This window comes from Mchenga conophoros, linkage group LG3, assembly GCF_057382185.1.
Source record: "Mchenga conophoros isolate Kocher_MC1m ecotype Shallow Benthic linkage group LG3, M_conophoros_male_GT1.1, whole genome shotgun sequence".
Classification (NCBI taxonomy): domain Eukaryota; kingdom Metazoa; phylum Chordata; class Actinopteri; order Cichliformes; family Cichlidae; genus Mchenga; species Mchenga conophoros.
This window is the reverse complement of record NC_140528.1, coordinates 39,606,322-39,666,814: the sequence shown is the minus strand read 5'-3', so window position 1 is coordinate 39,666,814 and position 60,493 is coordinate 39,606,322. Positions and strand designations below refer to the sequence as shown.

Below are 60,493 nucleotides of genomic sequence, written 5' to 3'. Positions count from 1 at the left end.
ATAAGGAGAGTCCTCAGAATCCAGCGTATATTGCGGGATAGACAGGATCCTTTAGCTCAGCGCGACAGTGTGCTCATAGAGAGATATCGATTTTCCCGTGAGGGTATTATTTACTTAACCAACTTGTTGACGCGGGGGTGCAGGACCACCACCTGTCTTTTTTTTGCTGTTGTTAAATGATTTCCATGACAAAAATGAGCCTGCTGTTTACTGGTCCAGATCCACTGCCTGTTTGAGAAAATAACTTTTCCTATTAGTTTGTTGTAGTAAGTGAAAATTGTTAAGTAATAACCCAGAAGTTTAATTTATGGATGGCAACAATGTGTTTTTCCAGGGTGCAAACAAGTTTCCCCATTTAAGAGTTGCTTTAAATGAGTCCTAGAATAGAAACGATAACTCTGATAGAATAGAAACGACAAAGCGGAAAGTATTTTTCGTTGCAAAGATCACAAGCAAAAAGAGCTGTACATTTATGCATTTTTTGTGTGCGTAATGTGACGTAGAATTCATCTGTATGTTAATTATTTTCCCTTTAAGGCAATGTCACAGTGGCAGTGGACTAAACACAGTCGCTCTTAGGGGATTCCCAAGAGGGGTTTCAGACCAGATGGCATATAGAAATTTTCCATTGAATTCTGGATTTACATCAGGGTCTCTTCCCAGGTAGCACTTAATGCATTTATATGAATTAAAAAAAAATGCAACCTAATATAAAAACATGATAACGGAACAGCAGCTGCCAGTCAGAAGCAGGAACCTTTACCTGGAAACAAAACACTAGTTTAGATCAATGCATCTTTGTATTCTCTTGTAAAACAAGCTTTTTCAGGTGTATCTTCCAATCTGCAGTAGTGTTTATCATGTTGGCTGATGGCTGCTTTGTTAGAAGTCAAATCCATGTGCTTTAAATTTGAGTCCCAAACTCACAAATTCTATTTTTTTTTTTCAGTGTAACACTGTTTTTCATTTTAACTAAATTGAAGTCAATTCTATCAACCATTCCAGCTTTTCCTGTAGCTCCAGAAACTACCTGAGAATCTCTGTTCTCTGTTGTGAAACCAAAGGTTCCTCGGTTTACCCTGGGGTCTCTTCCTTTCCTGTCTGGAAAATCACCAATTGGAGGTGCCCAGGAGGCAACCGAACCACTTGGCCAAATCACCTCAACCTCACCTGCACCTCCGCGCAGTATCCTGGCTGTTTTCTTTCAATGGACCAGGGAGGTGGACCCCATCCAGAAACGTTGGCGTTATGGATGCAGATCCAGCTTAGAAAGTTACAGGGTCAAGCTTGATGAAGAGGCCAGGTGAACAATGTTCATGTTCTTTAGCTCCCTGCAAAACTATGTTACATTTGGGCCTGATACAGCTACTGAAGTGAGTGTATGAATGTGTTTGTGAATGGGTGAATAAGGCCTGTATTAGTCAATTTGCCTTTTAGTAGACACAGGCCTCATAGCCATAAATGCTGACAGCATTTTTACCTATTTAATACTGCAGAATGGCCACTTCCGTTTTCTACAGCTTCAACTATTCATAGATTCACATAAATGAAGCGTAGTGTTATGCATACTGGTAAGGTTGGGTTGCCTCTATTTTAAAAACTCAATTTTCTTTGTTGCCAGGTTGACATGTCTTTGTTAAAGTATGTTAACAGCGGTCACAAAGTATCCTTCTATCCATTGAGCCATCATCTTTTCCTTGTCCAGTGTTGGGTATTCACAATGTCCTGACAACCTAAAATGGCACAATTTGACACTCAGGAGGAGCAGCTCTACTCCGAGGCTACATCAGTACTGCCTTTGGGATAGATGTGGAGAAGACTTTCTCCTTTGCTTACATGGAGGAGACGTTGTTCATTGCAGCCATACACTGTGTTTATTCACTGTGTTTATTCACTTTAGCAGATCCAACTTTATTTCAGCGAAGTTTCAAATGTAACACGCCTTATTTTTTCACGCCGCATCAGTTGGATTTAACTGAAACAGAGACCGCTTGACTCAACAGATTTCCTGCAGTAACCCACACATCAGTGCTGGCAGCTCTGCTGTCAGAATGCTTCAGAACATCCTTATCGACTCTGGTTCACAACAGCAGGAAGTTTGAACATGCAAGTAAACATTATGTGAAACACTCAAAGAGGAAGCTGTCGAGAAGACATGAAAAAATCGAAACACACATGCCGTGAGGCTGGAGAGTCAAACATACACAATCTGTCAACTGAACAGTTATCACACTTCCTGCTTCAGTAGCTGTCAGTCAAAACACACACACACGTACACAGGAAGTGCTCACTTCCTGTTCTACCAGGCATCTCCTCCTTCACTTTCTCCATCTCTTCTCTAAGACTGAGACATACCGACAGTCTCTGAGAGTCTCAGTGAAGATGCGGCACCTCCTCCTCCTTCTCATCCTCCTGTCCTGTGTTCCCATGGGAGTAGCAGTGGCCGGTTGCCGCAGTGACCGGGACAAGGACCACCGGCCCAGGGAGAACTGCACAGCAGCCGGCTTCAGCGACATCGCAGTGGGGCTTGAACCCACGACAATGGTAATGCCACAAACCACAGGAAGTCAAGTGTGAAGGAAATAACTCCGTTTAATTTTTAAAAAAAAACTGTGAGTGTGAAATTATATTTATAGTTTAATTCTGTAATTAGATTAAACCATTTTAAGACATCAAATTTAATTGAAACAAATTAGAATGATGATGAATGAGTTAAAAACATGTGACTAATAAATAAACATGTTTATTATGACAAACATAAATCCTTCGAGGAGCTTTTTTATTTTTATTATTATTTTTTATTGTAATTGGCTTGAAGTTTATCTTTAAAACAGAAATTTCAGAATGAGCGGAGTTTAATTAATTTCTGCAGAGAAATGTCTTTCTTACAACTGCTTAAACTAGTAATATACTAATGATGACGAATTAACATTTAGTGAATAGAAAAGATACACCTGTAAATATTAATATTAATTTGATAAAGTAGAAAAACTGACAAAGGACATGAATGAAAATTTAGGAAGTTGAACAGACTTTAAAAACCAGCAGCATTCTGAGAATTTACAGTAATAAGCAGCACAGTAAGCAACCTTATAACACATTTTAGGTTCCGTTATCCATATCCATGAACCTGGCATCCATTTTTTGTAATTTGTTACACCAGTACATTATAAGTAGGTATTTTATTCGGTGAGCATATTTTACTTTCCCAATAAATACACAGGATTTACTAAAATGTAAAACTTGACTTAGTTTCTCGTAATTACAATATTTATGAAGAAATTCTTGTCTTGCTCTTTACTTTTTAATATCTTTGTTTTGACAAACTGACCATTTTGGATCTTTGTCAAGAACTAAATGATTATCTGGGATTTGCAGACTTTCCGCTGTGACAACTGCAGCTAAGACTGACAGCCAATATCAAAAACGTTTAGCTAATCTCTCCATGCAGCTAGACAATTACCATACACTTACACAGCTAAACACTCTTTATTTTAACACATGCAGTGAGGAAAATGAGAAAATTTTGTTTAAAGTGTTGAAAAAAAAGTTTAAATCCCATAATGGATCAAGTGTTTGACTGATAGGAGGAGACCAAAGCAGAGACACAAATTTCCTGTTTAAGAGATGACACTTTACAGGAAACCACCACAGCTCTAAAGGCTTCCACATTTTCTGTCTATCTTTAGATCCTGTTGTTTCCCAGTAACCTGTTCTCCAGTCTGTCCTGGTCCTCCTTCCAGGTCTTCCCAGAGATCTATGAGATCGACCTCACAGGAAACAAGGTTTCTGTCTGCCTGTACAGTGGCCACAAAGTCAACAGTGGTTGTAAATGAATCTTAGAAAACATGAAGTTAGTCAGCTTCTAATACAAAGGGATGTTTTGTTGTCCAGGTTCCAGAGGTAATCCCGACTGCTAGTCCCATTCTCCCCACACTTAGTGTCCTCAGGCTGGGATCAAACCGTCTGACCTCCCTCCCTGACGGCTCCTTCTCTGCCTGCCCAGGTCTGACTGAACTCTACCTGGAAAACAACGCTATCAACTCTCTGAGTGATCACACCTTTTCTGGACTCACTAAGCTGGAGGTCAGTATGTGCAAAATCATAAAGGAGGTTTAGAAAATACAGACAGTCAGTGTCATGTCATCAACACTTGAGAATTGAAGGTAGTGAGAAACATAGCTGATAAGATTCAAGAAGTAAGAGTGTAGCAAAGTGGTCCTTGGCTCCCTTTCATTATGGCCAAAACTTGATTGGACTTGAAGTCATTCATTTCCACTCACCAGCTAATGTGTTAAATACACACATTCAACTGCTTGTTAATACAATTATAGAATCAGCCAATCACATGGCAGAAACTTGATCCATTTAGATCTGTATGGTCAGAATCGGCAAAATCAGCAGGATAACATGCCATGTCTCAAGTCTCAGATCATCTCAAGCTGGTTCCTTGAACATGTGAATGAGTTCACTCTACTCATATGGTCCCCACTGTCATCATATGTAATACCAGTAGAGACTCTTTGGGATGTATTGGAACTGGAGAGTCACCTCATGGATAAACAGCTGAGAAATCTGCAGCAACTGTGTGATGCTCTCTTTTTAATTGGACCAAAATCTCTGAGGAATGTTTCCAGAACCTTGTTGAATCCATGCCATGAAGAATTAAAGCAACTCTGAAGGCAAAACGTGATATAAGAGGGGTACAAAGTATAAAATTGATTTCTGGTGTGAGTGTCCACGTGTGGATTATTTTCTTTTAAATAAACTTTTTGTGTATTTAGACTCAAACCAGTAGAAAGTGCATTCATGTAAATTAATATACAGAAGAAAATTGAGCAAGTTGATTTTTTTGTGGTTCAGGTGCATCAATCAGCTGATTTTTTGATTTTTTTTTTGTATTTCAGTAGCTTCAATGTCACATTTTTTTTTCTTTATTTCCCTCTAGATCCTGGACCTGTCATCTAATCACATCAAGGTGCTTCCTCAAAGTATGCTTCACCCCGTCCCAGCCATAGAAACTCTCTACCTGGAGAAAAACAAGGTGGGAAATACACACCAAGGAGTATGTGAATACAAGTTTAAACCTTCTCTCAGCTGCAGCCACTCATGGCACAGCAGTTATTTGTCTCTAAAATTGTTAAAGTTTCTGTTCCATTACAGATCAGCATGATGCCCGATGAATGGTTCAGCCAAAAGGAGGAGGTACCTTATCTCTACCTCTCAGCCAATCCCTGGTCATGCACCTGCTCCCTTGGTTATTTGCGCAGGTACCTTGATGGCTATGAATACAACGTCTATGTGCGGGATGGTCCTGATATCAAGATTGATGTAGAAAGCGTGGTATGTACTACAAACAGAAAAATTAAACAAATACAGACACATCTAAAAGAACACAAAGACTGTGGGCATTTTTGGTTCTGCACAGTTGCTATTAACTTTTTAAAATCCAACAAGTCACTGGTAAACCACTTAGGGTTTAGGTTATAGAGGCTACTAAACATAGTTTCTGAAACTTACCTTTCAAATCAAGCTGCTCACATTTTGGCCTTACAGTTTTTTCTGTTTGGACATTTCTATATAAAGATGTGTTTGAGTGTGGTGGGGTCATCGGTAATGGTGGAGATTATATATATTAAAACTATACCTGAAGTATTTTTAAATGGTCGCTGTCTTTTTAGGTGTGTGACTCTCCCCAGCGGCACAAAGGTACACCTGTAACAAGTCTGGAAGAATCCGATCTGTGTTCAGCATCTGGTCCACGAGGAGATTTCTACCAGCCAACTACTCAGTACTCTTTTTATCCATCAACTTCTCCTCCAGACACAGCTCCTTCTACTTCTTCTCCTCTCGATTCCACAACATTTGTAGATTTATACACAATGCACACAACAATCAGAAGGTCCTGGCATGAAGCTATCACCAGCCTTATTGAATGGTCAGAGTATTCACACAAAGAGACAACAACAGAAACAACAGTTGGGTTTCATGACTTGACCACTCATTCTACTACTTCTACTGCCAGACATTTGACTAAAACTCAAACAACACCTGTTGAAACAACCACAACTATTGCTGTAACTACAACACTGCCAACAACAACAATGAACATAGTCACAACCACCACCATTGAGGCTACCACAGCCTCTGAGGCACTCACCACCACCACTAAATCCAGCCCCGATGAAAAACAGGAACGTGAAAAATCTATTTCTTCCAGGCCTGCAGGGGTGTTCTGCATTTGGCTTTTTGCGGGCTGCCTGGTGCTCTGTGTGGCATCAGCTGCATGTATATTGGCAACTTTAGCTAGTATGGCCATCTGGTACAGGAGAGTGTATAAGCCTCTATGTTTGCGGTTAGCGAGGAGAAGAGGAGGAAGTGAAGGACTGATGCTTTTAACATACAACAGGGTGGAAGGGAAGGGAGTGGGAGGTGAAGGAGTAATGGCGCTTTATCGCTCTGTTCTTTTGGTCCACAGAGAGGCAGGAGAAGGTATGCAAAGTGAAGATGTAGGTGAAGGAGGGGAAGGAGACAGGAAACAAGGACAGCTTGTCATTCTAAAACCTGCAGGTGGAGAAGCAACAAGGGAGGAAGAAGGAGAAAGAAATGGGAAGGAGGAGCGAGCAGTATATAAGAAGACTTTGTACCGTCTGTTAAGCAAAGAGGAGGAGATAGAGGGATGGAGGGATGTGGTGGAGGAGTGCAGAGTGTCTGAAGAAGATGGAGGTCAAAAAGAATATCGGGGGATAGAAAGAGAGAGGAGCAGAGGTGGAGAAGGAGTGTCCAAAAAGCGCTACAGTGTGATTCTGAGGGAGGAGAGACAGGATGTGGGGGGCGGTAAAGAAGAGCTGGACTGGGTGGTGGGAGGGTGGGAAGTGAAACGAGGAGGGGCGGAGACAGAAGAAGAGCCAAGGAGCAGCTGGGGGGAGTGGCTGGCACACTATTTACCCAGCATGCCGTGGGGAGTTACCACACCTCCTGAGGCCGAGGCAGCCCTCTGATGTCATCAGTGGAAAAGAACCTCTAGTGCTTTGAAAAACTTGTATGCTAAATCAACTGATACTTGAAATATTCAAGTTTTTATTTACTTTAAGTCCCCTTCTCCACTCCTGTAGCTCAGTCCAATTCTTACGTTCATTTTTCAGGTCTTCAGTGTGCATTTTTATGCTGATGACATCATCTTTTTTTGCCATCTGACTAAAAATACTAAAAGAAGGCTGGAGCCTATCCCAGATGTCATGGCAGCACGGTGGCACGGTGGTTAGCACTGTTGCCGCACAGCAAGAAGGTCCTGAGTTCAATTCCACCATCAGGCCGGGGTCTTTCTGTGTGGAGTTTGCATGTTCTCCCCGTGTCTGCGTGGGTTCCCTCCGGGTACTCCGGCTTCCTCCCACCATCCAAAGACATGCAGCTTGTGGGGATAGGTTAGATTGGATAATCCAAATTTCCACGAGGTGTGAATGGTTGTCTGTCCCTGTGTATTGGCCCTCTGGGCCTTCTTATTTGGCTAGCATGCAAAAAGACCTACAGATCTTTAACATTAACCTCACCTTGCTTAAAAAGAACAGCTTGATTCATCTTTAAACCATTATTATACAATTCACTGTACTGTTGCCAAAATGAGAAATTAATTAGAGATGTCAAACATACAATGAAAAGGGTCAAATGAGGTTCAAAAGTGAAAGCTCAGTAGATGAAAAGCACTTTGACGTTATTTGAATGTCATTTTAATGAATATGTATTTGTACAACTGCAACTTGAGCCATAACATACATACAGTACAGTAATATACTGTTGAACAAATCACCATACCATTTATCTTCGTGGTAAAATTGTTAGACTCTATAACCTCCAGGCCAATAAAGATAAGCTCACCATGTGCCACAAGATGGAATAAAAGTCCTTTAACGTGTGAACATTGCATCGCCGTCTGACCACAGGAACTATCAAATATTGATGTAATCTACTGAAAAGAATGAAAATAATTCATAAATAAAAATACATAAAAATGTTTATTAATGTTATGCAATTATTATGTATACACGACTCCAGAATTGTTTATTTGTCTTAAAATCATGTAATAAAGACATCATGTTATGGTTTAAAAGTGATCTTTATTTAGTCTGAGATCTTATGGCTGTATGAGAGCTACAGCAAACGTAGCTTTGAAACTGGGTCAACTACTCAGCGGTATCGGTGATTTCCAGTTTGTTGTTGCTGCTGTTTAAAAGCATTACAAAATGTAATTGCACAAGACCACCAGATTCAGCCCTATAATTTTTGTAAAGGGATAATATTGTCATTAATGTCATCCAGAATGTATCAGCAGTCCTGTTTGGTCTTTTATGAAGCCTTATTTGTTTAGGTTATCAAGATCTTTATCATCTTTAGTGAAGTCAGAGCTGAAACATATGAAATCAGACATTAGTGGAGAATATATATAAAGCGCCTTGAGGCAACTGCTGTTGTGCTGTTGGCGTTGCAGATTTTATATAAATAAAATTGAAAAAACAAAAAGAAAGAAGAATAGTTTCTCTCCACAGTGAACATTCAGAGTATGTTGGATGTGTGGAAAGCTTCCTCACATTGGTCTCAGCTGTAGGGTTTGAACACAGAGTTCATTAGTTCTCTTTGCATTCAGAACATGTGATCACACTGCTGGTGTTTCTGGGGTTTCTCTGCAGTGTAATGTTTTCAGTAGCCGCCTGTGACTTTTTCATGGTGCAGATGTAAGTAAAGCAGTACCGTTTTTGAGCAACGTTTTATAGTTTGTCTGCTACCTAATGCACAGTTACCATCCCAGAGAGAGACAGAGGAAAAACTCATCAATGTGGGAGATCTAGAAAGATGTAAGAAGGACAGGACAAGAGTGGAAGACGAGAGTTTATTTTTAGAACGAACTACTCAGTGACATCTGATGAAGTGGATTCTTTTTTTTTAGTTTTTGTGCAGTATCTTGTAAAATAAATTCTTCCAAGTTTTGGCGATCATGGAACAAAGTAAAATAAGAAACTAGTCGGATTTCTTCACTTGCAGAAAAGATCTGCAAGTAAAGAAAAGATTGTTGTTTCGGGTTCCAGTTTCAAGTGAGGATGCCTGAGCTTTGACAAAATAGCAATATCTGATACCTCGATTTATAAAGACATATTTTACATTTGTATTGTTCTTTTTTTAAAGTTTAATCTTATAAATTAATTACTTAAATAATATAAAAATATGAGATTAATAATGAACAGATAGCAGTTATGTTTTGTAACAGTAAATTAATATTTACTAAAATCTAAGTCAGAGTCAGTTTTTTAGCACTGGTTATGGCCAGGAGGAGTGAAGGCAGCTTATTGATGGGGCCGCCCAAACTTTAGGATTACCCCTGGTGACAGATTGCCCACAGAGGGGGTGAGAGAGTGGGGGGGAAGAGCAAACGAAAGCCTAATCTGTTCCACCAACTCATGTCTAACGCAAAGATCTCGACACTAAAGTGTGGGTGAGTAAGAGCAGACGACAGGAAAGACTCTACAGCCACATCTTTAAGCTCACACTCTCACTGAGAGAAACTTTTTTTTGATATTTGCCTATTACCTGATGATCAGTCAGACACGTTAGAGTCTTAGTTAGTTAGTTTCCGTCTCTGTTTGAGTGTGCAGCGATGGAGGAAGTCCGGAGAAAATTTTTTTTTTCAACGGCTGATTTTAAGAAGAAAAAGCCTGAATTATCTCAGTAAAACCCGTGTCCGGTAATATGTAATAAACATGCAATCACACAATGTTTTTATCTCATTTTCTTCACATTAGCATGTACCCATGTGCCAACTACTTTAAGGCTAACGAGAGATGAGGTCACGTGACTGGATTTTGATAATAAGATTAGAACAGAGTATTTTATTTAAACAATATGTTATCAGGATCATAGTATCACACCAGAAAACACCGTAAAAGAAAACAAACATGATTTATGCTTGGCATAAGTTACTGACCTCTACACTGCTTTATTTGGATTTTTATTTGAAAATCTGCAAAATAAGAAGTGCGAAAAGCTTTAAAATTAATGTTTTGGAGTACACCCACCCAATGTTTAGAAAGCAGCAGAACATAGAAGTACTTTGATCGAAGTACAAGTACATTAAAGGTGTACTTTAGTAGTAGAGTAAATAAGCTACATTCTACCTCTAACAGTCAGAAAACCTACCTTTGCTGACTTTTTTCATACATACTCAGGGTGATCTGTGAGGAAGTCAGATGGTGTTCAGTTCATGAAAATAAGTCAGGAAGTCAGAGGCCCCGATTATGAAGCCTGATAATGGGAATCCCTACAAACTTCAACAAGACTTCAGAACTAGATATTTCAAGGATCTTTAAAAATCTGATCTGGTAGTTTTCATTTTTGTTAGTTTTCATGTGTAAACAGGCTGTTTCAAAATTTAGGCAAAACTAAAAATGGCAGCAAAAATGATAAAAACCTTCACAGTCAGCATCCTGATCCACGGGCAGCTTTTTAAGAAGCCGCCGAAGACCAGCAGACTGCATCAGCATTGAAACTCAGGGAGCCAAATAAGAGAGAGCAGCAGATCCTCTGCTTTTACACGAGCCCCAAAGTCCCAGAAATGTCGCTGCTCGCTGTCACACGCATTCCTGACTGTCTGCAAAGCTTCTTATTTCAGCTTGTCGAATGGGCTGAAACTGCTGTGACAAAAATAAGGAGCAGCCAAAAGATCAGCCGACCCCCCCCCCCCCCCTTCTCTGAATGAATCAGAGGTTTGAGCATGTTACACAGGCAGTGAGTCATTTTCTCATATTCACTGAGTCTCAGAGCCTCCTGTTGATCAGCTTTGGCTGCAGAGATGAAGCTTAAAGAGAAGTGATGTGCTGCAAACAGGAAACTGAACAGGAAATGGAAAAAAAAAACTCAGATGGTTTCCTGAGTCTGACATTTATAAAGATGCTCTGTTGTACTGCTGCACTTTGAGACGATTTCTTATTAAATAACAAGAAGAAATCGAGAAAATTGTTGTGTGAGAGCAACAAAAGGTTAAAATCAAATCTCAGAAAGGTAAGAAATTACACTAAAAAGGAGCTCAGTTAAAGGAAAAATAGAGAAATATGAAAATGAAGAAAAAGCCAACGATTGTGTGGTTTCGGTCCATAAGAGGAGAACACGAGACTGAGAATAGCACACAAATAATTCAGTTGTTTTGCTTCTAAATAAAGAGATTTAAAGGTAAATGTGGTGGTGATATCTTTAATTTCTCATTTTTTTGTAGTCAAAGTTCACACTTATTCTCAGCAGTGATATTAAATACACTATAGGCCCAGTTTGGTTCCAACCCCCCATAATTTTTTTTCTTAAATCGCCCGTTTTCGATTGCAGAAGGATTTCTACAAGTTTGCCTGTTACAGACTTTTCATTCTTACCAAACGAGGAACGAAGACTCATGAATCGAGATCCGGTCGACTGAATCCCTCGTCTGAAAACTGGCTGACTTCTTCCTAAAGGTGGAACAGAAACAGCCTCAAACTCTGAGATGGCTTTTTCCTCGTCTCTCAGCAGCCTCAGAGACTCCAGGCGAGCGTCTGAGTCGATCTTTGTGGTACTGAAAACTCAAACACCTCGCTGTTTGAGGTTTGGTTCAGGTCGCTGCAACTTCCTGTTGTCAGACTCGGTCTTAACGTACAGGAAGCCGAATGAGAAAAAAACACGTGAACAGCAGGCTCAGCTTGTCGTTCTCAGTGGGCTGTTCATCGGAAAGGAATGAGCATAGTGTTCACACGCTGGTGGGTGTTTCTTCAAAGTCTTCAGGCGTGGAGGTTTTCACAGCTTCTTTTGAATTTCCAACGAATGCTTCGACCAGAACTTTGGGACGTACAAATATGCATCACCATCACACCACAAACCTTCATTTGTGTTATTTTTTAGTTTAAAGATGAGCAGGAAGGAAAAGCCGCAGGTTGATCTCCCTCACTTTGTCTCTCAGAGCCACAAATACCTCCTTCCTGCTTTCTCTTTTTCTGTCTCATAAAGAAAGTGGATTTTTCATCAGTTTCATGCAGCAGATTTCCGGTCGCATCACCCCACAAACCCACTGGCACTCTCTCAGTTTCACCCAGAGAGTCACACAGACACACTTTATTCACATACTCTAATTTAGCTGTAAATACACGTCTCACACATGGTTCATGCGTCATCAGCCAGACATTAAAGTGAAAACAAGGCTGGTTTAAAACTTGGGGCTGCGCGTTTTACACGTGGACCACTCACATCTCCTTTTTCTTATCATCGCTGTCTTGCGTTCATGCATGTAGATACCAATAAAGTTGTAAAACGTATTCTCAGAATCCAGCCCACTGAGAAAAAACAAAGTTACGTATTTAACTTCTGATTATGATGTTGAACCTGTTTTTTTCATGTCAGTGCCAGAACCAGACAGTTTAACCCAGTGCACACTAATCTGTCAGTTTGTATGTGGTGAAGTTGGAGATAATAATGAAGTGAAGGACTCGAAGGAGCTCGGTGCTTGGAAAATCAGCCTGCTTTCACACTCCTCTGGTTCATTATGTGATGGTGGATGTTGGTTATGTGGGTCTGTGACAAGAAAAGCTTAGATACTTCACAGGAGAACCATGAAAAACATTGTTTCAGTTCAGAGGCTGTGATTTTAAAGGAAGGAGTAAGAAGAAAGATGTTTGTCACATCAGGTGCTCATTTGTCCTCCTGCTGCAGAGATGATCCAGTGTAACTCTGGACACAGCGTTTTTAGCTGGAGAAACGTTTCATCATCATCAAAGTGACTTCTTCTGCCTTAAAGAAGTAAAACTCCAAAATAAAACAGGAAACATACCAAAGACAAATTTTTACAACAAAAATAATCAATTCAAAATACCATGTCAGGGCTTACCAGAGCACCTATGATGCATGATGTAGAGGTGTAGCATTTGTGACATCTGTCTGTGTTGTGAATTTAATTCAAAGTGTCCCTAAATATAAAACGTGCCATGAGCACTTTTACATCTGAAAACTTGAAATAAAGCTCTAGTTGTGTTTTAACACAACTAATTATGATGAAGCTGTGTCAAAAGTCATATTTAATTGATATCAAAACATTATTAGTAATCTGGCAATCCAGTCATGGGCAGGAGGATGGAGGAGACGAGGAGAAGAGCTCAGTAGGGAAATCAATGATATGCACAACAGGAAATAAGAAAGGGGGAAAGAAGAAACAAGCAGAGAGGGAGGAGTCATCACACTGAGGAAGCATCACTGATGATCTGCTTGTATCCATGTTAGTGTTTAAAGTCCAACATCTCCCTCTAGTGGCCATATGTAAACCATGTGTGAGGATGGTGTTAATGTAAAATGTGAATCATACTGTTCCAGTCAGTCATCAGCAGAGATGGGCAGTAATGCGTTATAAGTAATGTGTAACTGTAATCGGATTACTTTTTTCAAGTAACGAGTTAAGTAAGGGATTAGTATTGCAAAAAAGTAATTAGATTACTGTTACTTTCAGAATCAGAATCAAAATCAGAAAGGGTTTTATTGCCAAATGTTGAGCAGGTTTACAACATTAGGAAATTGCTGCGGTGCTTCAGTGCAAACATACTGTCATAAATTACGCTTAAATAGACATGAAAATAAAAATGAGAATAAGAATTAAAAGTGCTAAGTAGATAGATATATACATGATATATACATGAGTGCAGGTGGTGATCAGTGCCAAACATGGAATGATGCAGTGAACACAGCGTAGGGTCATGTGTTAGTGGTGGGAACAGTCATACGGTTATTGTTCATGTGTCCAACAGCAGAGGGGAAGAAACTGTTCTTATGGCGAGAGGTTCTGGTGCGAATGGACCGGAGCCTCCTGCCTGAGGGGAGCAGGTCAAACAAACTGTGTCCAGGGTGAGAAGGGTCAGCTGAGATCCGAGCTGCACGCCCCAGTGTCCTGGAGGTGTACAGGTCCTGCAGAGATGGGAGTCTGCAGCCAATCACCTTCTCAGCAGAGCGCACAACACGCTGCAGTCTCTGTTTGTCCCTGATAGTGGCTCCAGCGTACCACACGGTGATGGAGGAGGTGAGGATGGACTCGATGATTGCAGTGTAGAATTGCATCATCGTCCGTGTTGGCAGGTTGAATTTCTTCAGCTGCCTCAGGAAGTACATCCTCTGCTGGGCTTTCTTGATGACGGAGGTGATGGTGGGCTCCCACTTCAGGTCCTGGGTGATGGTGGTACCCAGGAAGCGGAATGAGTCCACAGAGGTGATGGGGGTGTCAGTCAGGATGATGGGGGGGAGTGGGGCTGTGTGCTTCCTGAAGTCCACAATAATCTCCACTGTCTTCTGGGCATTCAGCACCAGGTTGTTGTGGCTGCACCAGGACACCAGACGTTCAACCTCCCTCCTGTAGGCAGACTCATCCCCGTCCGAGATGAGTCCAATAATGGTGGTGTCATCTGCAAACTTGATTAGCTTGACAGACTGGTGGGTGGAGGTGCAGCAGTTGGTGTACAGGGAGAAGAGCAGAGGAGAAAGAACACAGCCCTGAGGGGAGCCGGTGCTGATGGTCCGGGAGTCCGAGACATTCTTTCCCAGCCTCACGTGCTGCTTCCTGTCCGTCAGGAAGTCAGTGATCCACCGGCAGATGGGATCAGGCACATTCATCTGGGAAAGCTTGCCTCGGAGATGGTCTGGAAGGATGGTGTTGAAGGCAGAGCTGAAGTCCACAAACAGGATCCTGGCGTAGGTTCCTGGGGAGTCCAGATGCTGCAGGATGAAGTGTAGGGCCATGTTGATGGCGTCATCTACAGACCTGTTGGCTCTGTATGCAAACTACAGGGGGTCCAGGAGGGGGGCCGTGAGGGTCTTGAGATAGGAGAGAACCAGGCGCTCAAATGACTTCATGACCACAGATGTCAGAGCCACGGGTCTGTAGTCATTTAGTCCAGTGATCCTAGGTTTCTTGGGGACAGGGATTATGGTAGAGGACTTGAAGCAGGCAGGCACATGACATGCCTGCAGTGAGGAGTTGAAAATGCCAGAAAACACTGGGGCCAGCTCGTTTGCACAGTGTCTGAGGGTGGCAGGAGACACACCGTCTGGGCCGGGAGCTTTCCGAGCATTCAGACTCTTAAACTGCTTCCTCACATCTGCTTCATGAATATGAAGAGTTGTGGTGGGAGGGGATGGTGTGAAATCCTCTTTTGTGTGGGGTGAGGAGGGGGGTGTTGTAGGTGAAGTGTTTGAAGGTGGTGATGGCTCTATGGAGGGGGGAGAGGTGGGGGAATGAGTGTCCAAAGTGTCTCTATTGTTGGGGCCGTTGGAGGTGTGAAGGCTGCCTGATGGCTCGTCAAAACGACAGTAGAAGTCGTTAAGGGTGTTGGCTAAGAGCAAGTCATCAGTGGAGTGGGGGGTTTTAGGCTTGTAGTTAGTAATATTCCTAAAACCTTTCCACACAGAGGCCGAGTCATTCTCTGAGATCTGCTGCTGCATCTTCTCAGAGTGCTGATGTTTAGCAATGTCCACTTCTTTAGTGAACCTGTACTTGGCCTCTCTGTAGCAGTCCCTGTCTCCGCTTCTGAACGCCTTTCTCTTTTCCAGCCACAGCTTTTTGAGTTTAGGAGTAAACCAGGGTTTGTCATTGTTATAACTCACCCTGGTGCGTGATGGCACAATGCTGTCCTCACAGAAGTGGATATAGGAGGTGACAGTGTCCGTAAACTCGTCCAAGCTGTTAGCAGGAGCCTTCATTGTGTCCCAGTCTGTAGACTCCAAACACGTGCGAAGCTCCTCCACAGCCTCGTTGCTCCACAGTTTTTTGGTCCTCACGACAGGTTTGGAGAGCTTCAGCCTCTGTCTGTACGCGGGGATTAGGTGGATCATGACGTGGTCAGAAAGTCCGAGTGAAGCGCGGGGTACCACGCGATAGGCCCCGCTGATCGTGCTGTAACAGTGGTCTAATGTCCTCTCCTCTCTGGTCGGGCATTTAATATACTGCTTGTATTTGGGAAGCTCATGGCTCAGATTGGCTTTGTTAAAGTCCCCAAGAGCAATGATGAGAGAGTCCGGGAATGTCCGCTCCGTGTGGAGAATCTGCTCCGCGAGTGCGCACTGAGCTGCTTGCGCATCCGCATCTGGCGGGATGTAAACAGCGGCCAGGATGAATGAAGCAAACTCCCGCGGAGAATAAAACGGTTTGCAGTGAATAAAAAGGTATTCCAGAGAGGAAGAGCAGTGCTGAGCAATCACTGTCACATCTGTGCACCAGCCACTATTAATGTAGAAGCAGACACCTCCAGCTTTGGTCTTACCAGAGAGAGAGGCCTGCCGGTCCACACGCAGCAGATGAAAACCATCCAGCTTTAGCGCGCTGTCCGGGATGTCCTCACAGAGCCACGACTCCGTAAAACATAACACACAGGAGGAGGCAAAGTCTCTGTTCATGCTTCTCATCAGGGCCAGTTCGTCTGTCTTATTCCTGAGTGATCGTACATTGGAAAGGAAGATCCCAGGAAGAGCATTTCCCATAAGCATGCTGCCTTACTGTGTTACTAAACCGTGATTTTGTTTGTGAGAGTGTCTCGTGACAATGACGTATGAGCATGCGACGTTCGTGGCAGCAGCAGACGTATGCAGATCAACAACGGATAATATGGAGTGCAGGATAATATGGAGTGCAGGAGAAAGTAGGACCATGCAGCGTTTAAAGCGTGGAAGTGCTTACAGTGGGGCAAAAAAGTATTTAGTCAGCCACCGATTGTGCAAGTTCCCCCACCTAAAATGATGACAGAGGTCAGTAATTTGCACCAGAGGTACACTTCAACTGTGAGAGACAGAATGTGAAATAAAAATCCATGAATCCACATGGTAGGATTTGTAAAGAATTTATTCGTAAATCAGGGTGGAAAATAAGTATTTGGTCAATAAGAAAAATACAACTCAATACTTTGTAACATAACCTTTGTTGGCAATAACAGAGGTCAAACGTTTACTATAGGTCTTTACCAGGTTTGCACACACAGTAGCTGGTATCTTGGCCCATTCCTCCATGCAGATCTTCTCGAGAGCAGTGATGTTTTGGGGCTGTCGCCGAGCAACACGGACTTTCAACTCCCGCCACAGATTTTCTATGGGGTTGAGGTCTGGAGACTGGCTAGGCCACTCCAGGACTTTCAAATGCTTCTTACGGAGCCACTCCTTTGTTGCCTGGGCGGTGTGTTTTGGATCATTGTCATGTTGGAAGACCCAGCCTCGTTTCATCTTCAAAGTTCTCACTGATGGAAGGAGGTTTTGGCTCAAAATCTCACGATACATGGCCCCATTCATTCTGTCCTTAACACGGATCAGTCGTCCTGTCCCCTTGGCAGAAAAACAGCCCCATAGCATGATGTTTCCACCCCCATGCTTCACAGTAGGTATGGTGTTCTTGGGATGCAACTCAGTATTCTTCTTCCTCCAAACACGACGAGTTGAGTTTATACCAAAAAGTTCTACTTTGGTTTCATCTGACCACATGACATTCTCCCAATCCTCTGCTGTATCATCCATGTGCTCTCTGGCAAACTTCAGACGGGCCTGGACATGCACTGGCTTCAGCAGCGGAACACGTCTGGCACTGCGGGATTTGATTCCCTGCTGTTGTAGTGTGTTACTGATGGTGACCTTTGTTACTTTGGTCCCAGCTCTCTGCAGGTCATTCACCAGGTCCCCCCGTGTGGTTCTGGGATCTTTGCTCACCGTTCTCATGATCATTTTGACCCCACGGGATGAGATCTTGCGTGGAGCCCCAGATCGTGGGAGATTATCAGTGGTCTTGTATGTCTTCCATTTTCTGATGATTGCTCCCACAGTTGATTTTTTTCACACCAAGCTGCTTGCCTATTGTAGATTCACTCTTCCCAGTCTGGTGCAGGTCTACAATACTTTTCCTGGTGTCCTTCGAAAGCTCTTTGGTCTTGGCCATGGCGGAGTTTGGAGTCTGACTGTTTGAGGCTGTGGACAGGTGTCTTTTATACAGATGATGAGTTCAAACAGGTGCCATTCATACAGGTAACGAGTGGGGGACAGAAAAGCTTCTTACAGGAGACGTTACAGGTCTGTGAGAGCCAGAGATTTTCCATGTTTGAGGTGACCAAATACTTATTTTCCACCCTGATTTACAAATAAATTCTTTACAAATCCTACCATGTGAATTCACTTTTTTTTTTTCACATTCTGTCTCTCACAGTTGAAGTGTACCTCTGGTGCAAATTACTGACCTCTGTCATCATTTTAGGTGGGGGAACTTGCACAATTGGTGGCTGACTAAATACTTTTTTGCCCCACTGTATATTACTTTGAGTTTGATTCGGTAAAAAGTGACAAAAACATTAGTGTCCACTGCACTCTGTGTGGGAAGAAAACTCCTTTCTATAGGAAAAAATTAAATTTCAAATCTGAGCAGGCACCTAGCACGCTGCCATGAACGTGAAATTCACAGAGAACCCCCCCTGCTGATATGACCACTGTAGCACTGGGTAAACCTCCAACGGCCCATCATTTTATTTATTATTTGAATCAACTCCATGAGAATTTCAGGTGGTTAGTTGTTGGGCTCTGGAAATGGAATGAAGGTGAGTGTTATTAACTCTCTGGGGTCCACAGACACACTGCACCTCCAAATCACATGACCGATTTAAGCTGACATAGCAACAAACTGCAGTCACGCCGAGTCTCTATTTCAGTTGTTGAAAGTTCGGACTTTAAAGTATACACCGGATTTTACATTTTAATGACAAGCCACTAAATCCAGAGTTATGATTAAAAAATAGATCTAAGCCATGCTTTCTTCTAAATAGTATCGTCACGAAAACAGTAAAAAAGGGAAAAAAATAGCCACCTCTTTTCTCTTGGTGGAAAATGTACCATGTTGTCCACCCATTAAAAAAAAACAAAAAACGGCAACACTTGGGAATTGATTGTTTAGGAAGAGTGGAAAGTTTTGGGAGTGATGGCAGTGAGACAGAGCGAGTGAGTGTCAGAGAGAAAGAGAGTTTTGAGATTTGTGACCTTTAGTGTGGAGTGTGTAGTTAGTGCGTTGTGTTGTCTTGTGTAGTTAGTGTGTTGTGTAGTTGTTTTGTTTTGTGTAGCAGTAGATTGATCACTTAAATTACACAATTGAAAGCATGTGTGTATTGTTTATGTATTTATACACAGGCACTCATATATATTCAAATAATTAAAAAAAAAAAGTTCATTTACCTGTTACTACCACACACCAAATCCGGTCGTTGGTACTTGCTGGCTTGTGTGGCCACTAGGTAACAAAAGCTCAACACTGCGCCCGAGCATCCTGGAGCACTTCTGTTGTGTTTTGTACGTGTTTTGGAGTTTTTACGTGCTTTGTCTCTAGGGGCCACTGTAAATATACTTTTATTTATTCACTCCACACAAAATGTAATAAATAAATAATTTAATACAAAAACCAACTATTTACATTTCAACTTTTAACTATTTAAATTTTCAGCTTTTTTCCTTTTAAACAAATTTAAAGTGAAAGAACACAAAACACTGCAAACCACAACACAATTAAATATAAATTATAATATGAAAACAAAAAGAACATGCATCCACTGGGTAAAGGTAGTGATATGCAGGGGGGTCAGTGGCTTTTTCCCTTTCAGGTTCTTGTGACAACTGATGACTTTCTTGTTGTAGCTGCTTCTCAGTTTCCACATTGAAGTTTCATAGGTATTGTTGTCACTGAGGAGTTTAGTCATGTTTATTTGCTCTGCTTTTTTTTTTTTTATCAGGGATAAAATACATATACTTTTTGTGTCCCAGCTGAGTAACAGGAGAAGAGTCTGGTGGAGCAACAGAGGAACAATTTCAGCCATTTGGACTCAGCTCAGCCACTACAGAGGAAAAAATGACTTCAACACAGAAGGTGAGAAAAATATCACAGTTACACTGTTATTGAAACTGCACAGCTTGTTGGTTTTTAAAAACATGTTAACAGCAGCTTTATCTTTTCCATCCCGGGCTCCTCCATATATACACAGAATCTACATTCACAAACAAAAAACTCAGATGTTACAAGAAGATACAAACATAATTTTTATCGGCACACATTGAAACAACAATATCAAAAATTGATCTCAATTTTTTATGAGTAAAATATTTTCTCCACTTATCAATATTTCTTCAATATGTATTTTTCATTACAACTGTCATTGTAGCACATCATTGAAATGTGATACTATGACCAGAAGGTGGTGGAAACACACCTACAATGTGTTTGTTGACATGTTTGATTCCGCTAATAGAGGGAGTTTCAGTTTGTTCCACGACTGCATTTCACTCACTTCCTCTGTTTGTATCTCTGTTACTGCAGGACCAAGATGGAGCGAGAAGTCAGCGCTCTCAGGAGGCCGACAAACCTCACAGAAGAAAGGGAGAGAAAACCTACAGCTGTGATGAGTGTGGGAAGGATTTTACCCGGGCTGGAGACTTGAAAAGACACCAACTCATCCACAGTGGGGTCAAAAAGCACTGTGACCAGTGTGAGTCATCCTTCACCACTGGACGTGAGCTCAATGAAAAAGCATAAGGGAATCCACACAGGAGAGACACCATACAAGTGCAGACACTGTGACAAAAGCTTCTCACAATCAGGTCATCGTAACAAACATGAACGTACACACATGGAAGTGAACGTCAGCTGTGACCAGTGTGACAAGAGCTTCAGGAATCTCAGTTCATACTCCGAACACAAACGATCTCACACTGTAAATAAACTGTTTCACTGTTACCAATGTGCAAAAACCTTCACTTCATTATCTGCTCTGTGCAAACATCAGCCTGATCATGCAGGACTGAAATCACTGGATCACAATGAATCTGAAGAGAGAGAAAGATCCTCTTCTGGTTTCAGGCTCAGACTTAAAAACCTTGAGATCAGGCTCCACAGAGTTCAGATGGAATCTCCTGTAAAGAGTGTCAGCTGATGTCACACTTGGATCTGATGAGGTAGCTCTGACTTCTGGACCTGCAGTGAATAATCCTGAATGTTACATTTAGGAAGCTGCATGTATAGATATGTATATCAAGTTTATGTTTTTTCCTTTGAGGGATTTTAATTCTCTAAAATGTTATCCCTGTTACATTTTAACCTTTGTTCCCTTAGGACACAGTAGTGTTTAGTAGTTGTACTATTAAAGTTATAGGAATGTCTTTTCTTTCTTTTTTTTAACCAAACTGGTATTCTATCAAAAATCAAATATGGATATGTAAATCATTTCTTTTATTTGAACTTTTTTAGCTTTTCCAACATTAACTTATTTTGTATGTATTCATTGCATGTTTCACCTCAGTTAAATTTCAATCCTTCATTCATATTTAAACTTTTGCTGTGGTAAAATCTTCTCTTAAATCCTTTTCTCCCAAAACAAGCAAATATTTTCACAGCAGTTGCTCTTAAAACTTCCAAAATGAACTAAATCTGTCCACCAGCTTTGAAACAACACCTGCTGTGACTTTATGTCCAGAAAAAAGAAACTCAAGCTGAACTGGTTTTGGGCTGTATTTCCATGTAATACCTTTTTTTTTCCCAGAAGATGAAGCAGTGAGTCAGTGTAACCTTTATTTAATTAGGCAAAGAACACAATATTCACAGTGGCAGCAAAGAACTGTTAAAAGTTAAAAACAGCAGCACACATCAGAACCATTTTAAAGATCACAGGTGACTACTTTTAGTTAATTCAAATCCTATTAAACATCTATTTTTGGCTCCTCCTTTCACTTTAGTGTATTTACTGTATCCTTGAAGTCCACGTTGTTTTTTTAATGAATTCATTTTGATCCACATGTTCTGCAGCTGTTTGCCTTTTGATTTGAAGTTTGCATTATGAAATCCTGATACTGTTAAAGCATCAGTTATATTTGATGAACTCTGTGTAAAGTTTGTCTTATAAAACAGTTTGGTGTGAAAAATAAAGAAATGGTCTCACAGCAAGTAGTTTGAGCCATGATTTCCGATTCAAACTAATTTAAATGTTTTTAGTGGTACATGTGGAGGTTTATCAGAGGAGGAGACTTGGCTGCTCTCGGCACGGTTCCTGCAGCTCATTAAAAACTCTGAAATGATCTTCAAGGAAAAGATGATTAATTTTTCTTAAAAACAAGATGTGGGCATGAAGTTTTAACATGAGTGTGTTTAAGATGCATTGTGATTAGCATCTCACACGTTCCAATAAAGCAGATGTTCCTGCATTGCAACAGTAGTTTGCAGATGTGTTCATCCCCCGACCATCTGCAAGACTCTCATGCAGCACCAATTTGAAACGCAGCCTGGAAAGTGCGTTCATGGCCCTACAGGTTGCCTAAGCACAAGAGACAAATTGTGCAAAAGGAATTGGCTGAAATGGTGAAAATGCTGTTATCATAGGATGAAATGAGGATTTGTTCCTCAGTGTTTGGTCTCCTATGTTTACCTTTTCTCCAGATGATTTGTCGCAGTTGAGAGGGGCCGGTTGTCTTTAAGGTGCTTCCAGGTAATTAAGAAGTGAGTGCAGGGTTTGTACCATTCATCACGCTTCTGTTAGGTTTGTTTGAAGACTCGGGCATTTTTCAGCACCTGCTGTAGCGATAGCTGCGTCCTCACACTGCATATGCTGTTTGCTACCTGGATGATGTTGTCATTCATAGTGATACCACGGTGGAGCATGTGCAGTGAGTGGTCACAGTCCCTAAAGTGTGTGGTTGGATGGAGGGACGTACAGTATTTGGGTACAATTTGGGAGCTGGGTATGTGCATCCACACATGGATAAAACAGCAGCCATCGCATCCTGCCTGTGTCCCAACGCAAAAAAGAACATCCTGATAATAATGAATTACAATATTCCCGACAAGAAGAAATAAATGCATGAATGAGTTTTTCAGCATCACTCTGGGACAGGATATTTCTGATTTTCAAGATATTGCAGCAATGAAAGAAAGCAGTCATAAATATTTGCTTAATATTTCCATTAAAGGAGAAATCCTGGTCAAAATGACTCTAAGATTCCATATAGTGTTACTGGAGGCCAAGGTATTGCATCCAGAAAAGGATAAAATCCGTAGCTGTTGATAAAATTGGCACAGAGCTTCCCCCATGCATTACCAAAGATTCACATCAAACTCATTCTTGATTGCTTTAATGAACATTTTTTTATTGTCACAGTTTGATACTGATGATTTCTTGTGAACACTCCTTTAGTTTAAACCCAGTGACAGTATCAAGTTATTATGTTTGTTTTCATGTAAGTATCTACACTTATATTATCTATCTATACTTCGTCTGCATCCCTCGAGGCCCCATTTGAAGGCTGATTATGTCCCAACATAGGCCAGAATTCATAGCGCAGTGGTGGCTGTGGCTATTTTTTTCAAAAAAGAAAAAACCCCAGCAGATGGCTGAAGCGTGGTGGCCAAAGAATAAACTTTTAAAAGCAAGTATTAAATTTTAGATCACTTATATATCTGCAAAGAACGTTATAACATTACTGTTGGCTACATGTCCACAAAGTTATGTATAGGGGTGGGTTTTTAATTATCGATTTATCGATTAAAATCGGTTCTAGCTTGGATAATGTGATATCGATTCATTAAAATCCTGAATTGATTTTTTAATACAAATTTATTTTGACCAAAATGCCAGAATTTCAGGTTAAACCTCAGAAAATTTCAACAAATAACAACAACCAAACAGCTGAAATAGTAAATGAGAGCAGGAACACGATTCTGCACAAAGACGTAAACACAAAGCGTGGATCCACCGACGGATCAGAATCAGCAAGATGTCGCCTTTCTCTCACGACAGCACGGACACGGTCGGGGCTGAAAGCCGACAGCCCGCTGATCCGTGCTTTGAGTTCATGCCCTTTTCCCACTAGATTCTGAAGCTGCAGGTTTTGTCTCTCTCCAAACAATATTGACTAAACCAGCAGCTAAAGAAGATCCAACCCTTCACATAAACATCGTCATGAACTTTTGCTGTTTTACTTCCACAACAATAAAATCACACTTCATGCACAGCTCTCTCCCTCTCTCTCTGTCTTTCTGTCTATGTGTACTTCAAGAACAGTTTCCCGTCAAAAAAATCTGTTTTCTGCATTATTCGCTTGTTTATTACGCACAAGTCTACCGTTGTTTACAGCGCTGTCGGCCTCTGTTTTTTCCCTTTTACCTAATTCTGAAAAGAAAGTCTAATTTCTGATGTTCAATAGGCTACTGAACAAATTCAAACTTTTTAAAATTATGCGAAATTTCAAAACGCTTAGCCGTGTCTCTAATAAAACCTCTGTAACTTTGCTCTGCTTCACTTCAGCAGCATCAGCTAAGGTTCATATGTTGATTAATGGTTTTCTTTCGTTTTCGATGTACTGCTGAATATTTTTATAAAATCCCAGGCCAGGAAAATCAACTTCGTGTTTTTCTGTGTTTTATCCTCAGCTGTTGTGCATCTGCACTTTATTGTTGTCAATGTCTACGCATGGGACAGAGTGAAACGTAATTTCAATTCCTTTGTATGGCAAGTACATTTGAAGAAATTGACAAATAAAGTTTTCTATTCTATTCTATTCTATTCTATTCTAGCTACTTCGACACAAAGGCATCTGCTGTGATGCTCACACCTTTGATAGAGTCTAGCAAGTGTCAGCTTTTTTTATAGATATAAAAATATGGAAATGTATTGATGCAGGACCTGAATGATGATATATGGAATGTGGAATATCTGTCCATGCAGACAATATTGATTTGTAACTTAAAATTTCCTGCTGCCTGCCACTGAAGGCAGTGGGGAGAGGTAACAATTAGGCAGTGCATTTACAGTGGCATATAATGTCATCTTTTCTCATTACAGTCCACTTTGACCAGCAGGTTTGTGACAGTTGGCTTAACATACCGAGCCAAGGAATCTAAATATACATTTGGCATCTCAGTGGGGCTACCAAAAATCATCACCTCAGTCTTTTTATCATTGAATTTTAAAAAGTTAAGAGACATCCAAGCCTTAATGTCATCAAGACACTGAAGTAATGGTTGTAAGGAATATGTGCCTTTTTTCTGTGGAGGGACATATATCTGACAGTCATCAGCATAGAAGTGAAATGCAATGCTGTGTTTTCTCAGTATAGATCCAAGAGAGAGCAGATACAAAGAAAAGAGAAGGGGGCCTAGAACTGAGCTCTGTGGGACACCACACAAGAGAGGAGCGGAGGACGACACATGGTCACAGAGACTGACACAAAATGTTTGCCCCGCCAAGTAGGACCTGAACCACTCAAGTGCCCACCCAGTGCTCCAAATGACAGAGTAAAATGCATGATCCACAGTATCAAATGCAACTGTCAAATCTAAAAGTACAAGAACAACACAGTCCCGAGCATCAGTGGCTAAAAATATGTCATTAAAAACTTGTAAAATGGCTGATTCAGTGCTATGAAAGGGTTTAAAACCAAATTGGAAAACGTGTAAAACATTTTGCTTTTTCAGGAAGGTCATTCATTGACTGTCAACTCTCTTTTCAAGAATTTTGGAAAGAAAAGGTAGTTAGAAGAAAGGCCTGTAATTTGCAAGAATCGTAAGATCAAGAACAGGTTTTTTTTAAACAGGTGTTTGACTACAGTATGTAAAAAATTTTGGGGGCTACATCTGACAATGTGCTCAGCTCGACGGCACTCGTGTCTTACAGCTCGGGTCGTGTCGTTCAGCCAGGGCTCAGATTTAGTTTTAGAATGGCTGGATTTTAATTAAGCCATGTGCAAAGCAGTCCAAAGCAGTCTGGCAGGTGGAATAAAATCATGAGCTCAGTTCTGGCTGCATTAAAAATCTGGGATTTTGCAGTTCTGGTTAAAACTGATGAAAACTGCTCAGCAAGGGAGGAGTTAAAAACTCGTCAGCGCCGAGCAGCAGCGTGAGGTTTAACTGAGGTACAGGCAAGAGGAACTTCAAACATCACAGGACTGTGGTCAGAAAACACAGCATCACAAATCTCTACATTAAAAACAAAACAAAAAAAACCAAAACAAAACATGAGATAAAACAAGATCAAGTGTGTGTCCACATTCATGTGTGGGACAGGTCACACATTGCACCACATTAAAAGAATCAGTAAGGCCTTAAAAGCCCTTTGCAATGGGCATATCAGGACAACACACATGAATATCAAAGCCCCCAACAATAGGAACACAATCATATTTTGGCATGTATTCAGCCAAGATGTCAGCAAAGTCCTTCACAAAGTACTTATTGTATTATATATTTAATTTTATATGTTATAGAAGTTACAGATTTGTAAAGTGAGGCAAATTATTGTGATGTCACAATTACAGGATGATCTACTAACAGTGTGCTTTAATCTCTCTATGAAGAAGCCACTTCAGTTCAGTAAAAATCAGCTGGAGAGCATCTGTGAACAGCTGACTCTTTGCTGTGCTATAAATAAGTAAAAATAAGTGGGGCTCACCTCAAAACACAGCTTGAGGACTGACTGGAGAGTTTTAGGACAGTCTCTTCAGTAAACCTAGCAGCTCTTTAACATCAAAAGACGTGTTTGACCTGCTGCAGATGTTAGTAAATCTGACCCTAACTGTTCGTTCTTCTTTAAAATTCAAACTTAATAATGAAGCAATATTTTTAACAGGCTGTTCCTGTTTATATAACCTCCATAAAACAACAGGGTTAGAACACATTGTGACGAAGTAAGATGTTTGTTTTGTAGTCCATCTTCTGCACAATGTAGTTTCAACAGGCGGACATCCGGTGTCACGTTGTTACAGAGAGACGAGCGTAAGGCTGTTCCAATTCTCAGCACCGCTCCTCTCTTTCCCTGACTTCTCAGCAGTTGTCCTCCCCACGATGACGTTTTCATCGAGGCCAAGGAAAAGAGTTTAGGAAAAGGAGATTGGCGCTACTTTTGAAATAACACTCCACGGGGTTACGTTGTGCAGCTGAGTCACGTGACCGCACAGCAACCAATCACAGCGGAGCCGGGTAAAGGGGGAGGAGCAAAGTGTGTGTGTAGGAGAGGAGTCGAGCAGAGAGAGCTGCTTTTTCATGAAACGGGAGTAAAGTAGTAAACTTACAGGAACAACGTGGGTCTCTGCTCCCTGATCTGTTTCCTGTGTTTGGAAAGAGTTCCAGCTTCATCACGGAGTTTCTCTCGGTTTGTGGGCTCGTCTAAAGGTAAGCATCGAGCTAACTTTAATGTGGGTTCAGTTTATGTTGAGTTTAGCTCTGTTGAGAATAATAGATTGCTTGGTAGACATTGGAGTTAGACAGACTGTAGAGTTTGTGATTACTTGCAACATCATAATATGGCGGTTGCTGGGGGGAAAGAATACATAAAGAAAAATAGTCTTGGAATATGAACAAAAGGATGGGGTGCAGGGCAGGAGAACAACCAACCCCCACCCCAGGACATGAAGCCACAGGTACAAGCCTGGGGGAGCGCAACTCCAGGGTGAGAGTAGTGGAAGCTTGCTGAGAAGGAGGCTTTGGAGCGTGATGTCACAAGGGTGGGCGTGGAAAGGATTTTGGCCTGACGCGCTATTTTCTGGCAAAGCTCAAGTATGGGCTCAAAATGTGATCATAAATATTTTGTACTTGTAAATCAGGATTTGTATGTGTATGTGTTTAGGACTGTGCGTAAATCCCCCCTAATATTGGTATGATCTGAGCTCAGGCACTAAGCAGGACGGGGCAGCTACTGCCTGCGAGTTAGTGAATGGTAAATGGCCTGTATTTAGAGAAACTGTTTTTATTCATCTGTTTATTTTTTTATGAGCTTTGTTTGAATTTTTGAGTATCTGCAAGTGGGACCGCAAAAACATGATTGTTGGCCTGTATTTATATAGCGCTTTACTAGTCCCTAAGGACCCCAAAGCGCTTTACATATCCAGTCATCCACCCATTCACGCACACATTCACACACTGGTGATGGCAGCTACATTGTAGCCACAGCCACCCTGGGGCGCACTGACAGAGGCGAGGCTGCCGATACTGGCGCCACCGGGCCCTCTGACCACCACCAGTAGGCAACGGGTAAAGTGTCTTGCCCAAGGACACAATGACCGAGACTTTCCAAGCCGGGGCTCGAGCCGGCAACCTTCCGATTACAAGGCGAACTCCCAACTCTTGAGCCACGATCGCCCCGCAGTGACGATGTGATGGGATTTCCGGCTCTTTCAGCTCGGCTCACTAAAAAGAGTCGGCTCTTTCGGCTCCGAACCGGCTCTTCAGGTTGTTTTGTTGCTTTAATTAATTTATTATTAACAATAATATAAAATTATGCACAAAAGGAATTACTAATGTAAAAAAAGAAGTGGTTTTATTTATATATGTTTATATATAAATATATGCGGTGGCCCCTAGAGACAAAACATGTACAAACTCCAAAACACATTTCTAGCGTTAACTGAACTTTCAAAACCGCTACCTAGATCACTTAAATTACACAATTGAAAGCATGTGTGTATTGTTTGTGTATTTATACACAAGCACTCATATATATTCAAATAATTAAAAAAAAAAGTTCATTTACCTGTTACTACCACACACCAAATCCGGTCGTTGGTACTTGCTGGCTTGTGTGGCCACTAGGTAACAAAAGCTCAACACTGCGCCCGAGCATCCTGGAGCACTTCTGTTGTCTTTTGTACGTGTTTTGGAGTTTTTACGTGCTTTGTCTCTAGGGGCCACTGTAAATATACTTTTATTTATTCACTCCACACAAAATGTAATAAATAAATAATTTAATACAAAAACCAACTATTTACATTTCAACTTTTAACTACGTAAATTTTCAGCTTTTTTCCTTTTAAACAAATTTAAAGTGAAAGAACACAAAACACTGCAAACCACAACACAATTAAATATAAATTAAAATATGAAAACAAAAAGAACATGCATATACTCTGCCATTTGGGCCTGCATGAATAAACTTTCTGAATCCTTTATCATCCGCAACTGAATATAGTTTTGGATGATTACTATACCTTTCTAATGTGACGTTGATGTCCCTGGCTGTTTCCCTCCGGCTCTGTTCCTGTGCTACTGCCAGTGTAACTACTGCCCCTCCCCCCTCTTTCCAGCGCAAAGCACAAGGCTCGCGTGCGGAGTGACGCTGAAAAAAAGTGAGAGAGAGAGAGAAAAAAACCGGCTCCCAATAAGGAGCCGGCTCGCGTCGTTCACTCCAAAGAGCCGGCTCTAAGAGCCATTTCGTTCGCGACCGACACATCACTACTGCAAGTGCGCTGTTGGAGAAACTGAGCTAGGCAGACAGAGGAGAACTGAAGATTGACCAGGTACCAGAGTAAATCATTCATACTGTACAAAAAATGTAAATATGACGGTGTATCACGAAAGATTGATATCAAACTGATCACTTGACCAGTATTACGTTACTTGCTCTTCAAGTTAATCAACAAATGGCGAAATGAAAAGCCGAACAACAACAATGCTGTTTCTTTAGAGAGTCTTAGCTTACATGTGTGTTTATTTCATATTTTCAGTCGTTTCCCTCCACGGCTAAATAAATCTGTTTCAGTAATGCACTGATATACAAGAATGGACATAAGGAGCTTCTTTCAAAGAAAAAACTCTGGTAGATGTTATTTTAGATATTATGCTTTGTATGTTGTTCAGTATATCTATGCAAAACAAGAGGACTTTCAATACACAGCAGTATATTCACAGTTGAAACCAGATATTTACATACAATTTATGGAAAACACAAGAACATTTTTTTTACTGTACAACATCAATTTAGAGTAAACTTATTTTGTTTTAGATAAATAAATATTGAAATATCTTTTGAATTAGTTAAATGTCAGAATAAAGAGAGACAGAGCTGTCTATTTTTTATCACTTTCATCAAATTTAGGAGTACATGTACACTAAGTTTATTGTTAATTAATAAAAAAACTCCAGACGATTCCATTCTGCGCTGAAGAAGCTTCTGATAGGTTAGTAGAGTCCATGTGAGTAAATTGGTGGGACAGCTGTGGATGCATATAAGACAAAACACAGAGCCTGTTTCTTTGAAATGGAAAATTAAGAGATGTCAACCAAAACACCAGGAAAAGGATTGTGGAGCTCCATAAGTGTGGCTCAATTTTGAATACAATTTGGTGCCATTTAAAATTAAGAAATACAGATAGTTTCTCTATTTACTCTTAAAGTTAACAAATGTGTTTTTTATATTTATCAATCTAAAAAAATAAACATTTACCGTATTTCCCGGACTATAAAAGCGCACCTGAATATTAGCCGCACAAGCTAAAATTAGGAGAAAATCCTGTTTTGTACATACATTAGCCGCACCTGACTAAAAGCCGCAGGTGTTTCAATGTTGACTTATCATATGTAAGAGAATATGCACAAAGCAAATTGTCAGGAAAGAGATGGCTGTTTGGAGACACACCTCTTTTATTAATATTTTGAAAAACAAGTTATGGGTACATATTTGCATAACTTTTTAGGTATATGTACAAGTAGCGGTAATTACAAGTACGAAACATGTACTGTGCTTCATAAATGAGTAACAAATGTAGTACATAACAATAACCTACAGCACACCAGAAAAATAGATTCGGACTACCTTTTAGGCTCAGGTGCAGTGACACGGCTTTAACAAGAAGAAAAGTCAGTCATTCACCACCATCTTCCTGCGCACTAAAACCACCAAAGTCCTCTCCTCCAGTGTCGGATACGAACAGGCTCAGGATGGCTACGTCATCCACTCTCAGCTTCTTTCCTTCGTTGTCACTTACAAAACCAAAGAAATCCTCGTTGTCAGTGTCGGAGTCGAACACCCTCAGAAAGGCCGTGGTGTCCTCCTCTCCATCATGCAGCAGTCCAGCCCTTCGACATCCGTTGGTGATCATGGATGTTTTCACACTTTTCCACGCTGTCAGATTCCACCGGTGGAATTGAGCATAACTTGCTTTTCGCAAGTTTATTGCTGCACACCATACACGACTCCCGCAGAACACGTAGCGTTAATTTGAAGTTTGTTTTTCGTGCTACTTGTACAGCACTATGTTGCCTGGCGGATGGACATGTGACCAACATACCACTCTTGAACCCCGATACTGTGTGTCTGATCACATGCCTTTCCGCCAGGCAACGTAGTGCCGTACAACAGCGGAACAAACAAAACAAATTGTCTTATGATATGATAAAAATCATGGACAATCCATAGAAAAGCCGCACCTGACTAAAAGCCGCAGGGTTCAAAGCTTGTGCAAAAAGTAGCGGCTTATAGCCCGACAATTACGGTAGTCTGATTTGATGTTACAATTAAAAAAGTGTATCTGTTTTGATCTGAAGAGTATGTAAATATCTGGTTTCAACTGTATATTTGATGATTGTCAGCACAAAGAGGGAGAGAGAGGAGAATGAGGACAGAACAGTAAGGGAACAAGAGCAGGTGAGAAACACATGTTAGTCAAATGGTTGTTTACCAAAATCTGTATCATAGGTACTTGTGTATCTCGTACCTAGTGTTTCTTTTCAGGTTTGTTACTTTTCAAGTTATATATTTATTAAGTTATGCAGGCTTATGAAGGTTAAATAATTATATAAACTTTTCTGAATGTAAATAGTGTACTTTTGGTAGAATTAAAAAATGATGATTTTTAGTGCTACTATCATCTAGTTCTGATTCTGGTTCTGTCTTGGTTAAGTCCTAAGTGGTCCTGATTTTGAACTGTTGTAGTCCTGTTTTAATTCCGGATCAGTTCTGGGTCTGGTTGAATTGGGGTTTAGCCCTCGTGTCTTGATGCAGCCCCAACTTTGTTCTGCCTTGCTGCTTAATTAAAATACTAGTTTAAGGTGTCCTGCATATGTGATATATATTTTTTCCTATATGAAGTCTGTCTTTTTTGAACAAAATCTCACACAGTGGCTCAGTTATGCTCCAATTAATCTTTCAGTAATGTCTACCCCCCCCCCCCCCCCAAAAAAAAAAGAAGAAAAAAAAAGAATCCCACATCCATACTACCCTTTAGGGCTAAGCCCCGGGTGTTTCAGATGTCTGCTTCCGTCTCTGGTGTGGACTATGAAATACGGCAGTGGAGTAAAGACCCAGAGTACTTACCGCCACTGTCCTACCTCGATATCTTCACGTATCTTGTTAACCCTGACCCTAACCCTCACGTTCAGATTTCGGAGTGCCCTATGTTTAACGTTGGTAACCAGTTTGGATTTGTTTGATTCATTTCATAGGCAGGCTTCCCTACAGTTGTGCGAAAGAGTTAGCAAATCGTTACATAGCACGTATGTCTGTCTCCACAGTCACTCAATTCTATGTTTGTTTGCAATTTCTATAACCTCCAAGAACCCCAACGATAATATTATTAAGCTATAAAGAGTGATATGAACGTACAGAACTTGCCGGAGTAAAAATGTCTGGAGCACACCAACAGATATCTGGAGATGGAAGCAAACTGGATATCAAGCCGTGTCATGGCTGCTATCCAGTAGAGCAGGGCGATATGGCCAAAAATATTTATCACGATATATATTTGAAAATTTGCGATAACGATATAACTGACGATATAATTGATGCGAGACAAAATACAACTCCACAACATTACTAGCGCAAAAAGACAACCTTCCATTTAGTTTCACTTAAACAAGAAGCTGGTTTTTATGTACATTAAAGCTTTATAAAAATGTAACAGTGCAAATGCAAATTCTTTGCTGAAAGTTTAAACAAAAGGCATTTCCACTAGAAATGGGCTGACATATCCTGAGCATAACCATGTATAATATCCACTGAAGTTAAAAAGAGGTGCTTTGCAACATTAAACTGCAGTGTGCAGTACGCATTTTTCGGACCATAAGGTGCACGGGATTATAAGGCACATTAAGCGAAACAAAGCAGTCAGATAAATCAAACTTTATTAAACTCATTCTTCTTGCTTCCTTCTGTACCATTGATTCATTAATGTTGAATTCTCTGGCAGCTGCTCTATTCCCATGTTGTTGCAATATATTAACCCTTTAGAGCTGATCGGAGCGGGCACGCTCTGTTTTGCGTAACTATTTTTAAATCCCGGTAGCACTGCAACCACGTAAGCTAGCGCAAAAAATTTTTTTGCATATGAAACCGGAGGAGTTGTACTTACATCTTATGCCATCAGCTTGTCCTAGGTCACGGTTTCCTTCCACATAAAGCTTTGCAAAAACTGCATAAAAAGCGCTTGCAGGAGCAAAAACATAATATTCCAGAAACACGCTTTGCGGATCCGATCAGCTGTTCATAACACTTCCTACGTTGGAATAGACGTCAGCGCGAACTTTTGCATTTCCGCCATTACCTGCCCGAAACCGGAAGTGACGTCATTTTCGCGGAAATGTAGTCTTTTTTACCATCAGGGCCTCAGGGCATATACTGGTCTTTTTAAAAGTTATCTTTGACTTTATGACTTTCTGTGTTGTTTCTGGGATGCTTAGGACTCATATTGCACTGCTGGAAATAGTTTATTTTGATGCATATGCTGCTTTTTTGCAAATTTGCAGTATAATATTTATTTTCGTTTTTCCTGCAGTGTATAAAAATTGGTGTATTTCAAAAATAAAACTATGAAGACACTCAAAATAAATTTCCTGTGGTGGGAAACTATTTTGTGCAACTTTTTTGTATTTACAGTTTTGAGGGATAAGCCTCTTCAATTTCTCTAACTACAAATATATGTTAAAAAAGCAAAAATGATTTTCAATTTTTTTGTAGTTTATTGCACTTTTTTTGCAATTTATGTAATTACTATGCACTTAATGAATACATATTATTAAAATCTGGGCTATAATGGTTGTATTGATGTATAGCAACTTGAAATGCTCCCAAAAATGACTCCACAGCATGTAAAAATATAATATAAGCTCTGGCGGACTTGGTTCTATGGTAGGTCTTAAAGGGTTAATGACTAACCTTGTATTGTGGATGGATTATCTCAGTTGTTCTCCTGACTGAAGTTCGGTCCGTTTACAGCATCCTGCCATGCGATTGCATTTGTCTCTAACTATCAGGAACCTTAGTGTTCGTCCTCCAGCTTCACTGTTTATGATATGCTAACATAGCTGTGTCGCTAGCGATCACGTAGCACATCATTATATACCAGCTAGTCCAACTTCAGTAACCCTACAAACGTCACTGCTGTTTAGTTTCCTGTCTTCATTTATGTTGGAAGTGATAGCAGAGCTGTACGTTTGATTTTTTTCAGAAATCTCTCAGTCAGAACATGCTATATCATGTTTAGGTAACTAGCGAAACTAGCGAGCTAACTTCCGCTAGCTTCCTGCTAACTTCTAACACCGTTAAATGTAATAAATTTTGTTTTCATGGATGCCTGGAAGTTAAACTTCATAGTTTCACCTGGTTAAGCAGCAATGCTGATCGTATTATTAAAGATGAAAGAATTGAGACAGTTTTTAACTCTCAGTGATGCTGCAGTGTTCGTTTGACCTGAAAATACGGAGTTTAGGACCCAGATTACTCCCAGATTTAAGAGCATCTTAGTCCGACAAATACGACAATAACGACGGCCGTTTGCATGTTCTGCAAAAAAAATGTTCTTTGTCGTGTATCTGACGGACAAACACAAAACCAGTTCCACATCACTGAAGTTGCACCATTTTTACAAACCAATTCTGGTTCATCTGTTTCATTCAACATCGGCCATGTGCGTATGAAAACAAAGGCACTGCGCATGCGCGTTTTACTCATATTCTATCGCGATATTTCATTTTCCTACCGTTGCCTAACATTATACCGGTATTACTGTGAACGGTATAATATGGCCCAGCCCTAATATCCAGGCTAGACGCCTTCGTTTTGTAAGGTCCGCCATATAAGCTCCCTCATGATGCTTCCAGGTTGGGAAAGAATAAAAAAGACAAACCTTTTTTAAGCTTATTCCACAGCCGGCAACACAGCAAGTACGAACCATGGCTGTTGTGTGTGCCTTCGCTCCTTTTTCGCTTGCGCTTTGTTTGGACCCGGAAAATGGCCCGTCAGGCCAAAATCCTTTCCACGCCCACCCCCGTGACATCACGCTCCAAAGCCCAAGGGCGGTGACAACTCTTCCACAGTAGCAGGTAGGATTTTTCTTTTTTTGTTGACGGCTAGTTTTACCTTTCCATACGGATGGTCTGTTTATGTTTTGATCAAGAGCCTTTTTTGGGCACCTGAAGAGGAGAAGTCCATCTTATGGCCAACCTCTGACTGTATCTTGGTCATATTACCCAACAAAACCCAGTATCCAAGTTCATCTGTAACAGTCCTTTTATATACTACAGGAAAAATGAAAATAAATAGTTTATTTTGATGCATTATAATATTTCCAACAGTGTAATTTCAGTTCTAAGGATCCCAGAAACAATACGGAAAAGCATGAAGTCAATCATCATCATCATCATCATCATCATCATCATCATCATCATTTATTTATATAGCACTTTAAAAACACACCTGGTAGACCAAAGTGTTGTACAATAGTAATATGCACATGACTTTTATGAACATCAAAATAGGCTTATAAGGCCCACAAAAATGACGTCACTTCCGGTTTCGGGCAGGTAATGGCGGACATGCAATAATTTGCACTGATGTATATGCCAACGTAAGAAGTGTTATGAACATCGGCAAAGCGTGTTTCTGGAATATTATCTTTTTGTTGCTGCAAGTGCTTCTTATGCAAATTTTTCTAAAGCTATACAGGGAGTGCAGAATTATTAGGCAAATGAGTATTTTGTCCACATCATGCTCTTCATGCATGTTGTCTTACTCCAAGCTGTACAGGCTCGAAAGCCTACTACCAATTAAGCATATTAGGTGATGTGCATCTCTGTAATGAGACGGGGTGTGGTCTAATGACATCAACAGTCATTTTAAGATTAGCTAGTAAATAACAATTAGCTAATGTTGTTCATGAGACTAAAGTAATCTCATGTTGGTGATGTAAATATTATACTGCCAATATTACAGTTATTATTATATTAATCATTATTAGTTATTACAGCATTGAACTTGAACTCTGTGTCAAATACTGAGCTTCAGTAAAGATTCAAGTTGCATTTATTTATGTCCTATCACCTTAAATCTTCACTCAAAGACAAGTATCTTTGACAGTGTATATATAGATGTATCTGAATCGGAATAGTGTTTATTGGCCAAGTATATGTGCAGACACATACAGGGAATTTGGTTCCAGTAGATGGTGGCTCTCAAGCACAGCAATGTAAATCTCACACACACACACACACACACACACACACACACACACACACGTGTCTATATATACACATTACACATACATACACAAAGCTGTGTAAACCAACTATAAATAACGAACCTAAACTTATATACATAAAATACAGAAATGAATGAGGTGGAATGAATACTACAAAATGTACATAAGGTGCAGCTGCAGTCTGGCAGTGGGAGCAGTGTGACAGGTCAACTGTTAAGAAGGGAGATGGCGAGGGGAAAGAAACTGTTCCTGTGTCGGGTGGTCCTGGTCTGCAGGCTTCTGTACCGTCTGCCAGAGGGCAGCAGATCAAAAAGTCTGTGTCCAGGGTGTGAGGGGTCTGTGATGATTTTCCCTGCCCGTTTCCTGGTTCTTGAGAGGTACAGATCCTGGATGGAGGGCAGGGGGGTGCCGATGATCCTTTCTGCTGCCCGTACAGTCCGCTGCAGTCTGCTCCTGTCCTGTTTAGTGGCTGCTCCATACCAGACTGTGATGGAGGAGCACAGGACAGACTCAATGACTGCAGTGTAGAACTGGATCAGCAGCTCCTGTGGAAGAATGTATCATATATAAGATACAAATATTGTTATTTCATTTTGTTGGCATTACTAAATTTGGCTCAGTTCTTACATATATTTGTAACAATATATGTAGATTAATGTTGTTCGTGTGTAATTTACGTTGAGTAGGCTAACCACGTTATTACATTAATGCATGTAAGGTGAACTAGCAAACACCGTCATAGTTACATGGCTTTCTTCTTGTCTGATGGCAGATACTCCCTTCACCCTGGCCAAAAAGGCTAAAATGACCAAAGAAAAAATGGAAAACGGCTAAACATGAGAGGGTTTTGGACAAAGTTTGTGTTTTTTCCATTGTTTAAGCACTGCTTCCATCCAACAGTGATACCATATATGCCCTATGGCTGCAGAAAAGGCTAACATTGTTATCTTTCTACAAAAAAAACAGCTGAACATGAGAGGGTTTTGGACCAATTTCGTGTTCTCCATTCTTTAAGCACCAGTTTGAGTACCGTTTAAGCACTGGTACAGTTTCAAAAGTACCAGTTTGGTACTGGTATCGGATAGGGCTGCACGATTTTGCATAAAATGAGAATCACAATTTTTTTTCCTTAGAATTGAGATCACGATTCTCTCATGATTTTCTTTTCCAATATAAATATTTATTGCACTTATTAACTTTATAACAGTTAAGACTGAACATAAAAACAATAAATAAACATAAAAACAACAAATGTCTCACATTTGTTGTTGCTGCAAAATGTTGTACTGCTTGAAATTCCGTCTCCACCGTTGCTCGACACTGCGTGTATAGAGCAGGTAGTGCAACAATAGAAAAATAGTTGTGGGACAGCACTGTGTAGCGTTTGTCTAGGGCGTTGATCATTTTCCTAAATCTCTCATTTTGCACAGTGTTGATGGGAGCCATATCTTTGGTCAGGTGATAAGTAATGGCCTCTGTAATTTCTTTGTGCCTGCGGGAGTTCGACGGGTATAGGGAAGCGCTGTATAAGGTTCCCGTTATTGATGTTTGGGTGGTTGACCGGGATGGATTTTCTCCTGTCACTTTCTCGTCTTCCCTGACGTGCTCTCCGATGTTTTTTCACTACTAATTTTAGCATCACACGGCACAGCTTCTGTATCACGTGGTATAAGGCTCCGCCCTTGTCATTTGTTGAGCAGGAAGAGTGAGCGCTTGTTTTCATGCAGATTACGTCCCGGATCAAAATGCGGTACAGTCGTCGTCTTTTTTTTTCTTCTTTTTAAAAAATCGTTGTCATTTGGAAATGAGATCGCACAAAAGTATGAATCAAGATCGCGATTTTCTAACGATTAATCGTGCAGCCCTGGTATCGGATAAAACCTTAACGATACCCATCCCTACATACAACCACCCTTTACCTTCCCATATGGAAAAGAAATAGTAAAAAATTATATGATTTACTCATGAAAGTGGCCACTTTCTCATTACTTTCATACATTGTTTTAGTAAGTATCCAAAACATAGAAGTTTCATTATATAATTTTCAAGGGGTCTTATATCTGTTTTCACTCTTGTATGCTTTTCATACAAGTTTCACACAAGACGGATACAAACTTTATAAGATTTATATATATCCTTTCCATGTGGGTTGTCTGGGTGGAGTAGGTGGAATCTAATGAGGTGCTTCAGGTGGTACTGCTACCATTGAGTGTGAGCCGGACTTGTGGATCTATAGAAGTCCATATATACAGGGTGTAGCATCCACTGGGTAAAGGCAGTGATATGCAGGGGGGTCAGTGGCTTTTTCCCTTTCAGGTTCTTGTGACAACTGATGACTTTCTTGTTGTAGCTGCTTCTCAGTTTCCACATTGAAGTTTCATAGGTATTGTTGTCACTGAGGAGTTTAGTCATGTTTATTTGCTCTGCTTTTATTTTTATCAGGGATAAAATACATATACTTTTTGTGTCCCAGCTGAGTAACAGGAGAAGAGTCTGGTGGAGCAACAGAGGAACAATTTCAGCCATTTGGACTCAGCTCAGCCACTACAGAGGAAAAAATGACTTCAACACAGAAGGTGAGAAAAATATCACAGTTACACTGTTATTGAAACTGCACAGCTTGTTGGTTTTTAAAAACATGTTAACAGCAGCTTTATCTTTTCCATCCCGGGCTCCTCCATATATATACAGAATCTACATTCACAAACAAAAAACTCAGATGTTACAAGAAGATACAAACATAATTTTTATCGGCACACATTGAAACAACAATATCAAAAATTGAACTCAATTTTTTATGAGTAAAATATTTTCTCCACTTATCAATATTTCTTCAATATGTATTTTTCGTTACGACTGTCATTGTAGCACATCATTGAAATGTGATACTATGACCAGAAGGTGGTGGAAACACACCTACAATGTGTTTGTTGACATGTTTGATTCCGCTAATAGAGGGAGTTTCAGTTTGTTCCACGACTGCATTTCACTCACTGCCTGTGTTTGTATCTCTGTCACTGCAGGACCAACATGGAGCGAGAAGTCGGCGCTCTCAGGAGGCCGACAAACCTCACAGAAAAAAGGGAGAGAAAACCTACAGCTGTGACTTGTGTGGAAAGTCTTTTACCCGGGCTGAAGGCTTAAAAAGACACCAAGTCATCCACAATGGATTTAAACCTCACAGCTGTGACTTGTGTGGAAAGTCTTTTACCCGGGCTGAAGGCTTAAAAACACACCAATTCATCCACAGTGGAGTTAAACCTTACAGCTGCGACTTGTGTGGAAAGTCTTTTACCCGGGCTGGACACTTAAAAACACACCAACTCATCCACAGTGGATTTAAACCTTACAGCTGTGACTTGTGTGGAAAGTCTTTTACCCGGGCTGAAGGCTTAAAAAAACACCAAGTCATCCACAGTGGATTTAAACCTTACAGCTGCGACTTGTGTGGAAAGTCTTTTACCCAGGCTGGAAGCTTAAAAACACACCAACTCATCCACAGTGGAGTTAAACCTTACAGCTGTGACTTGTGTGGAAAGTCTTTTACCCAGGCTGAAGGCTTAAAAAAACACCAACTCATCCACAGTGGATTTAAACCTTACAGCTGCGACTTGTGTGGAAAGTCTTTTACCCAGGCTGGAAGCTTAAAAACACACCAAATCATCCACAGTGGAGTTAAACCTTACAGCTGCGACTTGTGTGGAAAGTCTTTTACCCAGGCTGGAAGCTTAAAAACACACCAAATCATCCACAGTGGAGTTAAACCTTACAGCTGTGACTTGTGTGGAAAGTCTTTTACGTATCGTGAGGGCTTAAAACAACACCAACTCATCCACATTGTAGTTAAAGCACACTACTGTGAGTTGTGTGGTAAAGCTTTTGGTCAAAGTTGAAACTTACAGAAGCATCTAGTTACCCACTCTGGAATTAAGGCGTATAGCTGCAACTTTTGTGGCAAAAGTTTCAGCGACAAACGGTACCGAAATAGTCACCTACGGATTCACACTGGAAATGATGTTTACTGCTGTGATCAGTGTGGGAAACTGTTTCCAACAGATGCACAGTTACAACAACACATGTTTAGCCACACTGAGGAGAGACCTTATAAATGTGACCTGTGTGAGAAAACTTTTAAATCTCCACATCAGCTGAATAAACACCAACAGATCCACACCAGAAAGTAACTCTACAAGTGCAGTTACCGTGAGGATGTATTTACCTTTTTATCCTGTATTTTTAACCTGACTGTTTGGAACAAGTTTGATCAGTAAACTCATGGAGTTATATTGAATGAACTGTTTGGGAAAATGAAGACTCATTTTCTCTCAGTAAGCTGAGTGTTATAATGTAAACAGTAAAAGTAATTGGACGTTGGCAGAGATGCTCTTTGTTTCAGGCGACATTCAGGATAAAAATAAATAAAGCAGAGCAACACAGATGGATCCAGTTCTCAGCCCTGTCGTCACTGTGGTGGTGGGAAAACGTTTCTCTGTGACCTTTGTGGAAAAACTTCCAATCATCAACGGGACCTAAATCCACATCAACGTAGCCACACTGGAGACAAAATGAACTACTGCAAAGAATGTGGGAGAGGCTTCCACGCACCAAGTGCATTAAAAATACATGAACTATTCCACAGTGTGTTCAAAAAGCACATGAAATGAAAAAGCATAAGGGAATCCACACAGGAGAGACACCATACAAGTGCAGACACTGTGACAAAAGCTTCTCACAATCAGGTCATCGTAACAAACATGAACGTACACACATGGAAGTGAACTTCAGCTGTGACCTGTGTGACAAGAGCTTCAGGAATCTCAGTTCATACTCCGAACACAAACGATCCCACGCTGTAAATAAACTGTTTCACTGTTACCAATGTGCAAAAACATTCACTTCATTATCTGCTCTGTGCAAACATCAGCCTGATCATGCAGGACTGAAATCACTGGATCACAATGAATCTGAAGAGAGAGAAAGATCCTCTTCTGGTTTCACGGTCAGACTTAAAAACCTTGAGATCAGGCTCCACAGAGTTCAGATGGAATCTCCTGTAAAGAGTGTCAGCTGATGTCACACTTGGATCTGATGAGGTAGCTCTGATTTCTGGACCTGCAGTGAATAATCCTGAATGTTACATTTAGGAAGCTGCATGTATAGATATGCATATCAAGTTTATGTTTTTTCCTTTGAGGGATTTTAATTCTCTAAAATGTTATCCCTGTTACATTTTAACATTTGTTCCCTTAGGACACAGTAGTGTTTAGTAGTTGTACTATTAAAGTTATAGGAATGTCTTTTCTTTCTTTCTTTTAAACAAACTGGTATTCTATCAAAAATCAAATATGGATATGTAAAGCATTTCTTTTATTTGAACTTTTTTAGCTTTTCCAAAATTAACTTATTTTTTATGTATTCATTGCATGTTTCACCTCAGTTAAATTTCAATCCTTCATTCATATTTAAACTTTTGCTGTGGTAAAATCTTCTCTTAAATCCTTTTCTCCCAAAACAAGCAAATATTTTCACAGCAGTTGCTCTTAAAACTTCCAAAATGAACTAAATCTGTCCACCAGCTTTGAAACAACACCTGCTGTGACTTTATGTCCAGAAAAAAGAAACTCAAGCTGAACTGGTTTTGGGCTGTATTTCCATGTAATACCTTTTTTTTTTTTTACCAGAAGATGGAGCAGTGATGCTGTGTAACCTTTATTTAATTAGGGAAAGAACACAATATTCACAGTGGCAGCAAAGAACTGTTAAAAGTTAAAAACAGCAGCACACATCAGAACCATTTTAAAGATTACAGGTGACTACTTTTAGTTAATTCAAACCCTATTAAACATCTATTTTTGGCTCCTCCTTTCACTTTAGTGTATTTACTGTATCCTTGAAGTCCACGTTGTTTTTTTAATGAATTCATTTTGATCCACATCCATTTTTAGTGGTACATGTGGAGGTTTATCAGAGGAGGAGACTTGGCTGCTCTCAGCACGGTTCCTGCAGCTCATTAAAAACTCTGAAATGATCTTCAAGGAAAAGATGATTAATTTTTCTTAAAAACAAGATGTGGGCATGAAGTTTTAACATGAGTGTGTTTAAGATGCATTGTGATTAGCATCTCACACGTTCCAATAAAGCAGATGTTCCTGCATTGCAACAGTAGTTTGCAGATGTGTTCATCCCCCGACCATCTGCAAGACTCTCATGCAGCACCAATTTGAAACGCAGCCTGGAAAGTGCGTTCATGGCCCTACAGGTTGCCTAAGCACAAGAGACAAATTGTGCAAAAGGAATTGGCTGAAATGGTGAAAATGCTGTTATCATAGGATGAAATGAGGATTTGTTCCTCAGTGTTTGGTCTCCTATGCTTACCTTTTCTCCAGATGATTTGTCGCAGTTGAGAGGGGCCGGTTGTCTTTAAGGTGCTTCCAGGTAATTAAGAAGTGAGTGCAGGGTTTTATACGATTCTGTGATGATTGTCACAAAGTGAAGGTCTCATGAGAGAGTGATATTATACCCCTTATGTCAAACTGAGTGATTTATGGCCCCCCAATAAATTATTCATGAGCTCAGGAAGTAGGAAGTAATAAAGGAAGTAATAAAAATATGATATTCATAAAAATATGCTAGTTCATAGCTCATTGCTTCCCCCCCAAAAAACAACTAATTGATTATTTTCAAAGTTTCTTATATATCAAGTAGCATTCTTTTATTTTTTTTAAGCCATTAAAAAGTTTTTACTTTTTATGCTCAAAAAACGCCATCTGGTGGCAGGTCAGTGTGTATGCCCGAGACTGTGTGCCTCGGCGTGCACGGGTGCGCCCGTGTCTCCGGACCGTGCTCTCTCGGGCTCCGTGCTTATGTGTTTAAAAATCTGTTAAACCATTTTAAAATTGTTTAGTTTAACTTGTGCTTTTGTAACGTTCAGTATGGCCGGAAATACAGGCTGCATGCCTTGGGGCAAAACTTTATTTCGATTTATATGCATTTGTTCATTTAGAATAAAACTCATACTCAGAAAAAAACTCGCGATCCCCGCAGCCCCCTTAACCTAATCCTTAGAAACATAAGCAGGGAAAACTCCTTAAAAAACCCTCCGCGTTTTCTCCAAAACCCTAGAATAACTTGTTAGGTACCCCCTCTATTCCCAAAACCTTATATTCAATAACAGGGTAAATCCTGAAAAAATCCTTAGTCTTTTCTCAAATTGCCCCGTGGCTCCCACCCACTGAACAAAGCCAAAACTCCTTTAAAATATCCTCTGCGATTTCTCCAAAATCCCTAGAATAACTTTGTTAGCTACCCTCTATTCCCAAAAATCTTATAATCCAAAACAGGGGGAAAACTCCTTAGTCTTTTTTCTTCAAAAACTTCCCTCTTACTAGCAACCTCTAAAATTCAACGCACAGTCTAAGTTCTACCTCGCTCTTAATCGCCGACCCGCAACTGCTTCCAGAGCAGAGCACAATTTTTTCCTGCTTGTTCGCTCCCCGCTCTGCTCCCAAATGCGCTGCTTACCTTGTTTGAAAATTTCCGCTGGAGACCAACTCCCCCTGACTTCGCCCCGCTGCCAATCACATAACAATCGGGCGGCTCCCTTCGCACTCCGGTTAGCCAATCTGCTGCAGGTCCGATTTTATGATCTCCCGCTGAGGTTAAAACTGCCGTCGAGCTCCCAGAAGACCTCTGACTTCAGACATATCAACAATTCGCGCCGCTCAGACTGCTTGCGAGCTCGCAACAGCCACGAAACCAGGGATCAACAACAACTGCCTTCGCTTGCCCTATGTGCATATCACTCAGTAAGTGTTAATCTTCCCCCTCTAACTACATTTTCTCATTTTCCTTTTTACCATTCTGTCAAAAAAAGCTTTTTCATCTTCAAAAGCCATGCAAAATAGGCTCTGTAACACTTGGAATACACTTTTCAAAAATATACAGTGGGGCAAAAAAGTATTTAGTCAGCCACCGATTGTGCAAGTTCCCCCACCTAAAATGATGACAGAGGTCAGTAATTTGCACCAGAGGTACACTTCAACTGTGAGAGACAGAATGTGAAAAAAAAATCCATGAATCCACATGGTAGGATTTGTAAAGAATTTATCCAAAGTCAAAGTCAACTTTATTTGTCGATTCTGCCACATGTACAGGACATACGGAGAATAGAAATTGCGTTACTCTTCAATCCCTAGATAAATAGCAAATGAACATTTAAATATATTTAAATATAAAAGTGATTAAAAAATGCAAGTAAAATAATTAAAAAGTAAAAATTTAAATAAATACAATTTTTTATTCGTAAATTAGGGTGGAAAATAAGATAAGATAACCTTTATTAGTCCCACACGTGGGAAATTTGTTTTGTCACAGCAGATATCTCAGACTTGCACACATTTATTTTTTCAAGTTCGCCAAATTCTTCTCCACCAGTGCTTGAGCGATCCACAGGCAAGAACATCCGTCTCTCCACACGCGATAGACAGCCTCTGCTCTCTAAGCTAGATCAGCTCTGCGTGGATTTTTACCGCGAGTGACCGGATGTTGTTTCTGGCCTGAGTTTTCCTGAAATGCCGTGAGGCTCGTTTGAAAGATTGCGCCCGAGACCAACTCCGCCTCCAAGGCATGCATATCTTTAGCTGCCACCAGTGAGATATCAGAGCCGGGCTCCACATATCCAATCAGGAGCACGAGGAATACAGATTTTGCAGACTCTCCAGAAATATACAAGTCCTTACCAACTGCTCTGCAACCCAGTGTTTCTAGTTTCTAGTCCCCTCACGAACTTATTGAGATATTTTTTATGAACCACCAAAAGAGCCATTTTACCCCCCAGTACAGAAGACTGCATCTGGATCTGAGGGCAGCAGCGGGGACAAATGATTGTAATGAAGCGATTGTCCATGTTCATGGCTGGTCTTAGATAATCGTGAGTTATTGTGTCTTATGGTGAAAAGTACATAGTTTTGCAAGAGGCATACAAGCACTGTGGAAAAAATGATCGTGTTTAAGTCCTCTAAAACTGTTTTTGTGAGCACTTTGCTCCCTATGTTATGCAGGGCTGTGCAGAGAGGTTTAAAGGGGCGGGTGCTCAAAGTTAAAAAGGGGCACATTGAACCAGGCTGAATAACAACAACACACATTCATCAAGAATCTAATATGGGCAAAAAGGCAGAGCAAACGTAGCCGATGCTTTACCTGATGGGTACAATGTTGCTGTTGAGGGGTTGCTGTGGATAGTGCTGGAGGGCAGGGCTGTGTTGATCTGAGACTGTAGACATTAAAAAGTCCATAGGAGAGATGGTAGCTGATTAAACAAGTGTCATGAGATAATAACAAAATGCAAAGATTGGTGACAGCGCTTGGAACCATAAGGCAACAAAAAACTGTGAGAAATAATTTAGGCTCTGCCTGTGAATCACTCTTTGCTTCTCTTCTTCCTTCCATCCCATCATTTCATATATCACTCTCCACTTGCTTTCTATCTGAGAACAAGGCACAACTTGCTATTGCAATAAACTATAATCTAATTATCCACACCTAACAACTCTTGCACTTAATCTAAAATAAAATTATGACAGAAAAATGTTATAGCCCTGCCTTTAGTAGCCTCATACAGCTCCTACTGTTTCCTCCTCATGTCCTTACCAGCCATGTCTGGACAATGTTATATCATGAGTAATTTTTTTTTTTTTTAATCCATCTAAATAAAACACACACACTGACATTTTAGACCTTCTTCAGAATACTGTATATACTATGGGCATCATGGTGCTGATCCAGAATCCTTACATATTTATTACTAGAGCTACAATAATGCAATACTACAATAATAAAGCAATGAGGAGGGGGAAGTAATAAATATGAAATAATGTATTTATGATGATTCCATTTGTTTCACTATCCACTCTGTGCAGGGGCAAAGCTTGTTATATTTTTAAACTGTAGAGATACAATAATTTTACTGCTATAAAATCCAACTTTTGTCTTATTTAAAATATAAATCTAATATAATCTGCTTCTTAATGTATGTTCTTTAAAAAACAGCGTGTTTTTAATATATTATAATTATAATAATGCATAATTATGTGGACATGCATATTAGATTGTTTTTTAGTGAAATATAATCCCTCCAGAAAGGCAGGAAAAGAACGGAAACTTACTTTAAAACTAAATATGTTCCCTAAAACGGTGACAGAGCTACAGACCCATGACAGCCTTACACAGGTAGCCAGCAGCTATGACCAGCACTACTTGTGCAGTTAATAAAAGGACAGGTAATGTTTGTCGCGCTGTTGCACACACAGCACGCTCGTTTGTTTCAGTTCGTCAGTTGCAACAAGACAGCTTACCAACGTGTACGTAATAAGCTAATACTCCTGTGTGCTACACACTACAGTGTACGCTGTACACCTACTTACTGGTTTTGTCACATCAGTCTGTGTCCCTGAGTTAACTTGTGTTTCTCTTACAGCTCCGGACCGCTAAAAATGCGGGTGCTCAAGCCCCTCTAGCCCCCCCCCCCCCCCCCCCCTGCACGTGCCTGATGTTATGCTTTAAAAATATGATACATGTAATGTGATCATCAAAGAACATGATTTTTTTAAAAACTTTTATTCTTATGCTTTTAAAGTATGTCGGATTATCATAAAACACTTATTTGTATGTTATAATGTTTTTCTTACACCATGTGTAATTTTTATAAACACCTTGTTCATTGTATCAATGTGTAATTATGTATCTTTGATAAATAAATAAAATATTTAATCTTGTATTTGTGTACTTCCTGGTGATTCAATAAAAAATGAGTCACATATCGCTCTGATAAACACAGATCTCTGAAAGAAATGTTTTGATGGAACAAAGGAAACAAGTGTCTTGCTGCTAAACTTTTAAGTCACCATGGTTTAAATGAGAAAATGCCACTAGGAAACTAGCAGCTCTAAGTCTTTATGTAAAACAGGAAAAACTCCATATCAGTGATATCTACAAAGGTGTACTCATTTCTTTGTTATGGTACTTTACTGTTCCAATGAAACAAAAAGAAAATCTCATTTTAAAGTACATTTTTCGGCCATCCTGACCTATTTTCAGGGGCAAGAATGTTGAGGTTAGACTGTGTTTTAAATCAGGTTTTGATCTTAAACTAACTATCACAGCACTGATTTTACTGATTACGGTTGTAATCTCAATTAGAATACCAAACTGGCTTTTCTCCAGTCAGTGGTATGGTGAAATTTTACTTGTTCTTTTGTGTAATTGCACATGGCCCATCACAGGACCCCTTAGTAAGCTGTACAGCATAAGTTTTCAATACACTTTTGTCAGAAAACTTCACAGTATGAGAAGTTACAGCACACCTTCTCCAAGTGTGTGCTTCTTTTGCAGTCAGCCTGCTTTTAGAGCATCTGCATTAGCTCATGTAGTAAAAGTACAATCAGTAAGTGTACTTTAACATTTGAGATTCCGAGTGACTCTTGCTTAGATCATGTGAACTATTTCATGAACCTTTTTTTTTTGTATAATGCATCAAACCTGTTCAACTCAGTTTATTTTCAATTTATTTCAACTAATCTAGAGACAAGGAACTCCTTTTCAGCTTCTGTGATGCATTTACTTCTCACACCTTAATCTAGATGTTAGTGTTCTCAAAGGTAACATGTCTCATGTTACCATCATGTATTTCTAAAACCCCGCCTCAGTCTATGCCCTATAGACTCACATGGAAACACCATTGATCTAGATATTCACAAATTTCATCAGGACATCTCTAACATCTAAAGTTTTTGTTGTTTTTATGTTTTACATTAAAAAAAACCTTTAGATTTTCAAATGAAAGCAAAGTGACATGCAAGGATATTTTTCTTTAGTGATGTTGCTTCAGCAATCTCAAATACTAATTGTTCTGGGCATTTTTATGGTCAAACTATGTGATTTTCCAAGTGTGTGTGTGTGTGTGTGTGTGTGTGTGTGTGTGTGTGTGTGTGTGTGTGTGTGTGTGTGTGTGTGGAGTAAAATGGCCTTGTTCTTATGATGTTGTCACCGTGAATCATTTAGGATTAACAACACAAATTGTATAGATAGCAGAAACAGTCTTATAACTTATAATTCTCACACGTTACCGCTAGTTTTACGAGCTCAGTCTTCTTCAGCTCTGTTTATGTAGCTTCTATGAAACTGATTTTCCATAGTACAAGTAGAATTTTAATTTTTCTTTGCTCTCCAGTATAAATGCAATAATTTGCAGGCTTTTTACTGAAACTCTCACAATGCAACACTCAATGCTCAGAGCTTCATATATCAACAGCTCTGAAAATATCTTCTGTTTTTTTAAAGCAATGTAGGACAGGATCTCTCACTCTCTGTGTCTCAAAAAAACCCAACCAAACTGGCAATCACCAATAAACAAATGGAAGTAGTTTATGGCTTTTTTATCAGCTGCATTTCTTTCATTTATGTATTGATCACATTGTTTATTGGTAATGCTTTTAAGTCACTGTTTTAGCATGTCTGCCTCACACCCCATTTAAACAGTTTGACAGATAGGGCTTTGGAGCGTGATGTCACGGGGGTGGGCGTGGAAAGGATTTTGGCCCGATCCGCCATTTTGGGGGTCTAGCGCAAGTGAAAAGGGAGCGAAGGCACACACAACAGCCATGGTTCGTATTTGCTGTGTGGTCGGCTGCAATGTTCGATCGCACGACCGGCAAGAAAATAAGCTTGAAAATGGTTTATCTTTTCATTCTTTCCCAACCTGGAAGCAACATGAGGCAGCTCGTGTATCGATGTTACCAAACGAAGGCGTCTAGCCTGGAGAGCAGCTGTGAGACGAGCTGATATCCAGTTCTCTTCCATCTCCAGATATCTGTTGGTGCTCCAGACATTTTCATTACAGTAAGTTCTAAATATGTTCATATCTCTCTTTATAGCCTATTAAGTTTCATTTTCGATGTGCTCTGAGCTCATAGCAAATTAGAACAAACATCCTACTGAGTGCAGAACTACCTTCTATTTATAGAGTTGCTAATTATTTGCCATTATTGCAGCAAACCAGCCGATGAAATTATATTAAATGGATGAAACATCGGGACTGGGTTCCAGCGCTACACAAGGGACCTGCTTCAAACATACCACCATGCCAATCAGATTACTTCTTCCATGTGAGGGTGAAGAGGTGACCCTCCTGGATAAGATGGTGAAGGTTTGCTGCGTTTGGTGAACAGTGTGATAATAAAACCAGGGAAGAATTAAACCTGCTCCTGTTAAATGTTCTTAAGTCTTGTGCTGTTATTTTTTCAAAAGATACAGTAAATAAAGTAATGTTAGTAGTGGGTGATATCATGTAAACACTCATGATTTGTGTAAACATTTTGTCATTTGTAAACTATACATGACATGGATTCTACACTGTTACTGATGTGATGCTCTATAAAGTGGTTTTAATAAAAAAAAAAAAGGCAAAATAATTTAGTTTCTTTATTCAACTTTTGAACAGCGGGACTCAGTCAGTACATATTCAGTAAATGCAAATTATTTACACAGCAGTGCACTACAGGCATAAATCTAGACCCCTAGATAAAACATTATGGCATTATAGCAGTGACAACTCCTCCACAGTAGCAGGTGGGATTTTTCTGTTTTGAGGACGGCTCCTTTTACCTGTCACTACAGATGGTCTGTTTATGTTTTGATCAAGAGCCTTTTTTGGGCAGCTGAAGAGGAGAAGTCTATCTTATGGCCAACCTCTGGCTGTATCTTGGTCACATTACCCAGCAAAACCCAGTATGCAGGTTCATCTGTAACAGTCCTTGTGCCACAGATCAACACTGTTGCTTCTACATTAAACAGTTGAGCAGTGACGTGGGTGCAGGTCTCTGCGACTCCGGCCATACAGCTGCAGTGGGCGGCTTCAACCTTCCCTGCGATGCTCACAGTGACCCATGGCTGCAATGCTGGTTCATTCAGTCTTAGAGTGCAGCACCTGAAACACACACAGACAAAGTTCATTTAAAGACAGGAACTATGAGCCAAGGCCAACACAAATGTGTTTTATCTACTTTATCATAAATGTAACAAAGTGTTTAGAAAGTTAGCACATACATGTCATTTTTCATTTCTTTATGTGTCCATCTATAGAACGCTGCATGTTATATTCTAAATCTGTCTGTTCTCGGTCACAAACCTGCCTGCAGAAAATGAACCTAAAGGATGTAATGCAAGGATGTCATCACTTTAGAGATGGAGAAAGCATAAAGTGACAATTATGAATCCCTTAATATAATAAGGAGATTCTGCAGGTCATTGATCAAAGTATAAAACTAAAATAAAATGTATTTTTAGTGACACAGGATACAAACATGGAAGCAAGATGTGTAATTAGGATTATTTATAATAAATATGAATAGTGCAATTTCTTCAACCATAAAGAATAACAATCCTTCAGGACAGTGTCTCATCAATGCACTGAACTCACTATGTTATCCATCTAACAGCCTCCACATGTTCTCACTGTAATTTCCCCTCATGAATGAATTTATGCTGCACTAATGTGAATGTTTGCAGGGAAATCAAATGCGTTTCACTCGCAGTACTCAAGCTGACTTACCTTTGTTTGAATGACGACTTGTACGCGCTGACTCCACAGACAAGGTATGAAAATATATCAGGCTACGTCAATAGCACTAGGTGTTCGGAGTTTCTACTCCACAGCCGTATTTCATACGGGTCCACATTTCCAATGCAGCTATTTTCTGCAAGTACCGCCGCTTCGCCTCTGGACGCAATCGGTCTCTATACAGTTCATTCTCTTTTGAGCTGCTTTTAAGCATCTTTCTTGCAGTCGTCGTTCCAACACAGTGTGTTTCTTTTGATTCGTAGACCCCGAAAATGGCGCTGCGCTCCCACAATGCATTGCGGCGTGACATCAACTCCAAAGCCCTATAGTGGGGTCTGGTAAGGAAGTTGGGGGGAAGCAGACAACTCCACAGGAAGAGTCTTTTTGTCTTTTCTCCACTGTAAAAGATAGCAAGGCAGTGTGAAACTTTCTTTGTGGGAAAGACGAAAGGTGTGAAAACAGCTGTGTCCTGCCTTCTTTTCTGTAGGAGGTATTTAACTGAGAACCATGCTAGGCTCAGTGAGAAACTCTGCTCACCCTCTGTCCCAGCGATGGCAGTCCCTCACCAAGCTTGATTTCTGTTCTTTGTCTTGATTAAAGAATGTTAGCTACCGCTCATCGCTTGGCTTTATTAAATGGAAAACTTCCACAACAACCTCTAAACAGTGGTTTATGGCTTTTTGTCACCTGGGCCCTATTTCAGGAAGCCGGTTTAGAAAACTCAGAGTGAAAAACGATACTCAGGGTTGAGTAACCCCGAACTGTCCAACTCAGAATATTCAGTTTCAGAAAGGCTGATAACAAGTAGTTCAATCTACGCGGAGTTGCTTTAACCCCAAATTAAGCGCGCGCACGAGGATACATAAAGCCCTGATTAGTGGAGCACAGATTAAGCGAGTCACCATGGAGACGGAGGGAAAGAAGGCGCGGTCAATGTATTTCACAGCGCTTGAGGCCGAAATTCTGATGGCAGCATATGCCGATAACATGCAAATTTTGCAGGAAAAAAGTAACACAGCCTCAGCTGCAAAACAAAGGGAGTATGCATGGCAAAACATAGCCGACAGAGTCAATGCGTGAGTGTTAATTTAAACATTGATCTAGGGATTTCCACCCATTTAACATGTTATTTTATTATATTTTATTTTTTATTTTATACATTTTATTTTGTGACGTGATGTGAGCGCAGGTGCAACCCAACAGGCCCCAAACGTTCCTGGCAGCAAGTAAAAATGAAATATAAAAATATAGTCCAAACAGGTAAGGTGTAATTGTATTATGAGCCATAGTGCTTGGTCTGTTTGTCCTATGTAAATCAATTGCAGTTAGAGGCTACATTAATTTTCTTTCTGTAAGCACTTATTGAAATTATCTGAGCACATTACAAGTACATATTTGCTTACTCTGTATGCTCAAATGTGACCTGTTATAGCCACTAGAAAAAAAGCAGAGTGGGGGTCCTCCACCACCACCACTCACAGAGCCTGGCCACTTGGCTTCCACATTTGTGATAATGTTGGCAGCATCATATATGATCTTCACAGTGCAGAGAACACAAATTAGCATCCATTACTATAATGAAATAATTTGTTAGTTTGAAATGCTACAGGGAACTATGTACCTGTACATTAATGCTGTGGAAAGACTTCCTGTTCACATAGTCTCCTTCATTTACTGAAGGAGCAATGATTGGAATGTGAGTGTCATCTATACAGCCAATCACGCCTGGGAACCCTGAAAATAAATAAATAAATAAAATTTAAGTAGTAGTTCAAGTATCACCACATCATGAATTAAGTTTTGTTCATCCTGCTACCTGCAAAAAACGCGCTCTAATCACTCTCTCCCGGCGGAGAGCTCTGCGGAGAATTTGGGCTTCAACATCTACTGGCTCTTTTAAGGAAGGGGCACGCCATGTCTGACACTTCCTACAGTCAGGTTTCCGACACAGAGGTGGAGAACGTCAGGGTTAGTTGGAGTAAACCTGCTAGGGAGCAGGTTAGCTTCACGGAGTGTGTCGTCATAGTAACTCACTCAGGATTAATCTAAACTCGCTTTGTGAAACCGAAAACCCGGAGTTTTCGTTAACTCAGGGTGTACTTACTCAGAGTTTGCACTAAACCGGCTTCCTGAAATAGGGCCCTGCAACACCATGTAACACTTGGATGTTAGATTCTTTTACCAGTCAGTGTTGTTAGCCCCAACCCCCAGGCTCCAGGTGTCTGAGCTCTAACCCTGGCTGCCAAATGCCCCCCTGAGGCCTTTGTGCTTTTTACCACCAGACTAAGTTTGTAGTCCTATCTACTAATATTATTTTATGTTTTATTATAGCACAAGGTTCAGTTAGGTTACTACTTTGACTTCCTCAATTTGAGCACATTTCTGACCCGATACTTTATCAAACTTTTACTTGAGTGTTTTTGACACTAGCAGCTGTACTTCTATGTAAGTAAAAATTGCCTGCACTTTTGCCACCTCAGTTGCCACTTTTGTACAGTTTGTACAGTTTTTATATTGAAACGTTCAACGTTTCACGTGTTATCCTTGATCACAGTTCTAAACAAGTTAACTTTCTTCACTTCAAAGTAACCCAAAAAAGAAACTATATGTCCAGTTCTCTTTACTCCAAACCTGGTTTAAGGCTTTAAGGCTATGCTGTTGTTGTGATATGGCCATACAAATAATATTAAGTTTAATTAATCTTAAAAAAAATGGCTGCTTCATGGCTATCTGTTCAGAGAATTTGCAGACTTTTATGGAAACTGTCACAATGTAACACTCTCACTTTCAAAACAGGGTTGATCCATGTTTCTATGAACACTGATTAATATATCAACAGCTCTGAAAAATGCTTTTTTTTTTTTTTTTTTTTTAAAGTAAAGCAGAACAGGATCTCTGTATCTCTAAAAATCCCAACAAAACTGGCAATCACCTCTAAACAAATGGAAGTAGTTTATGGATCTTTATCACCTGCAACACCATGTAACACCTAGATGTTAGACTCTTTTACCATCACATTTGCAAGGGTTTATGTGTTATCCTTGATCACAGTTCTAAATAAGTTAACTTTCTTGACATAAAAGTAGCCCAAAGAAGACAAATATATGTCCAGTTCTTTTTTTACTCCAAACCTACTGATTGGAAAACATTATGTGATGCTGGAAGTTTTCATCCTATCCACCTGCAAAACAAGTTTACCTGTAAGCCAACACATTAGACGTAAGCAAATTTGTGAAATTCCTGAACAATATGCTTTGTGCAGTAGCAGTAGTACTAGAACTAGTGCTAGTAGTCCTAGTATTCTGCAGCAACCAGGCTTCAAGAGTGATCACTCTTCTGGCTTTCAAATGGTGAAAACATGTCACAGTCTTAACTGCAAATGAGAAATGTTGGTAAATTTAAAAAGGAATTTAAACGTCAGCTTTGACATAGACACAGACTTTATTAATGCCACACTCGGGAAATTCACATGTTACACATGATTTAGCTCACGTGCTAAAACCCCAGAGCAATAACCCCATCAGCACCATTAGCCTGAGTGCTGATCCTCCAGATGAGCGAGTGAAGTTGTGTGTGTGTGTGTGTGTGTGTGTGTGTGTGTGTGTGTGTGTGTGTGTGTGTGTTATTTTATAGGAAGAATGCATGGCCTAGTGTGATTTGTATTGTGTATATGTGCAGAAATAAATGAGCTCCGGCCTGAGCAAGACGCTAACTTCAGTGTCCTCTCTATTAATCCACAGTTTGCTCATATTTGGCTACGCAGTGCTCTCTAGCCTGTGTGCTGCTTGCTGCCTGTCCAGATTCCCCTAGGTCTGGTGCCGGTAACAACTGGGGGCTCGTCCGGGATCGTCTAGTGGTGACGTGTGTGCCAAACGACCAGAACTGGTGTCCAAAGTCTCAGGGAAGGCTGCATTGAGTGCGTCATCCAGGGAGCCCAGGTCACAGTCAAAACGTCAAGATGGCCACTGTTACCCCACGGCGGTTGTTGTTAGTAAAGATCCAGAAAAGACTTTGAGATTTGAGTGTGAGCCAGCTGCGCACTGTTGTTTCTTCAGTGGAGGATGGCAGTATGACTCTCAATTTTGATGGCTTAGATGAACCAGAACTGTATGACCTGATCGTTGAGTACATCAGAGGTGAAAAGTTGAGAGCATTGGAGGATGAAGGTATGGCCCAGCTCTTGCTCCTCGACGACATCGTGAGTGACCTGCTGTCAACGGACGTCAGAGGGGCTGGAGATCATCTGGCCGTGCCGCTTGAGATGGAAGATATTCCTAACCAGCAGCAGGAGTGCCCTACTTCACCCCACACTGACCCCACACATCCTGACAGACACCTGGCTATGCCAGCTGACCACGTCCCCACTCTACCATCACACCCTAACAAAGACTCTCACACACAGCCCATTCTACCGCAGGACAGAGACATCTCCACCTTTCCCTCATCCATGCTAAGAGACACTGATACGCCCACCAAGAACTTCAACATCCCAGCTTCAGTGTCACCGGCGCCTAGTGTTGCTGGGGTTTCCCCTGGCAGGGTGAGTCGTCCGTCCAGAGGATATGACCAAGTTTTGAGTCTCAGTGATGTGGCAGCTTTGTTTCCACGCAGAGAATTCAAGTTGCATGGTGGACAAATTTCAGATCTTGGCTTGGATATGTCCTACAGTAGTCTGTGCAAACAAATTGATGAGGGGTTACAAGAAGGGTTTACTGAGTGTGAAATAATCAGAACCGTGCTAAAGATAATGAAGCCTGGTACTCTCAAGGAAATGTTAACCAACAAAGATGATTTGACAGTTGATGGTTTGAAGAAACTTCTCCGCTCTCATATTCGAGACAAGAATAGCGCTGAACTCTTTCAAGAGCTAAGTAATGCTAAGCAGCAAGACAAACAGAGTGCACAGCAGTTTTTGTACAGAATTATAGGGTTAAAACAGCGTGTACTATTTGAGTCACGACAGCCTGGTGCAGACTTTAGCTATGACAAAAAGCTTGTGCAGGGCATATTTCTTCACACACTTTATCAAGGGTTCAATGAAAAAAACAACTATGTGAGACAAGACCTCAAACCTTTTCTTAATGACTTGCAGGTTAGTGACGACTTTTTGCTTGAACAGATTACAAAGCCCACCAGTGAGGAAGCTGAGAGACTGAGGCGACTGGGTACAGCATCTAAAATCAGACCTGTGACTGTAAGTGCCGCTCAGCTTGCTAATACTGACTTGACTGAGCAAGCGAAAGTTGACACTGAGCTACAGGCTAACCGTGCAGCTATTAGAGAACTGACTGCCCAAGTGTCTTCATTGACCAGACAGCTAACTAAAGTGGTGAGCCAGATTGATAGTGTGACATCTGGAGACTCCTGCTCGCCCCTGAACCACCCTCCAACACCTCCAGCTGAGAACCGGGGCAGATGTGGTGATTGTGTACAGCAAGGCAAAGTGAGCTGCAACTGTTTTGCGTGTGGCCAGCCAGGACACCGGGCTATTGGCTGCCAGCGGCGGAAGGTGTCGGGAAACGGGGTGAGGTCACTGGAGAGGGGCTGCCAGTGATCGAACAAGCCGAGGAGTCCCCAGCACACACCAGTTTTACTAAGACTTCAAGTGTGGTGAGATCAAATGCACCCAGTCCTGCACCACCAGGGAAACCCACTGCACAGCTTATTGGGAACAGATGTATGGTCTCATGTGCCATCAATGGAGTACCACTTAAGATGCTGCTTGATTCAGGGGCCCAAGTGACTATGGTATCAAGAGCGTGGATAGAGAAAAACATCCCCCACATTAAGATTCAATTCAATTCAATTCAATTTTATTTATATAGCGCCAAATCACAACAAAAGTCGCCTCAAGGCGCTTCATAGATACCCGGTTGTTCAGTGATGACGCAACGAATCCTACTTCCGGGTCTAAAGTAGTCTGCGTTTAATATGGCTTTTGTGTTGTTAACATGTTTAATGTTATGTATTTTCTTCTATTTTATCTCAAAAAGCTCCTAAAACAGTCAGTGATCACTGTTGACCTCCCTCGGCTTTTATTACCGCTAATCATTTATTTAAGCTCAGTTTTTAAAACCTTAGGATGTAACTACAGCCCAGCCCATGCAGCAGTATATGAATGACTAACCTCGTATTGTGGATGGATTATCTCAGTTGTTCTCCTGGCTGAAGTTTGGTCCTTTTACAGCATCCTGCCATGCGATTACATTTGTTCCTGACCACCGAGAACACTCACGCTAACTTTTATCGAGTGGAAAAAAAGTTAGCTTGTTTATATTATGCTAACATAGCTGTGTCGCTAGCGGTCACGTAGCACATCATTATATACCAGCTAGCCCAACTTCAGTAACCCTACAAACGTCACTGCTGTTTAGTTTTCTGTCTTCATTTATGCTGGAAGTGATAGCAGAGCTGTACGTTTTAATTTGTTTCCAAAACCCCGCAGTCAGGACATGCTATATTGTATTTAGATAGAAGCTAGCGAGCTAACTCCCTGCTAACTTCTAACTCCGTTAAATGTCATAAATTCCGTTTTCATGGATGCCTGGATGTTAAACTCAATTGTTACACCTGGTAGAGCAGAACGCTGATCATTTTATTAAAGATGAAAGACTTTAGACAGTTTTTCAACTCTCAGTAATGCCATAGTGATCGTTTGATATATGCACCTGCAGCGGAGTTTAGACCCAGACACGGCTAGTGACGTCAGACTGAACAACCGGACAGAGAAAACCCCAACAATCATATGACCCCCTATGAGCAAGCACTTTGGCAACAGTGGGAAGGAAAAACTCCCTTTTAACAGAAAGAAACCTCCGGCAGAACCAGGCTCAGGGAGGGGCGGGGCCATCTGCTGCGACCGGTTGGGGTGAGAGAAGGAAGACAGGACAAAGACATGCTGTGGAAGAGAGACAGAGGTTAATAACAGATATGATTCAATGCAGAGAGGTCTATTAATACATAGTGAGTGAGAAAGGTGACTGGAAAGGAAAAACTCAATGCATCATGAGAATCCCCCGGCAGCCTATGTCTATTGCAGCATAACTAAGGGAGGATTCAGGGTCACCTGGTCCAGCCCTAACTATATGCTTTAGCAAAAAGGAAAGTTTTAAGCCTAATCTTAAAAGTAGAGATAGTGTCTGTCTCCTGAATCCAAACTGGAAGCTGGTTCCACAGAAGAGGGGCCTGAAAACTGAAGGCTCTCCCTCCCATTCTACTTTTAAATACTCTAGGAACAACAAGTAGGCCTGGAGAGCAAGAGCGAAGCGCTCTAATAGGGTGATATGGTACTACAAGGTCATTAAGATAAGATGGGGCCTGATTATTTAAGACCTTGTATGTGAGGAGCAGGATTTTGAATTCAATTCTGGATTTAACAGGAAGCCAATGAAGGGAAGCCAAAACAGGAGAAATATGCTCTCTCTTTCTAGTCCCTGTCAGCACTCTTGCTGCAGCATTTTGGATTAGTTGAAGGCTTTTCATCGAGTTTTTTGGACATCCTGATAATAATGAATTACAGTAGTCCAGCCTGGAAGTAATAAATGCATGAACTAGTTTTTCAGCGTCACTCTGAGACAGGATATTTCTAATTTTAGAGATGTTGCGCAAATGGAAGAAAGCAGTCTTACATATTTGTTTAATATGTGCGTTGAAGGACATGTCCTGGTCAAAAATGACTCCAAGGTTCCTCACAGCGTTACTGGAGGCCAAGGTAATGCCATCCAGAGTAAGAATCTGGTTAGATACCATATTTCTAAGATTTTCAGGGCCGAGTACAATAACCTCAGTTTTATCTGAATTAAGAAGCAGAAAGTTAGCGGCCATCCAGGTCTTTATGTCTTTAAGACATTCCTGCAGTTTAACTAATTGGTGTGTGTCATCTGGCTTCATAGACAGATAGAGCTGGGTGTCATCAGCATAGCAGTGGAAATGTGTGCTATGTCTTCTAATGATACTGCCTAAGGGAAGCATGTATAATGTAAACAGAATTGGTCCTAGCACTGAACCCTGTGGAACTCCATAATTAACCTCAGTGTGTGAAGAGGACTCTCCATTTACATGCACAAATTGGAGTCTATTAGATAGATATGATACAAACCACTGCAGCGCAGTACCTGTAATACCTACAGCATGTTCTAATCGCTCTAATAGGATATTATGGTCAACAGTATCGAACGCTGCGCTAAGGCCTAGCAGGACAAGCACAGAGATGAGTCCACTGTCAGAGGCCATAAGAAGATCATTTGTAACCTTCACTAAAGCTGTTTCTGTGCTGTGCTGAGCTCTGAAACCTGACTGAAACTCTTCAAATAAACCATTCCTCTGCAGATGATCTGTTAGCTGTTTGACAACTACTCTTTCAAGGATTTTTGATATGAAAGGAAGGTTGGAGATTGGCCTATAATTAGCTAAGACTGCTGGGTCTAGAGATGGCTTTTTGAGTAAAGGTTTAACTACAGCCAGCTTGAAGGCCTGTGGTACATAGCCGATTATTAGAGATAGGTTGATCATATTTAAGATCGAAGAATTAATTAATGGCAGGACTTCTTTGAGCAGTTTTGTAGGAATGGGGTCTAAAAGACACGTTGATGGTTTGGAGGAAGTAATTATTGAAGTTAACTCAGAAAGATCAATTGGAGAAAAAGAGTCTAACTTAACATCAATGGTACTAAGAGTAGCTGTAGATAATATTACATCTGTGGGATGATTATTGGTAATTTTTTCTCTAATGATAAAAATTTTATCTCTCAGGGGATGAGAGACAGGAGGGCAACACAGCTGGGAGAAATCAGAGCTGATGGGACAGGGGAAATGTAAATTGAACACACTCACATCAGACAGAGACCTTCACAATAAAACAGGGAACTCAGACATGAGGAACCAAACAAGACACAGATCTAAACAGACAGCTTCACAAATAGATGGGGTGACACCATAGACAGACAGAGACACAGACTCAAAGGCAGACCGAATATAACACATAGAACTCAAACAATAATAATAATCATCATCATAATAAACTAGAAAATGATAACTAAAAGCACTGGGTCACCAACCCAGGACCATGACATTAAGTTGAAAACTTTCTTTAAAAAAAATCAGGATTATCCACATTTGGAGCATAGATGTTAAGCAAGGTTATCGGTAGTGAATTAATTTGACCGGTGACTATAAGCTATGTGCCATATGGGTCAGCAATCACAAAGTCTGAACAAAATGAAACATTCTTTTTAAGGAGAATTGCAACTCCTCTGGCCTTACTGGTAAAAGGAGCTTGATACATTTGAGATATCCAACTCGCTCTTAATCTTTGTTGCCTATTAATATTAATTATATGAGTTTCCTGAAGGAATATTATATCTGCACTGATTGATTTAAGGTGTGAGAGAACTTCACCTCTTAATTATATATCCGAGACCTTTTACATTCCAATAAACTATTTTTAGATTGTTTCCCTCAGAACACACCTCATTGTTTGACCCAAACATCATGTATCAACTCCATGAGATATCAACTTCCATCCCCATCCGCGTACACACACACACACACACACACACACACACACACACACACACAAAAACCAAACACACTTAAGCAGCCTAAAACAAACCCATA

The 60,493-nt window shown here is 40.6% G+C and overlaps 1 protein-coding gene and 1 pseudogene across 3 annotated transcripts; both read left to right on the top strand.

Moving 5' to 3' along the window:
- Positions 1-2,174: 2,174 nt before the first annotated feature.
- Positions 2,175-8,111, top strand: gp1ba (glycoprotein Ib platelet subunit alpha). 2 transcript variants are annotated; one of them, XM_085259619.1, is made up of 6 exons: positions 2,175-2,544; positions 3,690-3,785; positions 3,895-4,086; positions 4,949-5,044; positions 5,164-5,343; positions 5,682-8,111. In XM_085259619.1, the coding sequence occupies exons 1-6, from the start codon at positions 2,383-2,385 to the stop codon at positions 6,999-7,001; spliced, it is 2,046 nt and encodes a 681-aa protein (XP_085115745.1). In that variant the 5' UTR covers positions 2,175-2,382; the 3' UTR covers positions 7,002-8,111. The 2 variants fall into 2 exon arrangements, with proteins under 2 accessions (XP_085115745.1, XP_085115754.1); XM_085259628.1 differs by lacking the exon at positions 3,690-3,785.
- Positions 8,112-27,076: 18,965 nt separating this feature from the next.
- On the top strand, positions 27,077-42,587 carry LOC146578586 (uncharacterized; annotated as a pseudogene). Its single transcript, XR_014891474.1, has 3 exons — positions 27,077-27,193; positions 38,707-38,840; positions 39,288-42,587. The product of XR_014891474.1 is annotated as an uncharacterized LOC146578586 (transcript).
- The last annotated feature ends 17,906 nt before the right edge of the window (positions 42,588-60,493 follow it).

What these genes read in the sequence shown, in the direction of transcription:
- gp1ba (XM_085259619.1), top strand. Translation starts at nt 2,383, where the DNA reads ATGCGGCACCTCCTCCTCCTTCTCATCCTCCTGTCCTGTGTTCCCATG. An exon ending in TCGACCTCACAGGAAACAAG is followed by an intron (nt 3,786 to 3,894) that starts GTTTCTGTCTGC and finishes TTTGTTGTCCAG; the next exon opens with GTTCCAGAGGTAATCCCGAC. An exon ending in CTGGACTCACTAAGCTGGAG is followed by an intron (nt 4,087 to 4,948) that starts GTCAGTATGTGC and finishes ATTTCCCTCTAG; the next exon opens with ATCCTGGACCTGTCATCTAA.